The 72,089-nt window shown below is 38.8% G+C and overlaps 3 protein-coding genes across 3 annotated transcripts; all 3 read left to right on the forward strand.

Annotated features, from left to right (window-relative positions):
• Nucleotides 1–23,830: 23,830 nt before the first annotated feature.
• On the forward strand, nucleotides 23,831–24,304 carry LOC138899932 (uncharacterized). Its single transcript, XM_070186633.1, has one exon. It carries the CDS (start codon nucleotides 23,831–23,833, stop codon nucleotides 24,302–24,304), a length of 474 nt encoding a protein of 157 aa, XP_070042734.1.
• A 633-nt stretch (nucleotides 24,305–24,937) lies between these two features.
• Nucleotides 24,938–26,062, forward strand: LOC138899933 (uncharacterized). Its single transcript, XM_070186634.1, has 2 exons — nucleotides 24,938–25,091; nucleotides 25,218–26,062. The coding sequence occupies exons 1-2, from the start codon at nucleotides 24,938–24,940 to the stop codon at nucleotides 26,060–26,062; spliced, it is 999 nt and encodes a 332-aa protein (XP_070042735.1).
• Nucleotides 26,063–51,963: 25,901 nt separating this feature from the next.
• Nucleotides 51,964–53,643, forward strand: LOC138899934 (uncharacterized). The gene is made up of 3 exons (XM_070186635.1): nucleotides 51,964–52,815; nucleotides 53,047–53,151; nucleotides 53,353–53,643. The coding sequence occupies exons 1-3, from the start codon at nucleotides 51,964–51,966 to the stop codon at nucleotides 53,641–53,643; spliced, it is 1,248 nt and encodes a 415-aa protein (XP_070042736.1).
• Nucleotides 53,644–72,089: the final 18,446 nt, after the last annotated feature.

Consider the following 72,089-nt stretch of genomic DNA (forward strand, 5'->3'; position numbering starts at 1 on the left):
TATTTTGGGTTGTTACCACTTTTACCATTACGTGATTTCTTTGATTGTTGAGTTGATATTTCATGGGGATACTTTCACTATTGAGTTTATTATTAAACAATTAATTGAAATTGACGTTATCAAAAGGCATGTAATCTATTGTACTCGAAGTTGTGTTTAAAGGAGGTGTTGTTCCTTGCTAAGTTATCTTTCCGTTCATGTTGTTGCTATTGAGAATCTATACATGTTGTGTTGTGACGTAGGCTATATTTGTTGTGAAATTATTTATATCATGGAATCTTTGGAAAGGTTGTGCCCTACGGGCACTTGTGATACGAGTTGATTATGTTGTGTTGCTGTGCTGATAGTACATGTGAATCTTTGTGTGATTGGGTTGTTGTTATACGGAGTATAAGGGTGGCATTTCACTGTTGTCATCATACGGGGCATAAGGGTGGTATCTCACTTTTATTGAATGTACGAAGCGATACATGTTGCTATTGTGTTATTGTCCGAGCAGAGTGATAAGGGTGGTTATTACACTGAGTGATATGAGTGGCTATTATACGGAGTGATACAGGTGGCTATAGGAGAGATAAGGGTGGATAATGATATTGTCAAGGCAGAGTGATATGGGTGGCTATTATACGAAGTGATATGGGTGGCTATCGGAGAGATAAGGGTGGCAAATGTTAGGGATGATGTGTGATGGTTTGGAGACATTGTGTTGGTGAATTTCGTGTGATGGTGTGACTTTCATTGTGTTTGTTATACCCTTTGTGTGATTCGTCTTGTTGTTTCGATGAGCTACTCGATGTCCTTGTTATTACTTATTTATTGGGGCTGCAGCAATATACTTGCACAAGCATACACTGTAGCATACCACTTATACTAGCTCACGAGTACGAAACTTGACATTCATTGATCATGCCCATGTATTTTGATATTATCCGTTTTAATATTGCTATTGAACCTGCGATTATGCCGGGCAGATTTGTGGTAGCAAGAGTATGATTATACCGGGTAGATTGTGATTGTGAGCCTGTGATCGTGCCAGGCGGATTGTTATTTTGGCACGTGAGTGGCCCGTGCGGTTATAATTTTGAGATGTGGGCACGAGGTGCCATGAGTATATAATGGCGGGTTGAGACCCGAGACTTGTGACTATGAAATGAGGTATCACAGAGTGATTTCGTTGTGAAACTTGTGCTAGACAGCTTGATAAATTGTTTGTCCTTTGTTTTCCTTATTTGGTTTTAAATGATGTTTTCCCGGTAATCTTATTGCTTTACTACATTTATGCACATGTTGACTTTTTTGCCATTTACTGATTTCTGCTTTCCATTATTAGCTTTATACTGCTATATTGCACAGGTTATTTCGTCTAGTGAGTGTCTTGATTGTACCTCGTCACTACTCCATCGAGGTTAGTCTTGATACTTACTGGGTGCCGACCGTGGTCTACTCATAATAGACTTCTGCACATTTTTGTGTAGAGCCAGGTACTGGAGATATCGTACTTCAGCTGAGTTAGCTTGTTGATCACGAGGATTCAAGTTAGAGCATCTTGGTCGTCGCAATCCCTTAGAATCTATTCCTTACATTGTACTGTTAATTTGCCATTTGCACAGTATTGTATTTCGATCCTTGAGATCATTCCGTATATTTAACTAGAGTTCGTGACTTTGTATTACCAATCTTGGGAAGTTATTATGGTTATTGCCGCATAGGCTTATTCTGCTTTTGTCTCGGCACTTATATTAAACCATGTTTCAAATTATCATTATTTAAAAATTAGCTTAATTGTGTTAGAAATCGACTTACTTAGTCTTAGAGACTAGGTGCCATCACGACATTCTACGGAGGGAAATTGGGGTCGTGACAAACTTTTGCTGAATTGTGTAAAGATCACAGCTTTATTTATTGGAATTGATTTCTCTTGCATTAGTTGATGTTATTAAGTCGATTTAGGTTAGATTTGTGTCGAGTGAAGGTGAATTGTAAAGGAGAAGCTATTTTTGAGTATTGATTGAGGGCTTTTGAGGTGAGTACCTTGCCTAACGCTGTGTGAGGGAACTACCCGTAGGGATTGGTTGTTTGCACTATTGGAATTATGTGAAAGACGTGTTCACGAGGTAACAAGTGTGTACACGGCTTATTTGTGGAAATTTGACCGGTTTAGACTCTTAGGTTCTTATTGTAACGACCCAAAATCCACTAGTCATGATGGCACCTAACCCAACCCGCTAGGCAAGCTAACTAATAAATATCCAGTTTCAATAATACTTAATAGGACAATTAATCAAAAGAAATTATCTGAATCTTATACATTTTTCAAGGACTGGTAGAACAAATCACGAGCTTCTAAGAATAGAGTTTACAAAGCCGAAATGAACTAAATACATAGTCTGTTTGAAAAGTACATAAACAGAATTTTATAGATCTAAGGCTACCACGAACAAGAGGCAGCTACAACCAGGACGCAGGTACATATTCAATGTCGGCTCCCGTCGATCACAGCAACGTCAGCAGTCAATATCTGCACGCAAGGTGCAGAAGTGTAGTATGAGTACAACCGACTCCATGTACTCAATAAGTAACAAACCTAACCTTAGGTATAAAGTAGTGATGAGTTAACACAAAGGTCGGGTCCAACACCAATATTTCACAACAGTTCATAGCAGCATAGTACAAGTAACAAAAGAGGTATCTCAGAAATAAAATGCTCAGTTCGTTCACAGTTCCAGAAAAAATAGGCATTTCTTTTCATGTATCTCTGTGGAAACCCAAATCTTTTACCGAAAAAGCCAAAATACGAGTAAGTTTGAAAACTTTGATTTTTCCAATAAATCCTTTCAACATTAAATAAGATGTTCTATTTTCCTTTCATATAGCAAGTGTAAGACGCCTCTCTATGCCCATATGTAAAAATATATGAGAATTCATAAATGACGTGATACTATACAACATGAGGAAAAATGCATCGCTATGCATGTATGTCAAGTGTGCATGCCAAATGCTATGTAAATCTATGATAAAGATCATATGCATACTCTCAGAGTATCAATTCACTCCGTCCTCCCAGTCACTCAGCACTCGGCACTCGGCACTCGCACTCAATAGGTACCTGCGCTCACTAGGAGTGTGCAGACTCCGGAGGGGCTCCTACAGCCCAACCGCTATAATCCGCATGGACAACTCACGTGCTGCACGGAATACTCACGTGCCATAATATCAATATCTAGAATCACACGGACAACTCACGTGCTGCACGGATAACTCATGTGCTATAGTAAGCCAATCTGACCCGCTGCGGCGTACAACCCGATCCCATAATCATCCTCACAACCAGGCCCTCGGCCTCACTCAGTCATCAATCTCTCCAGTCTCTCGGGCTCACAATGTCATGATACTGGCCGAAAATAATGATATGATGCATCAATAAATAACAACAGAGACTAAGATATGATATACATGTGAATGCGTATGACTGAGTATGTAATGCAATGAAAGAAGATTACTCAACAACAGAAATGACCTCAGTGGGTCCCAACAGGATAAGCATGTAGCCTGGACATGGTTTCTAACATAATCACATCTCGATAACTCTAGTACATAGAGATTTCATGATTTTAGACAAGTTCAAGTAATTACACAGTGCTGCAGAAATAACGGAAATCACAGTTCACACGGTGCATGCCCACACGCCCGTCACCTAGCATGTGCGTCACCTCAAAATCAAACACATAACATGTATATTCGGGGTTCACATCCTCAGCTCCAAGATTAGAAGAGTTACTTACATCGAACAAGCCAATACCAATGCCGAGCAAGCCAAGCGATGCTCCAAAGATGCCATCCTGCCCGTTCCGACCTCCGAACGGCTCGAAACAAGCCAAAATCAACTCAAATACATCAAATAAGGCCCAAGGAAACAATTCCAAATGATAAAGATCGAATCCTTAATTCAAACCAAAAATTGGTCAAAAATGGGCACATGCCTCCAAACCCGACAAAACTCATAAAATCCGACAACCCATTCAATTACGAGTCCAACCATATTAGTTTCACTAAATTCTGACTCCGAGTCGATGTTCGAAACTCAAAAAATAACTATTATGAAACTTTAGACGAAAACCCCCAATTGCCTCTTTAAAATTCATCAACCAAACGTTAAAATCGAAGATTGATTCATGAAATATAACCAAAACCAAGTAGAGAACACTTACCCCAATTCATAAGGTTAAAATTGCTAGAAGAATCGCCTCAATCCGAGCTCCATAGCTCCCAAAAATAAAAAAAATGGTCGAAACCCTAGAAATAGAGTACTATATAATCACTGAGTGAATCAATGAAATAATACATTATACGGAGCTACTCTCGCCCTCAAAAAACCGAGCTAAGTGTAAATGCTCAAAACGGCTGGTCGGGTCTTTACATCCTCCCCCACTTAAACGTACGTTCGTCCTCGAACGTGCCAAGAGTTGTTCCAAAATCTATCAAATCGCCGTGTAACCTTACCATGCACATACCCGGGGGTCATTTCATGTCACCGTATCCCATATAGGCCCGACAACATAACATAACTATAGTTTTATAATTCAACCTAGCCCATAAACCTTAGAATCTAATTTCCAACATCCGAAAATTCCATAAGATCAGAATCTTGTATCTACACACTGTATAAGTCTAAACAAGCTGTATCAAGCCTTCACCATAACCCAAGGTGTAATCACATGATGTACCACATAACTCAAATACTCATAGTGATAATTTCAAATCACAGTAGCTGCTCAAAACAACCCAATACCGGTAAAAAACCTCATATCAAACAAAGCCTCGTTCTAAAACCTTCGTACACTGTCGATGATGAAAGAAACATGCAGAATTCATAACACTTCATCAGATCAACAGGTCATGGATCTCCCTCTCCTTCTACAAGAACTATAGCAAATTTCTAAGCCGACTTCCGATATTATCCTTCCAAATATACCACAATGAAATCCGATAGTATCCATTCTAGGTCCAATGACCTCATCTCATCCAACACGGCCACTCTATTGACATGACACATCAATACAATCTAAAGCCACAATCCGTGCACCAAATAGCAACATTCCAAATTTACTCAATCATGGAAAAATGACTCAACGAGAGAACCGTCCCATAAGCTCAACAAGTACCACCACCACGAAATGCTTAAAACCCATCACACACCATAGAACCATAACACACGAATCTAACACAATGGATCATATCTCCACATAACTCCGTTACAATGCGCGACCCTATCCAAATACTGGTCCATATGAAATACCTCAAGCCACCCTCCTAAAAATCAATAGCCATGCACAATTTGACATCAAGTACTCAAAGTGCATTACCATAACGACGGAGAAGCAAATGACACAATGCCACATAAAACCCGAAAGAACATAACCAATACGCCATCAACCAAGCAATACCCAATACTTTTCTCGCTCAAATTCCGCTATAAGTCCCCAATAGAACCGCACCATATATGCATATAACCAACAAATTACAACTCCTCGTAGCATACAAGAGTAAATCACAGATCATTTTAGAATACGAATGGCATATCCCTCAACAATAGCAGTATGGAGCCAACCAATCCGGCTTGGTGTAGAATACACATCCTAATTGGGCCTACCAATGGACTCCCAAATTTGCTCTAGTCACCCATAGATAGATAAATAACCTTTGAAAGTCCTAAATGACTGAATCATAACACATTCTATCATCTGGCTAGCTTCGGCCACAACTTCCCAGTCCACAACCATCAAACAATCTGCTCCTAAGAACTCCCAATCTCCAAATCCATAAGAAAAAATGAATCACCATATTTGATCCCAACTCCACCACCCAAATTTCTAACACATCCCCCATACACGATTATTCCACGAGGAATACTTCTATAATTCTTCTGTGCCACAAAGAAAAATTTGAATATCAGCAGTCGATCAACTAGGAGAGTGCCGCAAGCTATACCAAATAGTAATATCATTTACCTAGTCATCTGAAGCCGTCCATGTTGCCTAAGAATTTTATGACCTTCCCTTCAAAACTGACCTGTAACCTCGCTCATGCAAATCTCAATCCCATACAACACACTGCATATACCATGCCATCATATGAAAAATATGAGAACTTCATAATGCATTCCGAGTCACAAGAAACTACATACTCAATTAGCCAAGGACCTTCTATTTGATTCCATCCAGGAGAAAATCACTATGCACCACATGCTCCACACGCCGGTAGGAAATATACTCCTCGAACCGTGGTTGAAACCATTGAGAACTCTTCGAAGCCCATTTGCACATAACCAAGCTATCAGAACCAAATCTCCCTAACTCACCAAGCCACGCAGGTAGCCAAAACCAAAGAGCATTATCACGAAACACCTGTAGAGACTAGCCACATCATATGTACCCAAAGAACCGATTATACCCATTACTGTGCTGATCCAACCTACTACCAAGTTGTCCTAACTCTCCGAGTTCTTCCTGAATTGCCTTCAAATTGATACTTCTCCTTGCTAGAACACTACCATCCTTAACCAAAACTTTCCCCACGAACTCAAGCATAGGGCCACACTGCCCTAAGGCTCATAAGCCGCTGAATTCCCTCTTAAGCACCCCCAAAGCACCACAACTGTGACACCCACTCTAAAGAGACCTTATGTTAACCTAATATTGTTTCCTTCCCCTTCTTGATACTGAAATGCATAGTCCGTAATGATATAAAAATGCCACAAGTCTCGACACCATCCAATGTAAATCTCAGTTTCTATCTATATACACATCCTGAAGATTCCCAATGGCTACATACAGATCTTTAATCCATTAGAACCATTTTTGAGAGTCATCCACTCTGCTCAAATCTCAATTAAACTGATCAAATGGACCGAATGACTTGTGCCCCATTTGCACACCAACACCCTAATAAGTAATCCACACTTCTAAGAAACCGAGTGAATCCCCATTCTAGGCACACTACATCCTTTACGAATAACAACTCAATTATTCAATGTTTCCCATATTTTCATAAAGCATAATACAACCCGTATCAAGAAATTTCTTTACTCGAGTCATCCTCGATTTCAGCCTCTGTAAATCATAACTTATTCACAAATATACCTTAAACCGAAACTAATACAACACACAACCGTGCAATCAACTCATCAATAACAGACTCCCCCACTTAACTCAAAGTCAAGGAATAAAGCATCTAATAACTTACAATAGCCACCCCCATACTATCATAATACCGCAATAGGATTCAACTAAATCCTTCATAAGCTCATGGAACATAAACTATATAATACCTCAAATCGCACAAATATAACCCACTAGTAGAAAAGAAAGCCTTCACACAACATCATAAAATCACCCATCCGTAGATTACCTCGCAGGTTATAACCCACCTGCTTCGCCTCAAACTGACATCTCTCTATACCCTTCCACAGTAACAACTACTACGCAATCACTTAATCTTCCTGATTCTGAACTCATCAACAAGACATGAGAATGTAATTCGTTCCACAATTGAACAACATAAAAGATCTTCCAATACACTCATAAGTTGAGACTATGCATCCCATCAAGACAGAAATCAAGCACCCGATAGTCCTTTATACACCTCAAGCAAACCCTTCTCGTCGTATTCAAACCATATGAACACATCTCGCAGTCACATCATACTCATCACGTGCCATCCAGCCACAAATTCCACTAATAGGGAAACTACCGGATATATATATCCAAAAGCACGTGCTCACACAATAAACATCTCTGTGCTCAAGCCACACTCAAAACCCAACCTCAAGTCCTCCAGACTGGCCCGTCATCAGCATACTGAAATCACATCTCGCACCTCATCCATGGAATCACAAGCCGTCAATGCACAACTGATACCGAGCGCTCATGTGCGCATACAAAGATTTACTCTTCAAGCTGAATCAATGCCGCATGACAAGGAAAGATAGATGGGAAGTATATCCTAAATTCCTTGTAGCCTATCGAAGATAGGTATGGACTTCATCATACCGATCCACACGACTTTACTAGACACTTGCTCATGACTTGTAGAACCTATGAACCTAGAGCTCTGATACCAATATGTCACGACCCAAAATCCACTAGTCGTGATGGCACCTAACCCAACCCGCTAGGTAAGCCAACTAATAACTATCTAATCTCAATAATATTTAACAGGACAATTAATCAAAATAAATTATCTGAATCTTATACATTTCCCAAGGACTGGTAATATAAATCATGAGCTTCTAAGAATAGAGTTTATAAAGCCGAAATTAAATAAATACATAGTCTGTTTAAAAAGTACATAAATAGAGTTTTATAGATCTAAGGCTACCACGAACAAGAGGCAGCTAAAATCGGGACGCAGGTACATCTTCAATACCAGCTCTTGTCGATCACAGCAACGTCAACAGTTAGTATCTGCACGCAAGGTGCAGAAGTGTAGTATGAGTACAACCGACCCCATGTACTCAATATGTAACAACCCTAATCTTAGGTTGAAAGTAGTGACGAGCTAACACCAAGGTCGGGTCCAACATCAATATTCCACAACAGTTCATAGTAGCATAGTACAAGTAACAAAAAAGGTATCTCAGAAATAAAATGCTCAGTTCGTTCACAGTTCCAGAAAAAAATAGGCATTTCTTTTCAAGTATCCTAGTAGAAACCCAAATCTTTTACCGAAAAAGCCAAATTATGAGTAAGTTTGAAAACTGTGATTTTTTCCAAAAATCCTTTCAACAATAAATAAGATGTTCCATTTTCCTTTAGGATAGCAAGTGTAATATGCCTCTCTATGCCCATATGCAAAAAAATATGATAAGTCATAAATGACGTGATACTATACAGCATGAGGAAAAATGCATCTCTATGCCTGTATGTCAAGTGTGCATGCCAAATGCGATGTAAACAGTGATAAAGATTATATGCATACTCTCAAAGTATAAATTCACTCCGTCCTCCCAGTCACTCAGCACTCGGCACTAGGCACTCGGCACTCGCACTCAATAAGTACCTGCACTCACTAGGGGTGTGCAGACTCCGGAGGGGCTCCTACAGCCCAAGTGCAATAATCTGCACGGACAACTCACGTGCTGCACGGACAACTCACGTGCCATAATATCAATATCTGGAATCGAACGGACAACTCACGTGCTGTACGGATAACTAAAATGCTATAGTAAGTTAATCTGACCCGTTGCGTCGTGCTGCCCTATCCCATAATCATCCTCACAACCAGGCCCGCGGCCTTACTCAGTCATCAATCTCTCCAGTCTCTCGGGCTCACAATGTAATGATACTAGCCCGAAAGCAATGATATGATGCATCAATAAATAACAACAGAGATTGAGATATGATATAATGTAAATGTGTATGACTGAGTATGTAATGCAATGAAAGAAGATTACTCAACAACAGAAATGACCTCAGTGGGTCCCAACAGGATAAGCATGTAGCCTAGATATGATTTCTAACATAATCACAGCTCGATAATTGTAGTACGTAGAGATTTCATGATTTCAGGCAAGTTCAGGTAACTACATAGTACCACGAAAATAACGAAAATCACAGTTCACACAGTGCACGCCCGTCACCTAGCATGTGCGTCACCTCAAAATCAAACACATAACATGTATATTCAGGGTTCACACCCTCAGCACCAAGATTAGAAGAGTTACTTACCTCGAACAAGCCAATACCAATGCCGAGCAAGACAAGCGATGCTCCAAAGATGCCATCCCGCGCGTTCCGACCTCCGAACGGTTTGAAACAAGCCAAAATCAACTCAAATACATCAAATAAGGACCAAGGAAACAATTCCAAATGATAAAGATCTAATCCTTAATTCAAACCCAAAACCGGCCAAAAATCACACCCGGGCCCATACCTCGAAACCGACAAAACTCATATAATCTGACAACCCATTCAATTAAGTGTCCAACCATACTTGTTTCACTAAATTCTGACTCCGAGTCGATGTTCGAAACTCAAAAATTCTTATTATGAAACTTTAGACCAAAACCCCTAATTTCCTCTTTAAAATTCATCAAGCAAACGCTAAAATCGAAGATTGATTCATGAAATATAACCAAAATTGAGTAGAGAACACTTACCCCAATTCATAAGGTGAAAATTGCTACAAGAATCGCCTCAATCCGAGCTCCATAGCTCCCAAAAAGCAAAACTGGTCGAAACCCTCGAAATAGAGTACTTTATAATCACTGAGCGAATCTATGAATCGCAATCGCGGAAATATCCTCGCGATCGCGAAGAAGAAAATGCACTACCCCTGAAAATATACTACGCAATTGCGTAATGAGCTATGAGATCGCGAAGCACCAATTGCTTAGTCTCGAAAAGAACCTACGCGAATGCGGCCCCAGTCTTGCGAACGCGATGAAGAAGCCATGAAGACCTGCTTAGCTCAGCTTTACAATGCAAACGCGATGCTCGATCTGCAGTAACCTATGCGAACGCGGACCCATATTCGCGAACGCGGTGAAGAAACACTCAGCCTCAAATTTCCCCTTACATGATCACATCACTCAGTTCGCGATCGCGAAGAACACTGGGTGCACCAGACATCAGCAGAACCAACAGTGAAGAATAAAGGAAACAAAATAGCCTGAAACCCGTCTGAAACTCATCCGGGCCTCTCGGGACCACGTACAAACATACCAACAAGTCCCATAACATAACACGGGCCTACTCGAGGCCTCAAAAAACACATAACAACATCGGAACGACAAATTACACTCAACTTTGAATTTAGTGAAATTTAAAACTTTAAACTTCCATAACCGATGCCGAAACCTATCAAATCACGTCTGATAGACCTCAAATTTAGCACACAAGTAACATTTGACATTACGGATCTACTCCCACTTCCATAATCGAAATCCGACCCCGATATCAAAAAGTTCACTCCTGGTCAAACTTTCCAAAATTCCAACTTTCGCCATTTTAAGGCGAATTCTATTACAGACCTCCAAATCATAATTCAGACGCGCTCCAAAGTCCAAAATAACCCAACGGAGCTAACGGAACCATCAAAAATCTAATTCGAGGTCAAATACTAAAAAGTTAAACTTGGTCAACCCTTTCAAATTTTAAGCTTCTCGCTGAGAATCATTGTTCTAATCAATTCCAAATAACCTGAAAAAACAAAACTGATGATTCACATAAGTCATAATACATCATACAGAGCTACTCATGCCATCAAAAAATCGAGCTAAGTGTAAATGCTCAAAACGGCCGGTCGGGTCATTACACTTATGTACATTAAAATGAAGTTCTCTTATCATGTTATATCCTCCATTGATAAATTTACCCTTACATGTCTTATTTGAAGCTGATTGGTTCATGTTCTACCCTTTGTTTCCACATATACTCTTATAAGCCTTAATTTAAGTTGTTGCCTCTTTTATTGCCATGTTATCTCTTCCGTAGTAGATTATTATTGCGGCGAAACATACACGCAAGTATACGCGATCGTAAAGTAATTAAATAACTAAAAGTCGGATGTCGTACCCACGAGTACTTGTGATTAACTATTAACTAAATTAGACTATCCTAATTATATAAACAAGGATTAAAACCAAAAGTATTTGAATCTAAACTAATTAAAATAAAGAAAAACAAATAGTGAACTCTGAACAAAAGAAGTGTAGATTTTTGTGTTATCAATGCGATGAAAACAATCTAGGGTCATGAGATACCTAACAATCCTATTGTATTCTTTAATTGAATTAACTAATTAATTTATTTGGATTATTGGTTGACAAGGTTAATATTGCTCATAACAATCTATCGATCTCTTTGTAATGACCCGACTGGTCCTTTTGAGAGTTGTAGCCTCGTTCCCTCATTTACTGCTCATTTTGTGCTTTATAGCTGCTATGTGACTCGCCGGGGTAGTCGGTTCGGGTCCGGAGAGGTTTCAGAATGAGTTGAGACACTTAGTCTCAAGGTTGGAAGCTTAAGTTGAAAAGGTTGACCGGACGTTGACTTATGTGTAAACGACTCCATAATGGAATTTTGATGGTTCTGTTGGGTGATTTTGGACTTAGGAGTGTGTCTGGATTGTGATTTGGAGGTCCGTAGTTGAATTAGACTTGAAATGGCGAAAGTTAAAAATTTGGAAGATTGATTGAGAGTGGACTTTGTGGTTACCGGGCTCAGGATGGGGATCCGGGAGTATGCATAAGTCTGTGGTCACAGGTGCGAAGGGCAGGTTGCAGAAGCGGAGTCGCTCATGCAGAAAAACGATCGCAGAAGCGGAGAATGAGTGAGGCTGGAGGGGGTCAGATGTTCTCGCATAAGCGCTTCCACAGGTGCGGATTTTGGTGTGCATGTGTGGAGTCTGGGAGCTTAAGTGAGCTCCGCAGATGCGGAGGTTTCACCGCAGGTGCGGTCCCGCAAAAGTGGAATTTTGGCCCTAGGTGCGAAAGCACTAGGCAGTGTTTAAATCAGAAGGGTTTCGTGATTTCTCACATTTTGGTCTTTGTAAACTCGGTCTAAGGCGATGTTTGAGAGGATTTTCGAAGGATTTCTTGAGGTAAGTCACATATGGTTAAATTTATTCAATAATTATGTTTCCCCATTGATTTTCCCACCTAGATTACGTGGTTTTGAGGTGTAATTTTGGGAGTTGAGGCTAGGGACCTCATGAGTTTAAATTGGGAATTTGGGGGTAGATTTGGTGTTAGAGTTTGGTAAATTTTGTGTGGTTGGACTCGTGGTTGAATAGGCTTCCAGATTTTGTAACTTTTATCGGATTTCGAGACGTGAGCCCGGGGGCCGGATTTATAGTGACTTTTTTGACTTTTGATTAAGAACTTGGTATTTTCTTATGGAATTGATTCCTTTAGCTCGTGTTGATTGTATCGAATTGTTTATGGCTAGATTCGAGGCACTTAAAGGCCGATTCACGAGGCAAAGGCTTGCTAGCAGAGTGATTCGAGTTGCTTGAGGTAAGTATTGTATTTAAACTCGGTTGAGGCACCAGTTGCCTACATTGTTGTGATAGCCATGTGCTTTTGGGTGCGCACATGTGTGGGGATGATCCGATGTGCGGGCACCGGGGTTGTATATTCATGTTTGGGTTGTGCTCGGGCTCATATAAGCCTAAAACTGACAGTTAAGCTTCGAGCTTCGATATCTAACATGTGCTAATAGTTCATGTGATCTAATTGAGCCATGATGAGTCTACTTAGAGGTTTAATCCCTGAACGAACTTGATAAATTCTTTTCATTGATGAAATTTCCGGATTGAGCTACGATAGCACACTTTTCAAATGCCTACACTTTAGCATGTTATTACACCAGTCCAGGGATAGGAGAATCTTATTTCATTCATTATATACTTGTAAACTTGCTTTATTGCTTCTGTATGATATTTTAGACTGGGGCCTGCGGCTATGCCGGGCGGATTATGTTACTGGCACGTGAGTTGTTCGTGCAACACGTGGGTTGTTTGTGCGGATACATATATTGATATTATTGGCACGTGAGTTGTCTGTGCAGCACGTGAGTGTTGATACCCAATTTTGCCCTCACATTTTTCTAAATAGTATATATATCTTTTCAAAATGTCATTTCGCATCATTACTTAATTTACAAGATTTATACAAGCATTGTCCATAATTTTTTGTAATTTTCGGAGCTATTTCTTGCATTAAAATTACTTGAATATTTGCTAATTATTCCCTTAAATTATTTGCAATAACTCAATCATCTTAATTTATTATTTTACACCCACACACATGTTTTAAAATATATATATATTATATTGTTTCATATAATTATATCTATATTTTAGTTATTTATGTAATTTTTGCAATAATAGCCTATGTTCATACATAAATGCTCGTTTATTACATTATTTGTGTCAAAATAGCATATTATATTTTTATAATACTAAATTATTATTTTTAATCACTTTAGTGCATAAATAATATATTTATTTATTTATTAAGTATTTTTATAAATTATGTTTGGATAAATTTCGTGTATTTAAGTAGAAGCCAAATTTTAAGTCTAATTTTCGGACCTAAATTGGCCCAATAACCTCAGCAGCCCAACCAAATGACCCATTGCCTTCTGACCCACCAAGTTTCCTATTCAACCTCGGCCGTTGATATCAAATGATCAACGGCCCGTAATAAATCTCTACCTCCCCTTATATCCCCATAACCTCAAACCCTAGAGACAAATCCCCTACCCCACCGCCTCTATATTCTCTCATCTCTCCTTCTCCCTCTTTCAGAAACCCTAACCGCCTCCCCAATCTTCTCCAAATCCGAGCAAATCATGGATTCCTTCTCTGATTTATTTACCTTTTACGCGTTACCTCGTTGTTACTTGCAAGACTATGGTGTTACTTAGTACTTGCCTAAACATGGCCAGTACCATCTCTCAGATTCGGCCCCGTTCAACTTCAATCGCTAAGATCTGGACAATATCTCGTCCATATACATGGAAGAATAGTTGATTTTTCATACCAGTAGACAGATTTTCAAACATTGAACCCTAATTAGGGTTTGAATTTCGATTTCTTTCCTTTACTGCTTGCTTTATGATTGCATGTATATTTTTCCTTTCCTTCTTTATGTTTGATTGACTTCTTTTCTTATATAATCGTATGATTTAACTACTATATAAACCCCTCCCCTAAATCCCCTTAAAGGGACCGGAATCACTGTTATTCTCTCACTCCCACTCATTTCACTACTCTAAAATTTGAGACTTTGGCCGGCTAAAAGCCAAGGCCACCGGAATTCTATTATTCAACCTCTCTCAGTGTGAGCACTGCATGGGTTCATTTGAATCCCTTGGGAACTCTGACGCACTGAGAAATTTGGGGTTTTTGTTGTTCTCTCCGTGTTACTGATAAGCAAGTTGTTGGTTCGTAATCTCTGCCTTATTAGCTTGTTAATTCTACAAATTGGTGAGTAATAAGACTCTAGCAATTTATTCTCTTTTATTGGTGTTCATGATATTCTGATTTTTGTGAATCAATATGATATTGTTTGCCTCTGTTCATGTTCATGTTCGTATTTGATTTCATTAACCTTTCCCCTGTTTATCTGAACCTACTTAAATTCTTGGTTTTATGCTTGTTATATGTGCGCAATTGAATAGTTTATGATTATTTTCAGCTTGTTATGCTACTCTGATTACTAGCTTCTCTTCAAAAGCCTTTCCTCATGCCTTGCCTTAGGTTTCCGCCTTTCTTAAGGATGTTATCTCCCACCTAGAACTTGTTTGAGTGAATTTCTTTCCAATGAATCCCTCATGCATGTTCTACTGCTCTTCTGCTTACATGAACCTTATGTGTCTCAATGTTTTAGCCTAATATATTGTCTACCCCATGACCTTAAGATGCACATATCTTCCTACCATAATCCTTGGACTTAGAAACCTTTGTGATTAAGATTCTTATCGACTGTTATAAACATTGCCTACATCCTTGTTTACTTGCCATTCTCTGACTATAACTTTGTTAGACCTTCGTGCCTTAATCTCCTAGTTTTGAGTCTCTTTTAAGCCTATTTCTGCTTTGCTATAATCTTGTTGTTCTGAAAACTAAGCATGTATGCTTGCCATGTTAATCTAAGTGATACGCCTCCTCGATTCTACTAATGTTGCACATGCTGCTTTTTCACTTGTTTGAACTTATATTGCCATTCTTTATGCTAAAACTACTCTATTTAGACAGTGCTCTGTTGATCCTTCAACCTTTCATAATTAGATCCCCCGCTTGAAATTCTCTTAAGTTTTTTTTGACCACGTCTGTGTTTAAAACCTCTTTAGTAATAGTCTGTTATCAATCATGTCCAAAATGCAAACATGAATTTGTTTATGCGTGTCCTGCCAACATGCCACACAAATTTGCGTATGCTTTATATTCCCGGGAAATAAGTATGTGGACTTTCTACTCTGTTCAATTTGTTCAACACATAGTCTATTGCTTGTGTGGCCATGTCCTTCATTTGGGCCTAGTATTTGGTTCTATGTGATGCTGGGTTTGGCTGTTGGATCCAGACTTACTAGATTGATCTAATGAGTGGGAATTCAAGGCTACTGGAGCTGTCGAATGCCTGGAAAATACTGGGTTATCTGTACTCGCACAATTGGTAGAAAGCATGCATATAGGACTTATGTGCTCTATTTGTTATTTTGACTATTATGTGTTGCACACTAGTAGAGATCATGCCTATAGTAATCACACACTCACTCAACTTGTTTTCTATCAAAACATGAGCTTAAGTACTTTATTTGTTCCCCATATCTATTACTAATGCCTATAGGATCACTAATGCCTATCTAGAAAGCATGCCTATAGGATCACTAATGCCTATCTAGAAATCATGCTTATAGGACTTTAATTGACTAATTTGCTATTGTTATTGTTATCATATTGCTCGCCTAGAAAACATGCCTATAGGGGCTAAGTATTACAAAAAATCAGTTTCAATTATCAATCGTTAGAAATCTTGCCTATAGGGTATTTTCACTCGCTTAAAATAGTTTATGAGATCAACGTTGTTAATGTTGGACTCTCAAACACTGTTTCATTGCTTAACTATGCCACTATTAGAAATTATGCCTATATGACAATGTCACCTTCCTAAGACGCATATCTATAAAATCAGCGTTAATAGTTCTAAGCTTACAAATAGTTTACTGCCTCCTCGCCTAAACCATTAAGAGCAATAACGTTGCATGCTGGAATTCAGAATCATCTAGAAACCATGCCTATAGGACTTTAAGACTTAATTCTGAAGCTATGCATTTCCTAAATTGCCCGAGTGCATTTGTGGTTTATGTGTGGGGGCAAACTTGAGCCTTTATTTGTCTTTGCATGAAGTCCTACTTGTTTTGAATGTCGCTTAGTTTTATCATTTTAAGAAGCCTAAGTAAAGTCTAAAACCACCCAAATAGAGGTCCAATGCCTCCTGGACCATAGGCATGGGACGGATAGTGCACGCATAGGACGCGACCTGGAATTGAATTAGAACTCTCTAAGTAAACAACTTCAACATAATAATTGGGTAGCAGGAGATGATAGTTTGTGCCCGCTGAATAATATGAGCAACTCCTATCTAAAAGGAGTTGCGAAGTATTATTTATATTGCACGGGGTGATCCTTTAGGCTAAGAAACTTAGGACCCCCTTCCTCTTTATACACTTAGTCATCTAATATAGACCGTTATGGTTGTATCCATGTAGTCCTTAAGATTTGTACCAATTCTCATTGTGTGATAATGAAACTCTTTGACCTTTTATTCTCTTTGTTTATTTAATCATCTTGCTTAATTATAATCCACATAGTCTAAAGTTTGGCCGAGACCCACAGTTGTGGACCTCGACGAGTGCCTAACACCTTTTCTTTGAGGTAATTTGAGCCCTTACCCGATCTTTGGTGGCGCTGACTAGTCAAAATAGAGTCATTTGTAAATAGGTGCCCTAACGCACCTAAAAATCGTTAGGTGGCAACTCTTCTTCTTTTAACACTTACCTCCCACTCAAAAGAGTTGTCACAATGTCGAAGCCCGCTTTCGCGAGAAAAAAAGATGCGATAGCATGGCGACTCTGCTAGGGATACAATTAGGCTCTTACCGTAATGAACTTGTCTTATGTGGATTACTTTATTTTTTATATGCATATCCTTTCCCCTACTCACCTTTATTTGTTTAAATCCGCTACGACATGCACATCCATTCCCCTACTCACCTTTATTTGTTTAAATCTGATATGACAGGCACATCCCTTCCCCCTATTCGCCTTTACTTGCTATGACCGCTCTTTTATCTTGTCAAAATTGCTATATCTTGCCTACTTTCTTACCTGCTTTATTACATTCCCGCATATATTTTTATGAACTAAACTAACTCCTTCCTTTTGTATTTCTTCTATATTCTTTACATGTTTACCTTTGCTATATTATTTACTTCTTTTACATATCATGCAAATACTTGACAACGTGTTATTATTGCTGCATAAAGTATGCTCCACATCATACTCCACTCGTGCTAACTATCATTATAGAGGCACTTGATGAGTGTCCGCGCACTTCCGAAAATTACCCTTTTAAATCGAAAAGGCTTATTTGTGGTAGACTAGTCGATCAGCGATGCAATCGACGGTCTCGTGCCTTTCCCTCTCAAGTTGTCCACTTGGGAGTACCAGTATAGACCATTCTATAAACCCTACTCCAACTTCAAATGTACATGAATCATGCTTAATCTAGTACGGGTTGAAGCGTTATTGACGTAACAACCCGCTAAGATGAACCTCGTCCAAAGTCCGACGGGATTTCCACAGTCCCAATGGACGCTATCATACTATGTGCATTACTTGGAGAAAAATATGCCAACGTGTTATTGCGTAAACATTTTTTGGCATTAATGAAATAAAGCAAATATTGGCATCAGTTTTCTCCAAGTCTACGTGCCGCTTAGGCCTACCTCGGGCACAATGAGGTCCCCAAATTAGGACGCGAATTATTGCATGAATTTGTGAAACATGTTTTAATATTGCAAACACTCTTTTAATATTCCTTACTAACTTGGTTGCCTTTTGCTTTTTCTTTCTTTTGTTTATTCCCATTCCCAAAGGTTGGTTCGTGCATACTGGTATCGTCAGCATATCACACTAGATCCAGAGGTCCTCGACCTCCTCCTCTACCAAGTGATCCTAAAGGCAAAAGAAATGGGAAAGGTAAAATGGACGATTTGAGTGGTATCAGGAAGGGCAATGCTACTATAGCTGAGAACGTCGAAACTTCAGATGGTCGGAGCACCCCAGCATAGAATGAACTGGTCTTACGTCTGGAATAAAAGATTTTGGAGCTACAAGGAGAACTTGAGCAGGTCTGAAACTTGGTAAACCTCTCTCTCACTCTAAATGTCCCTGATATTGACCAACAAAATCCAAATACCCAGAACCAAGCACCACAAAACCTACAAAACCAAAACCTGCCACCAAATCCTCCTGCACCACACCAGTCCAATAACACTTACAGGAAACCAGGAGAAGTCAATGCATAGTAGTTTGTGTCTAATGGAAGTCACAGAAGCAATGGAGAAGACAGCAACATACAACACAAGGAATATGATGGAAACACTATGTCCTGTCTGTACAGATTTGGCAGGCATAGTTTTGGAAAGGAGGAAAATCAATTTTTTCACTAAGCTAGTGTTCTTTTTTGCAGGAAACGATACTGTTGTCATGCACTACCCTTTTCCTAACTCCCATTTGGTGGTATTAGTACTAAGTACTCATTACAATGGGAGGAAAGTTGGGGTAGGCTCAAGCATAACACTGATTTTTCACTGGATTGGGCAAGGTCTTTACAACTTTATGAAGGAATTTTGGCATGAGAATCTTGATGTTCAAGTTTCCATTATGTTAAGGAATGTAATCCACCAAACACGCAGATACAATATGCATGTATCAAAGGATGGCCACACTCACAGTTTGCACATATTGCCTAGTTTTTCGATGAGGCAGTGCTATTCAAATGGTTATATGGAAGAATTGCAATGCAAAGAATGGAGCAGCTCAGCATTTTCATCAAGGAATGATACTGTATCCATGTCCTACTATTTTCTACAACTTCAAAGGGTGGTATTAGCATTTGATGCTCAGTCCCTTGAAGGTGTACTAATAGTAGGCACAAGCATGGAAGCATGGAGACTTATGCCCAACATTTGCTGGGCTTTTGGGACACAAATATGGGAGCACTGGATGCATTTTGTAACAAAGCACCAGCACACCTTATTAGTACTACATCCCAAGAATGGTGCCAAACAATGGCTAACATAGAGGGATGCTGGAGATCACACGACCACATGCTCAAACAGGGCACACGCAAGCAAAATATGCCTAGTTTATTGGTCGACTTCCTGTTTGACAAGAACTTTTGGCACTCAAAAATGGGGGAAAAGGAATAAAAACCCAATGCATTTCATTAATTTGACATCCCAAGAATGGTGCCAACCACTTATAGCAACAGATGACATCTTCAAATCACACGATTTTCTCCACAAACAGTGGATGCTCACACATGAACGTAAGTGCTGGACTTTACTGTCATTGAGAGGTGAGTATAGCTATCCCATACTTCTGGAGAAAACAGGTACATTACTGGTTTCAAGACTTCACGAGGAAAAATATTTTCTTTGGGAATGGATTGATAGATGTAAATACACATGACGACATATCAATGGAAAATCAAGGCCACACCAAGGCACTAAGCTTTGCGATTGGAACTGCTTCTTATTATGTGGATAATCGTAGGAGCTACACGCCTAAAGAAAATGCAGATGCATACTTAAAAATCAGCTGGACAGGCACGCTACTGGATACTTTTTGCTCACTGTTGATACACCACTGGGAATATGGTCAAATGTGCAACAAGATAAGATTTCATCTGGGCTTCAATTGTGAAGACATTTCATGGCTAGTTTTTATAAATCAGTTCCTTTACCTTATTAGTTTGCATAATGTGATATCAATGTTGAGTTCATTACTAAATAATGATATTAGAAATTATGTACTCATCAAATTTTATTACTTTCATCGTGTAAGACCTCCTGACAAAAAAAAATACCCGCAGACTACCACTTATCATACTCCCCATAATATATCACAACGCACTCGTGACCTCCAAAACTCAACAAATGATCATCCTTATGCACAGATCCCCGGAGTCCACCAAAGCAACCCGATATATGTGGAGACCTTACCCCACACCCTGCAACAAACCCTATACATACCTGAATCAACCGAGAAAGACCTGCTCATTAAGAACATGACGGAATAACTTAAGAAGCTCACTGGCAGAGTTCAGAGTGTCGAAGGTGGTAAAGGCATTGAAGGTTTAAACTATGAGGACTTGTGCATTCAGCCAGATGTGGAACTGCCAGAGGGTTACAAACCTCCCGAGTTCGAAATGTTCGATGGAACTGGTGATCCAAAAATGCATCTGAGGACGTATTGTGACAAACTTGTAGGAGTGTGCAAAGATTAACGAATCTGTATGAAACTATTCATGCAAAGCCTCACCGGAGATGCGTTGTCTTGGTATATAATTCAGAACCAAAAGAAGTGGGTTAATTGGGTAAGCATGGCGTCAGATTTCATGGATAGATTCAGGTTCAACACAGAAAATGCACCAGACATTTTCTACATTCAAAACCTCAAGAAGAAACCAACAGAAACCTTTAGCGAATATGCTACTCGGTGGAGATCTGAAGCCGCGAAAGTAAGACCATCACTTGAAGAAGAACAAATGAATAAGTTCTTCATCAGATCTCAAGATCCGCAGCACCATGAAAGGCTTTTGGTTATTGAAAATCACAAATTCTCCAACATCATCAAGCTGGGAGAAAGAATAGAAAAAAGAATTAAGAGTGGGATGGTGACAAATTTCGAGGCACTGCAGGCCACGAATAAAGCATTACAATCGGGAGGTATTTCAAAGAAGAAAGAGGTGGGAGCCGTAATGGTTGCCCATGGTCTTAAGTCTCCTCTCACATACCAAACACCCCCACTTACATACCAAACACCTCCACCCATATGCCAGCCTTCACCTCCATCAACAACCTGCTACCACCTACCATGCCTATAACACTCAACCTGCATATTACCACTCACCACCACCCACCCGCCAAAACTACCAAAAAACACGACCAAACTTCGACCGCAGACCACCTAGACCATACATCCCAATTGCTGAGCCCAAAGACTAAGTATATGAGAGATTGGAGGCTGCTGGTTATGTCACTCCCATCCTTGCCATTGCCATGGAGAACTTCTCTGAGTGGATTAACCCAGACAAGATATGTGCCTATCATTCAGGCATGAAGGGTCATACAATTGATGAATGCCGCACACTGAAAGACAAGATTCAGACAATGATCGACAACAAGGTCATACAGGCAAAGGAAGCTGCACCAAATGTTCATAACAATTGTCTCCCATATCACAGAGGTGAGGGAGTGAACGTGATAGAGACTGACAAGGAATGGGATCCGGAAGGGTCAATTAGAATCATTTGAGAGAGAGATGATCCTAAAACATCTCCGGTCACACTCACACCCGGTGTGATACAAACCCAGGCACTGTTTGAAGTCGAGTTAACCACACCAGCACTGTTTGAAGTCGAGGTAACCACACCCTTCACTGTGATGGTAGCTCCCATGCCATCTTACAAGTCTGATGCTACCCATGAGATTATGTTGTGGAAGAAAGCAGGAAAGGAAAAACAAAAATGGAGGAAACAGGTGCGGCGCAAGGCATGACTAGAAATGGCAGAGTTTATACACCTGAGCACTTGGGAGGAACAAGCAAAGAAGCTGCATCTAAGTCGTCTGTTGTTGAGACTGGCCCTAATGACCTTTGGAGAAAATTACAAGTAAGGGAATACTCTGTCGTCGATCCTCTGAACAAAACTCCCGCTTAGATATCCATCTTGTCGCTGCTGCAAAACTCCGAGACACACAGGAATGTCTTGATAAAAGTGCTGAGTGAAGCTTATATACCCACCGACATCACTAGTGAGGAGATGGCCAACATGGTTGGGCAGGTATTGCAAAGCTACAAAATCACCTTTCACGAGGATGAATTACCACCAGAAGGACTAAGTAATAATAGGGCACTACACATCACAGTGCAATTTGAGGATAAGTTCAATGCCAGGGTCCTGATAGATGGGGGTTCAAGTCTCAATATATGCCCATTGACTACTATAAAGAGGTTGGGTAAAGGCCTGCACGAGATATAGATGGGAAGTATGAATGTAAAAGCGTTTGATGGATCCCAAAGAGCCACAATCGGAGAAATCAACCTCAACCTACAAATGGGCCCGACCTAGTTTGATGTTGAGTTCCAAGTGCTGGATATATCTACTACCTATAATCTGTTATTGGGAAGACCCTAGATATATGCTGCTGGGGCAGTGGCTTCTACTCTGCATCAGGCTGTGAAGTTTGAATGGAATCATCAAGAAGTGATTATCCATGGGGATGGAAGCAACCCCATCTACACCAATCAGACCGTTCTAGTCATCGAGAATAGGAAGAAGCTGGGTGGAGAAACATACCATCGCATTGAGCGAGTCAACGTAATTGAAAAGGATCAATGGTGGAGTAACAAGATAGAAAGAATATTAATATGGACAGGATATGAACCTGACACGGGTTTCGGCAAAAACCTCCAAGAGATCACCAAACCCGTACAACCGTAGCTTCATGGCACAACTTTTAGTCTCTGATATGAATATACTTGGCAAGAGTAGCAGGATTGGTCACCGTCATGGCATGGTCCTTATTATCCACTAGAACAACCAATACCACCTCTGCACCAGACATTTCATCAAACAGACCTGATGTGGGGTTCTGAGGAAGATGAAGTTTTAGCTGGCATGAGGAAGCTGTTTCTAGATGAAGAAGATATGGACTGCAGTGCAATAGTTGAGGAGGATGAGGAGGAAGACCTTACCATTTAGACCGTGGGGAAAGGAGTTGTTCTCAAAAACTGGACTGTTGCACCATCCCGGGCCCATCGAGTTCTTGGGTAGCTTGGTAGATTAGCATCAATTATTTTTAAGCATTTGAGACATTTTCAATATTTTACTTTGAAATAATTGCTCGAGTCATCGAGCTGCATTTGTTAACGTTTTAAAGATTTCAATTAATGCATTGCTACTTTTCGTTTTTACTATTATCCTCTACATTTTCTCTTTTTACAGCATTATTATTACCTATCCCGATGAACTTATGACTGTGATATGTAATGAGACAACGCAACATAAGGATAGTGATTCAGAAGACTTGGAAGAAAATGTGATACCTGAGGAAATCGTCAGAGAAGTGGAAAATTTTGAAAACAAGCCAAAGTCCAATTTGGATGAAACTGAAGCAGTTAACTTAGGGGATTCCGAACTGGTTAAGGAAACATGCATAAGCATTCATCTATCACCCTCAGAGAAAGAAGAGTACATCAGATTCCAAAAAGAATATGAAGATATCTTTGCATGGTCCTACGACGATATGATGGGTGTGAGCATATCCATAGTAGCTCACAAGTTACCCACTAATCCTACATGTCCACGGGTAAAGCAGAAGCTCAGAAAATTCAAGCCGGACATGAGTTTGAAGATAAAAGAGGAGGTCACCAAGCAGATCAAAGCCAAGGTTCTTAGAGTGGTTGAGTACCCGACTTGCTTGGCCAACATTGTGCCAGTTCCGTAGAAAGATGGGAAAGTCAAAATATGTGTTGACTACGGAGATCTAAATAGAGCAAGTCCCAAAGATGATTTTCCATTGCCTAATATACACATATTGATCGACAACTATGCCAAACATGAACTCCAATCCTTTGTGGATTGCTTTGCGGGGTACCATCAGATCTGGATGGATGAGAAGGATGCTGAAAAGACAGCCTTCATCACGCCATGGGGAATATACTGTTATAAAATGATGCCATTTGGTCTGAAGAACGCCGGAGCGACCTACATGAGAGGCATGACAACTATTTTCCACGACATGATACACAAAGATAATGAAATGTACGTGGATGACGTTATCGTCAAATCCAAAAGGAGTACGGATCACATAGCGGATCTGAGGAAATTTTTCAATCGGCTTCGAAGATATAATCTAAAACTGAATCCTGCAAAGTGTGCTTTTGGAGTCCCTACTGGAAAATTGTTAGGATTCATCATTAGTCGTAGAAGAATTGAGTTAGACCCATCAAAAGTCAAAGCAATCCAAGACTTGCCACCTCCAAAGAATAAGAAAGATGTGATGAACTTTTTAGGACGTCTTATTTACATCGATCGCTTCATAGCATAATCAACAGTGATATGTGAGCCGATCTTCAAAATGCTAAGGAAAGATGCTTCAACGAGTTTGACTGAAGAATGCCAGAAAGCCTTCGATAAAATCAAGGAGTATTTATCCAAACTGCCCGTTCTGGTTCCACCAGAGCCAGGAAGACCACTATTACTTTATTTGTCTGTACTGGATGAGGCTTTTGGTTGCATTTTTTGACAACATGATGAAATTGGAAGAAAAGAGCAAGCAATATACTATATGAGCAAGAAATTCACACCCTACGAAGTAGGGTACTCTTTGCTGGAACGCACCTATTGTTCTTTGACAGGGATAGCTCAGAAGTTGAGGCATTATTTCTGTGCATACACAACATATCTCATATCGAGGATGTATCCATTGAAATATATCTTTCAGAAGCCCATGCCTACGGGTAAATTAGCAAAGTGGAAAATATTGCCGAGCGAGTTTGACATCATTTATGTAACTCAGAAGGTGGTCAAAGGACAAACATTGGCAGATCATCTGGCAGAAAATCCTGTAGACGGAGAATACGAACCATTTAAAATGTATTTTCCCGACAAGGAAGTGTCGTTCGTGGGAGAAGATATCATGGAAGCATATGAAGGTTGGAGAATGTTCTTCGACGTAGCAGCAAACTTCAAAGGAGTAGGTATTAAGGTTATCTTGGTATCAGAGACTGGCCAACACTATCTGGTATCCGCAAAACTCAGATTTCCATGCACCAATAATATGGCGGAGTATGAGGCCTGCATCTTGGGACTAAGGTTGGCCATTGATATGAATGTTCAGGCACTGTTGGTAATTGGAGATTCCGATCTGTTGGTGCATCAGGTTTTAGGAGAATGGGCTATAAAGAACACCAAAATATTGCCATATTTGCACTGTGCACAAAAGCTGATCAAAAGGTTCACAAAGATAGAATTCAAACATGTTCCAAAAATTCAACATGAGTTCGCAGATGCATTGGCCATTCTATCTTCCATGATACAACACCCAGATAAGAACTTCATCGATCCTCTACTAATAGGAATTCATAAACAACTAGCTTATTGTGCTCACGTTGAAGAAGAGAGAGATGGAAATCCGTGGTTCCACGACATCAAGGAATATTATGCAAAAGGAGAATATCTGGAGCACTCTACCCATACTTAGAAGCGCATGCTTCGAAGATTAGCCAACCATTTCTTTCAAAGTACAGGAACTCTGTATAGAAGAACTTCTGACTTGGGGTTACTACAGTGCGTCGATGGGAAGGAAGCATCCAGATTGCTCGAGGAAATACATGCCGGAACTTGCAGACCGCACATGAATGGCTTCTTCTTAGCCAAGAAAATACTAAGAGCAGGGTATTTCTAGATGACTATGGAAACAGACTGCATCAAGTATGTTCAAAAATGTCACTAATGCCAGATACATGCTGATATGATACGAGTGCAACCCAATGAACTCAATGCAACAAGTACACCCTAGCCTTTCTCCGCTTGGGGCATGGATGCCATCGGTCCAATTGAACCCGCTGCTTCAAATGGGCATAGGTTCATTCTAGTGTCCATAGATTATTTCACAAAATGGGTCGAAGCCGAATCTTACAAAGCTGTAACTAAGAAGGTCGTCACAGATTTTGTTCGAGATTGCATTGTTTGTCGGTTCAGAATGCCAGAGTCAATCATCACCGACAATGCCGCCAATCTCAACAGTGACATAATGAAGGCCATATATGAAACGTTCAAGATCGAACAGAAGAATTCCACGACATACAGTCCGCAAATGAACGGAGCTGTAGAGGCCGCCAACAAAAACATCAAGAAGATACTAAGAAAAATGGTAAATAATTACACGCAATGGCACGAGAAGTTACCATTTTCTCTACTCGGGTATCGTACCATGGTTCGCACATCAACTGGGGCAACTCCTTACCTATTGGATTATGGCACTGAAGCAATTATTCCTGCCAATATAGAAATCCATTCTTTGAGAATTATACAAGAAGCCGAGCTCAGCGATGCAGAATGGATACAGAGCCGCTATGAACAACTGGCTCTCATTCATGGAAAGAGAATGAATGCAGTATGTCAGATTCAACTCTACCAGAACAGAATGACAAGAGCTTTCAACAAAAAGGTCAGACCAAGGCAAGTCACACCGGGGCAGTTGGTGCTAAAATGGATCTTCCCACATCAGGATGAAGCCAAGGGGAAGTTCTAACCCAACTGGCAAGGTCGCTACATGGTTCATCGAGTATTAACAGGAGGAGCACTCATACTTCTAGAAATGGACGGAGAGATTTGGCCAAAACCTATCAACTCAGACGCAGTCAAGAGGTTCTATGTTTAGGATTGTTTACATTTCTTCACTTGATGTAACTGAACTACGCTTGACCTGATTCCCGTTTAAGAGGGAATACATAGGCAGCCCTATGGGTTCGATCACATCTTAATAAAATCTTCATTTCCCCATGATCAGAAACTGGGGCAAGATCGCAAGTTCAGCAAACTTCGTCATATGTGGAACAACCAAAAAGCATTATTAGAAGGATGCATTTAAACTCGGGCATAATTTTGAGAAGGACCCTCGAAATTCTAAAAAACAAGGAGGTTGCAATGTCTCTAAATGTGTCACAATCACCAATTCATATAAATTATTTGATCTCACATACTGCAATATATTTCAAGCAACTATATTTTTGCAAATAATTTGTCAAATGCATACATATTTTTCGAAAACTTTATTTCTATGACTGCCGGATGCTACCCAGGGTAACTCAAATAGGACTGCAAGATAAGAGTGAAGGCAAAGCAAGGAGTCAAGAGCACGAACCAACCTTCCCCACGTAAAGCTCACGATTTTTCTTTGAATGCAGGCACGATAAAACAACAATATTCACAAATACATACGCAAATCAAATCACTACCTTCATGATGACAAACTACCTAACGTAAACACATCCAGCTAGGAGATACTTCACTCTCTCACTGTCACTCATCGCTTTTCTCGCATAAGGCTAAGCACTGCCTTTCCTTTGAATGCGACTAAGCATTGTCTCCCTTTCTTGCATAAGGCTAAGCATTGCCTCTGTAATTGCATAAGGAGGCATTGCCTTTCCCTGCATTAGACTAAGCATTGTCTCCCTTTCTTTCATGAGGCTAAGCATTGCCTTTGTAATTACATAAGGCTAAGCACTGCCTTTCCTATGCATGAGCCTAAGTCTTGTCTCCTTTCCTTTCCATGAGACTAAGCACTGTCTCCACTTCTTGCGTGAGGCTAAGCATTGCCTCCATAATTGCATAAGGCTAAGCATTGCCTTTCCTTGTATGAGACTAAGCATTGTCTCCATTCCCTGCATGAGGCTAAGCATTGCCTCCGTAATTAGACTAAGAATTGTCTCCTCTTCTTCCACGAGTCTAAGCATTGCCTCCATGATTGCATAAGGCTAAGCACTGCCTGCTTGAGACTAAGCATTGTCTCCTCTTCTCGCATGACTCTAAGCATTGCCTCCATAATTGCATAACGCTAAGCACTACCTGCATGAGACTAAGCATTGTATCCCTTTCTTCAATAAGGCTAAGCATTGCCTCTGTAATTGCATAAGGCTAATCATTGCCTTTCCCTGCATGAGGCTAAGCATTGTCTCCCTTTTTTGCATGAGTCTATGCATTTCCTCTATAATTGCATAAGGCTAAGCACTACCTTTCCTTTGCATGAGACTAAGCCTTGTCTCCCACATTTGCATGAGGCTACGCATTGCCTCCATAATTACATAAGGCTAAGCATTGCCTCCATAATTGCATAAGGCTAAGCATTGCCTTTTATTGCATAAGACTAAGCATTGTATCCATTCCCTGCATGAGGCTAAGCATTGCCTCTGTAATGAGACTAAGCATTGTCTCCTCTTCTTGCATGTGGCTAAGCATTGCCTCCATAATTGCATAAGGCTAAGCACTGCCTGCATGAGACTAAGCATTGTCTCCTCTTCTCGCATGAGGCTAAGCATTGCCTCCATAATTACATAAGGCTAAGCACTGCCTGCATGAGACTAAGCATTATCTCCTTTCCTTGCATGAGGCTAAGTATTGCCTCCAAAATTGCATAAGGCTAAGTGCTGTCTTTTTCGGCATGAGACTAAGCATTGTCTCCATCTCTGGCATGAGGCTAAGCATTGCCTCCATAATTGCATAAGGCTAAGCACTACCTTTTCTTTGCATAAGACTAAAATACTATCTCCACTACACTACTTGTCACGCCCTAACCTCGGGAAGTGCGACCGGCGCTCAACCGAGTGAACCCAGCCGAGCAAGCCTGTTAGATGTTTTCTACCTAACTCACCCATGATCCAGAAAAGACGTGATTTCATTAATTATACAGTATGAAGCTTATTCATGCAATACTAAATTGTTTCATTAGCTACTTCGCCTTTCAGTCTCAAAATACACATATTCTTATAGTCTGAGTGGAACAAGTGATCAAACACAACATAACTTGTTGAACATTCCCAACACCCATATACAACCCACACAGTGTCTACGGAGCCCCTAAAGATACAAAAGAGTGTAAAGAAGGTGCCGGCAACAAGGCCCCGGCTATACCTCAAAAAGTACAAAAATATACAAAAGATGTATTACATGACCCCGGAATGAAATGGGGATCATCGAGTCCGCTGAGATGAGGATGCAGCACCTATTTGTTATCAACATTGTCTACTATGTAACCACCTGCATCCATTTAAAGATGCAGCGCCTACGGCAAAAGGGATGTTAGTACTATCGAATAGTACTAGTATGTATAATTAAACACAATCGAAATAGAATGAACAATAATACAGGGGGAGACAGTCGAGAATGCAATATGAGCTTCAAATAACACTAAAACACCAAGTTAAAGATCACTTATATTTCCAAGTCGATTGCCACGTTATTTGGTTGGATGATTTTATTTTTATGCCAATATACCACAATCCACAATACCACTGTGTTCTTACACGGAGTCCGATCTCGGCCCGATCGGCTAAGCCATCTCATTAGAGACATCTACCATATTCACTATTTCATTCACAATACCACCGTGTTATTACCATCTCATTCGAGACATCAACTATTTCAATCGATCATCTTACTTCGTATTCCTTTCCCATCTTTTCAACACATTGGCACAAGTAGATTTAATTGTAAAGTCGTTCTTGGCACGTGGCCTTATTTCATAATTCAAGTTATTTTCCATAATCCAACATTATTAATATCATCAATAACAACAATTTTCATTCAAGACTCTTGAGTTCACATATGAGAATTTTAGATTTCAAGGCACATAGAGGCTTTTCACACAATTCAGCATAACAGTCTTTAATCGAATTTGACGTGAAGTCTAGGCATATTACACATATATTTGCAAAGCAAGCACATTTGGGATAGCAATTTCTAAGATATTCAATTTGGGACTTACGTCGATTGCATGAATACCGTGTGATTCAATTCTAAGAAGAGGGGGTTTAGCCAACATACCTCAATTGAGCTTCTTAAAACTCTAAGATGTTCCAGAATATTAGAAACTACAATCTATTTTAGCAATATAGTAAAATTGAACCCAAAATTAGGAAAACGATCATAATTCTAGCTCACTTAAGCATTCTATCAAACATCATGTGTGCATTAAGGTTCCATGGCCCTTTCATGAAAGACTTCACCAACCCACACCCCATTCTTTTCTATATTTAACTCACAACCTCCCCACATACCTTAGTAACACATGCATGCAAAGTAAGCACCCCCATCCCCATGAATTACCTTACTAATGGCCCATTCAAATTACATTTTGAAATTAAGAGTTTGGGTGATAGAATTTACCTATTAGGAAGAAGACCTATGTGCCTCTCTTGAAAATCTTCAAGGTTTTAAGTGAGAATTGAAGAGAAATTTGGTGAAGACCACTTTCGCCTTATAGGACCCTCTCTCTCACTCTAAAAATATAAGAAAATAAGCTCAAAATGGTCCATGGTGGATGAATTAACGGATTAGAATCGGGTTTAAAAATCCCAAAAATGAAGCTCCGGAACAGGTTCTGCGATCGCATATGCGACCGCATAATCGTTATGTGGTCCGCGAAATTGGGGTGCCAAAACTGGAGAGGAACTAGCCAAGTCTGCGGTCACTATGCGGCCCGCAGATGTGTTTTGCAGTTGCATAATGCACCATAGATCGGTTCCGCGGTCGCATAGTGCACCGCAGGACCTCCCTCCGAAAAGTCCCAATGCAGGATATGCGACAAGAGTGCGACCCGCGAAACGGTTTGGCGGTCGCATAATTGGCTGCGAAATTGACATAAAAAACGGTCCAGAAAACTGCCTCACTCTACGACCATTCTGCGGTAGCAGAACTGGCTGCAAAAATTCCTACTTCTACCCAACATTATTACCCTCTACGCCTACTTCAGCATCACGGAATCCGGGTTTTTAGAAAAAGTTTTAAGGGGCCTTACACTACCTAAGACCAAGCACTATCCCCTTTATTCATCAAGGTCTAAGCACTACCCTCATCTCATATAAGACTAAGCCTTGTCTTGTCTCGTCCTCGCATTTAACCAAGCAACACTTGTTTCTTTTATCAAACTATCGATACTGCCATATCCTTGCATTTTATTGGCTGAAATATTGCCATTTTGTACGAAGGCGTCATAGTTCGAAGGCATCATCCTCATAGCCGGGAGACACTATTCCATGGCCTGAGGATCTCTTAAGATTGCACATCATTATTCAAAGGCGTCATAGTCCAGAGACACCATCTTCATGGCCCGAGGATACCATTTCATGGCATGCAAATCCCTTGTAATACACTTCATGGCCCAGAACGTCATGGTCTAAGGACATCATCCTCCTCGTCAAAAGACAATCTTCATGGTCCAAAGGGAATTTGCATCATGTTTAAATTTTTGCAATAACCCATATATATTCCCATGCACCGTGTTTTAAGTTTTTTCAGGTAACTCGGGAGTAACTGTTCTTCAAACAGGAGCAATCTTCGCTCCGATTTCCGTTTTCAACGTTCACATCCTATGACTATTTCAAACGTAATCGATAATGCCTACCTCTCGCTCTATGACCGTTCAGACATCTGCCTCATGATACGCCCACAAACTTCATTTCACATACATGATTCCGCTCACGACAGTGTCCTACCCAATGAACCTTTTCGAAACATACAACCGTTCTCATAATAACTTCATCGGTTTCGCTCGTCGTTGGATCCAGAACTACACATGGCTTGATTCCTGTAATACCAGGGATATGTAGGCAACTCAGGAACTAGGTTTCGACCTAATTTATCAAATCACATCATTCCCCATTCAATTCGACCAAAATTGGTCATCATTTTCTTTACCCGACAACTCTTTCATCATTCCCGGGTAAAGAGGGGCAGCTATTGATACCCAATTTTGCCCTCACATTTTTTTAAATAGTATATATATCTTTTCAAAATGTCATTTTGCATCATTACTTAATTTACAAGATTTATACAAGCATTTCCATAATTTTCGGAGCTTTTTCTTGCGTTAAAATTACTTGAATATTTGCTAATTATTCCCTTAAATTATTTGCAATAACTAAATCATCTTAATTTATTATTTTACACCCACACACATGTTTTAAAATATATTTTTTATTTGTTTTTATTTTATATCGTTTCATATAATTATATCTATATTTTAGTTATTTATGTAATTTTTGCAATAATAGCATATGTTCATACATAAGTGCTCTATTATTACATTATTTGTGTCAAAATAGTATTTTATATTTTTATAATGCTAAATTATTATTTTTAATTATTTTAGTGCATAAATAATATCTTTAATTATTTATTAAGTATTTTTATAAATTAATTTTGGATAAATTTCGTGTATTTAAATAGAAGCCCAATTTTAAGTCCAATTTTCTGACATAAATTGGCCCAATAACCTCAGCAGCCCAACCAAACAACCCATTACCTTCTGACCCGCCAGTTTCTTATTCAACCTCGACTGTTGATCTCACATGATCAACGGTCCATAATAAAGCCCTACCTCCCGTTATATCCCCATAACCCCAAACCCTAGAGACAAATCCCCCACCCCGCCGCCTCTGTATTCTTTCATCTCTCCTTCTCTCACCTTTAGAAACCCTAACCGCCTCCCCAATCTTCTCCAAATCCGAGCAAATCATGGATTCCTTCTGTGATTTATTTACCTTTTTAGTGTTACCTCGTTGTTACTTGCAAGAATATGGTGTTACTTAGTACTTGCCTAAACTTGGCAAGTACCATCTCTTAGATTCTGGCCCGTTTAACTTCAATCGCTAATATCTAGACAATATCTCATCTATATAATAGTTGATTTTTTATACCAGTAGACGGATTTTCAAACATTGAACCCTATTTAGAGTTTGAATTTTGATTTCTTTCCTTTACTGGTTGCTTTATGATTGCATGTATATTTTTCCTTTCCTTGTTTATGTTTCATTGACTTCTTTTCTTATTTACTCGTCTAATTTAACTACTATATAAACCCCTACCCTAAATACCCTTAAAGGGACCGGAATCACTATTATTCTCTCTCTCCCACTCATTCCACTACTCTAAAATTTGAGACTTTGGCCGGCTGAAAGCAAAGGCCACCAGAATTCTATTATTCAACCTCTCTCAGTGTGAGCATTGCCCTGGGTTTATTTGAAGCCCTTGGGAACTCTGATGCACTGAGAAATTTGGGGTTTTTGCTGTTCTCTTCGTGTTACTGATAAGCAAGTTGTTGGTTCTTAATCTCTGCCTTATTAGCTTGTTAATTCTGCAAATTGGTGAGTAATAAGACTCTAGCAATTTATTCTCTTTTATTGGTGTTCATGACATTCTTATTTTTGTGAATCAATACGATATTGTTTGCCTCTGTTCATGTTCATTTTCGTATTTGATTTCATTATTCTTGCCCCTGTTTATCTGAACCTACTTGAATTCTGGGTTTCATGCCTGTTATATGTGCGTAATTGAATAGTTTATGATTATTTTCAGCTTGTTATGCTACTCTGATTACTAGCTGCTCTTCAAAAGCCTTTCCTCATGCCTTGCCTTAGGTTTCTGCATTTCTTAAGGATGTTATCACCCAGCCAGAACTTGTTTGAGTGAATTTCTTTCCAGTGAATCCCTCATGCATGTTCTACTACTCTTCTGCTTACATGAACCTTATGTGTCTCAATGTTTTAGTCAATCTTGTGTTTGGTATTTGGTCTATCTTGTGCTTTGGTATTTGGTCAATATTCCAATGAATCCCTCTTCTGCTTACATGACTAATACTTTGGTATTTGGTCAATCTTGTGTTCTTCAGTATTGCCAGGTTTCTAGTTAAACCCCAATACACTCGATTTTACCATTATGACTGGCTTAAGTTCTAAAGTTTGTCTACCCCGTGACCTTAAGATGGACATATCTTCCCACCATGATCCTTGGACTTAGAAACCTTTGTGATTAAGATTCTTATTGATTGTTATAAACCATGCCTACATGCTTGTTTACTTGCCATTCTCTGACTATTACTTTGTTAGAACTTCATGCCTTAATCTCCTAGTTTTGAGTCTCTTTTAGGCCTATTTGTGCTTTGCTATAATCCTGTTGTTCTGAAAACTAAGCATGTATGCTTGCCATGTTGATCTAAGTGATATGCATCCTCAATTCTACTGTTCTTTCACTTGTTTGAACTTATATTGTCATTCTTTAGGCTAAAACTACCCTATTAGGACCGTGCTCTGTTGATCCTTTAACTTTTCACAATTAGATCCCCTGCTTGCAATTGTCTTAAGTTGCTTTTGAACATGTCTGTGTTTAAAACCTATTTAGTGATAGTTTGTTGGCAATCATGTCCAAAATGCAAACATGAATTTGCTTATGTGTGTCCTGCCAACATGCCACGCGAATTTGCTTATGTTTTATAGTCCCGGGAAATAAGTATGTGGACTTTCTACTCTGTTCAATTTTTTCAACACATAGTCTATTGCTTATGTGGCCATGTCCTTCATTTGGGCCTGGTATTTGGTTCTATGTGATGCTGGGTTTGGCTGTTGGATGCAGACTTACTAGACTGATCTTATGAGTGGGAATTCGAGGCTATTGGAGCTATCGAAGGCCTGGAAAATACTGGGTTATCTGTACTGGGCCTGTCATTGGGCCTATAGTGGTCTACTTATGTAAATATTCATATTTAATTCTGGGTCTGTAACAATCTTGTAATTGAACAGACGGGGTGATTAATAAAAGGGGCATGATACTTTAATTGTCGCACAATGGGTAGAAGGCATGCCTATAGGACTTATGTGCTCTATTTGTTATTTTGACTCTTATGTGTTGCACACTAGTAGAGATCATGCCTATAGTAATCACACAATCACTCAACCTATTTGCTATCAAAATATGAGCTTAAGTACTTTATTTGTTACCCACATCTATTGTTGTGTGTTACTAGACTGCATGCCTATAGAATCACTAATGCCCATCTATAGGACTTCAATTGACTAATTTTCTATTGTTATTGTTATCATATTGCTCACCTAGAAAACATGCCTATAGGGGCTAAGTATTACAAAAAATAAGTTTCAATTGTCAATCGTTAGAAATCCTGCCTATAGGGTATTGTCACTCGCTTAAAATTGTTTATGAGATCAACGTTATTAATGCTGGACTCTCAAACACTGTTTCATTGCTTAACTATGCCACTATTAGAAATCGTGCCTATAGGATAATGTACCTTTCTAAGATGCATATATATAAAATCAGCGCTAATAGTTCTAAGCTTACAAATAATTTACTGCCTCCTTACCTAAGCCATTAAGAGAAATAATGTTGCATGCTGGAATTCAGAATCACCTAGAAACCATGCCTATAGGACTTTAAGTCTTAATTATGAAGCTATGCACTTCCTAAATTGCCCGCGTGCATTTGCTGTTTATGTGTGGGGGGCAAAATTAAGCCTTTATTTGTCTTTGCATGAAGTCCTACTTATTTTGAATGTCACATAGTTTTATCATTTTGAGCATCCTAAGTAAAGTCTAGAACTACCCAAATAGAGGTCCAACGCCTCCTGGACCATAGGCATGGGACGGGTAGTGCACGCATAGGACGCAACCTGGAATTGAATTAGAATGCTCTAAGTAAATAACTTCAACATAGTAATCGGGTAGCAGGAGATGATAGTCTGTGCCCACTGAATAATATGAGCAAATCCTATCTAAAAGAATTTGCAAAGTATTATTTATGTTGCACGCGGTGATCCTTTAGGCTAAAAAACTTATCCCCCCTTTCCTCTTTATACACTTAGTCATCAAATATAGACCGTTATGGTTGTATCCTTGTAGTCCTTAAGATTTGTACCAATTCTCATTGTGTGATAATGAAACTCTTTGACCTTTTATTCTCTTTGTTTATTTAATCATCTTGCCTAATTATAATCCTCATAATCTTAAGTTCGACCGGGACCCACCGTTGTGGACCTCAAAGAGTTCCTAACACCTTCTCTTTGCGGTAATTTGAGCCTTTTACCCGATCTTTGGTGGCGTTGACTAGTCAAAACTGAGTCATTTGCAAATAGGTGCCCTAACACACCTAAAACATTGTTAGGTGATGACTCTTCTTCTTTTAACACTTACCTCCCTCTCAAAAGAGTTGTCACAATGTCGAAGCCCGTTTTCGCAAGAAAAAGGGGTGCGACAGTGAGTTGTGTGTACGGATCCATATATTGATATTATTGACACATGAGTTGTCCGTGCAGATTCTATTGTTAGCACGTGAGTTGTTCGTGCAGTGTGTGAAACTTGTATTTTCTTGATCATTTATCTGGTTTACTTGGTTTCTTTCCCCTACATGCCATAATACTATTGAGCAGGGTATTTGAGAACCAGTGCACATGCACACAAGGATATTCGTATCATGAAGCCTTATGAGCTAGCTTTAAATCTTATATTATGTTAATCAAAAAGGATAGAATTGTATTGATTTAACTAGTTACCTCAACAAATTAATCTTCTCTTATATTGCATTGTTTATTTGTGATACTTATTGAGTTGGTTGTACTCATACTACACCCTACACCTCATGTGCAGATTCAAGCATTTTCGGGCACGGCGGTTGTTGATCGTGGAGTCTACCTGTTCGGAGATCATCGAGGTAGCTGCTTGTCGTCCGCAGACCTTGATCCTCCTTTCCCTATCTTTTAGTTTTATTTATTTAGTCTTTGTTTCTAGACAATGTACCATACTATGTTGCTATATATAGATGCTCATATACTCGGTGACACCTAGGTTTTGGGGATTTTCAGTATTTAGTTTTGATCTTATCCAGTTTATTAGAGCTTAAATTATTAAACCTATTTTAGCTCATCTTAAATTTAAAGTTGCTGGAAATAATTGAGTTGTCGGCCTGCCTAGTTCCATGTTAGGTGCCATCACGACAGGTTAGGTTTTGGGTAGTGAGACTCTTACTCGGGTATTCAAGCTAACCTAACACCTATATGTCTATAGAGTTAGAATCAACAAGAATGCATTCGTAATTCTAGTATAGTAACCAAGCAATGAAATTATCATATGTCTATCCTAATCGTGAATCCATTCCCCTATGCCCGGGTTCAAGAACTTGCTCTACTCGATCATATATGCAATCTAGAATTCCCACTTTCGAGTTCAACTCTAGATTTCATAGATAGTATTTAATTGGTGATCAAGCAATCAAATAATTAAGCGCATGATTAAATAAATAAACCAATATGATAAACCAAGAAATCAAAATCAATATTCAAATAATAATAGTCATAAAAGAACCACAACCCTAGAGGGTGAAGTTTAGCTCCACATAGACATGGTAGCCAAACAACAATTCATATAAAGAAACATAAAAATTACTAAGTCTGGTGGAAGAAAAGATGAAAACCGGTCTCCACGGTAGCTCTGTGCTCTCCCTTCGTCAAAATTTTACTCTAAAAAACGTCATCCCTCCTCCAAAATATGTTTAGGACCTATTTTATATAAGTTGGGACCGTGTAGGGCCGAAATAACCTTGTCCCACGCGAAATAGGAGACTTCTCGTCACCCAGCGCCCAGGGTAGCGTGGGGCGCTAGCCCTGGCACTGAATCCAGTAGCCTTTGACGTTGCTCTTCAATTTTTGTTTTGAATTATAACTCTTATCCCTTTTTGTCTTCCACTTGGGGGGACAAACACCAAAGGGTGTCCCCCCTTTGTCTATCCTTTTGTTTTTTTTTATTTCCTTTATTTTTCTTCTGCATTTTAGACAATTTTTCTCCACATCTCTTCATCTTCATATAGCTTTATTCCTACACAGTTAAAATATAATATTAAGTATAAATAATATAATTAATACTCAAAAGATGATTAAAAGTACTAGAATGCCATCTCTTTACTTATGCCATTCTTAAAATATATTCACAACAAAGACAACGTGCTCATAACAATCCTAGATTCAAAAACCGACTCAGTGTCATCATGCACTCATGGCTTGAACACCCAACTTCATAGAGAAATCTATTAACGTTAACTATCCCTCATGAAACAATGTGCCCTCACAATAAGAACAAGAGAATAAGTTGAAGCCACACATTCAAATCAAATGCTCAAATATATTTTAAGGACTCACATATGTCAAAGAAAATTGCTCACTCTTACAAAAGAAGTCACATGCATGCAATTGGTACCATAGGCTTGCCCTTAATGTAAATCTCTACTAATGTAGGCTCGCTCGATCTAAAATTATCACGACCTGGAATTCCCACTTTCGGGACCGTGATGGCACCTAACATTTCACTTGCTTGGCAAGCCAGTGTTAGAGGATTATTTTAACCAATTTTAGTCAATTACAATAACATAAGCAATCAAGGTAAATAGAAGCTAAAACTGAAATGTGGATTAACATAAAGCCCATAATATCTGATACAATTCGGATCTGGAGTCACAACTCACGAGCTTCTAAGATTTTATACAAACAGAGTCTAAAAGAAATACAACCATTCTGAATGAAAAGAAAGAGTAAAATAGGGGAGATAGAAAGGGACTCCAAGATCTGCGGATGCCAGCATATCTACCTTGAGTCTCCAATAAGCAAGTCCAAGCTGCTAAGCCTCATGAGCAGCTAGGACCGGTACCAAAATCTGCACAAGAAGTACAAAGTATAGTATGAGTACAACCGACCCCATGTACTGGTAAGTGTCGAGCCTAACCTCGAGGAAGTAGTGACGAGGCTATGGCAAGACACCCATATAATAGACATGTGCAGATAATAGTATGTGTACGAGAAAACAACAATAACAGCTAAACATGTACAATTGGGAGGGGACATCCTAAAAGGGGGAAACCGGATATAATAGATACAACGGAAATGATAACCAGAACAGTCAATATGCCTTTAACCAGTGAAAACTATTAAAACAATAAAGGAGATTGCATGGCATCACCCTTCGTGCTTTTACTCTCAACTTCACAATGAAACAAAGATATTGCATGGCATCACCCTTCGTGCTTTTACTCTCAACCTCACAATGTAAATCAATAGAGAAGGCGCGGCATCACCCTTTGTGCATTATCACTCACAATATGGCACGGCATCACCCTTCGTGCATTAACTCTCATAACATAGCACGACATCACCCTTCGTGCTAAACTCTCATAACATGGCACGACATCACCCGTCATGCATTAACACTCTCCCTTACCATATAACAATGAAAAAGTGAAAGCAGGGAGATACAATCGACAAGAACAAGCCTTACTTCAACAATGGTTCCACAATACCAATCTCATCTTTGGAATCAATCCTCAATTATCACAAAAGCTCGTAAACACGATAGGAATGATCAATTTAGTAAGTAACTAGTCTAAGCATGGATAACAAGATCAAGGTAAGCAATAAACTACAAGAAACAAGCCTCACCGGCATGCTTAAACCCGACAACAATGCATAAGTACTTATCACCTCACATATACGTTGTACCCAAGATCGAAACAAGTAGGAAATACACAAACAAGTCCTAATCCCTCAAGTCGAGGTTAACCATGACACTTACCTCACTTCAAAGGTCCACTCAAAGCTCAATCACAGCTTTTCCTTTCAAACAAGCCTCCGAACCAATGGAATCTAACAAATTACCAACCAAACGATTCAAATTAAGCCTTAGGAACTACTCACGATTGCAAAGGATTCAATTTAGGTCTGAAAAAGTGAACAAAAGTCAACCCCCGGGCCCGCTTGGTCCAATCCCGTAATTCAGATCAAAACTCGATTACCCATTCATCCCGAGCTCGGTTATGCAATTTGTTTTGGAATCCGACCTCAATTTGAGGTCAAAATCCCGATTTTACAAAAATCCCTAATTCTACCCAAACCCCCAATTTCCACCATGAAAACACAAGATTTTAGATTGAAATCTTAGGAAATGTAGTGAAAGATTGAAAGAAACAAGTTTAGAATCACTTACCTATGATTTGGGGAAGAAATGTTCTTTGAGAAATTGCCTCTAGGGTTTCTTGTTTTGAAAATTTAGAAGAATGAGCAAAAATCTCGTCTAAGACAAGTTTTACCCACCTGCGGATGTCGCAATTGCGATATAAGGTTCGCAATTGCGAACATCATAATTGCGAGAAAGAGGTTGCAATTGCGAACACCTTCAGAAATTCGAGTGACCGCAAATGCGATAAAACAGCCGCAAATGCGAACCCTGCAACCCTCGCAAATGCGGCCCTACCTTTGCAAATGCAAAGATTCTCAAACAGTGCTGAGTCGCATATGCGACTCTGCCTTCGCAAAAGCGGAATAGTCAAGTTCGCAAATGCAAAATTTAGCCTCGCAAATGTAAATCCATCAGAGGTCGCAAATGCGATGTCTGATCTCGCAAATGCGAGATCAGAGGCCTGCACTAGAACTAAAAACACCAGCAACATTTCTAAGGCCAATTTCACTCTGTAGCCTATCCGAAACTCACTCGAACCCTCGGGGCTCTAAATCAACTAAGCAGACAAGTCTAAAAACATCATACGAACTTGCTTACGCGATCAAATCGCCAAAATAACACCTTGAACTACGAATTGAACACCAAATCAAATGATATTTTCAAGAAAACTTTGAAACTTCTATTTTCACAACCGGACATCCGAATCATGTCAAACCAACTTCGTTTCTCACCAAATTTAATAGACAAGTCATAAATATAGTATTGGACCTATACCAGGTTCCGGAACCAAAAATACGGACCAATATCCAAAAAGTCAAACCTTGGTCAAACATTTCAAAATCATTAAGCCTTTAACTTTCAAATTTCTACAAAGTGCAATAACTCGGGCTAGGGGCTTTCGAATTCGATTCCGAGCATACGCCCAAGTCCCAAATCACGATACGGACCCAACGGGACTGTCAAAACATGAATTTGGGTCTGTGTGCTCAAAACGTTGACCGAAGTCAACTCAAATGGATTTTAAGGCAAAATTTTCATATTTTCTCAGTTTTTAACCTAAAAGCTTTTCAGAAAATGCCCGGACTGTGCATGCAAATTGAGAAAGGCTAAAATGAGGTATTTAAGGCTTCAAAGTGCAGAATTAGGTTCTAAAACATAAGATGACCTATCGGGTCATCAGATTCTCCACCTCTAAAATAATTGTTCGTCCTTGAACGGACATAAAAAAGTAACTGGGCTGGTGAAAATGTGGGGATATCTACTCCGCATGTCCGACTCGGACTCCCAAGTAGCTGCCTCAATGGGCTGACCTCTCCATTATACTCGGACTGAAGGATAACTCTTCGACCTCAACTGACGACCTCTCTCCCACCATGAATGCAACATCACGAACTCTACGGTCAGCATAACTCTTCTACCTGGACTGAGCTGTGCGAAGTTAATCCTAAATAATCTTGACCTTATCCAAGGCATCATGTACTAAATATGTACCCAACAACTGAGCCTCCCCCGGCTCGAACCATCCAACTGTAATGCCTCATAGGGAGCCATTTGAATGCTCGAGTGGTAGCTGTTGTTGTAGGCAAACTCCGAGAGCGAAAAGAACTGATCCCAAGAACCTCCAAATTCTATAACACAAGTGCAGAGCGTATCCTCCAATATCTGAATAGTGCGCTCGGACTGTCCGCCCGTCTGAGGATGAAATGTTGTGCTCAGCTCCACATGCGTGCCCAACTCACGTTGTACTGCCCTCCAAAAGTGCGAGGTGAACTACATACCTCGATCAGAAATGATAGACATGGGCACACTGTGAAGACGGACGATCTCGCAGATATAAATCTCTGCCAACCACTCTGAAGAATAGGTAACTGCCATAGGAATGAAATGCGCTGACTTGGTCAGTGTGTCCACAATGACCCAAACTACATCGAACTTCCTCTAAGTCCGTGGGAGTCCAACAACGAAACCCATAGTGATACGCTCCCACTTCCACTCAGGAATCTCTAACTTCTGAAGCAAACCATCCGGTCTCTGATGCTCATACTTTACCTACTAATAATTTAGACATCGAGCTACATATGCAACTATGTCTTTCTTCATTATCCTCCACCAATAATGCTGCCGCAAGTCCTAATACATCTTGGCGGCACCCGGATGAATAGAATACCGAGAACCGTGCCACACTGTGTCCCTAAGGACCGTCAAATGAGGGTCGTCATACTGCCGCTCCCTGATGCGCTCAAATAAGGAAGACCGAGTGACTGTACAAGCTAGAAAACGACTGGGATCAGAAACATCCAACCTTACGAACTGATTGCCTAAATCCTGAACATCTAATGCAAGCGGTCTCTTACTGACTGGAATGTACACAAGGCTGCCCATACTCGCTGCCTGTCTACTCAAGGCGTCAGCCACCACATTGGCCTTCCCGGGATGATACAAGATGGTGATATCATAGTCTTTTAATAGCTCCAACCACCTCTTCTGTCCCAAATTGAGATCCTTTTGCTTGAACAAATACTGTAGGCTCCGATGATCCGTGAAACCTCACACGACACACCGTAAAGATAGTGCCTCCAAATCATCAGCGCATGAATAATGGCTGCCAACTCTAAGTCATGGACATGGTAATTCTTCTCATGAACCTTCAACTGTTGTGATGCATATGTAATCACCCTGCCATTCTGCATCAATACTACACCAAGCCCAAAATGGGATGCATCACCATATACCGTATAAGATCCTGAACCCGTGGGCAACACCAACACCGGTGCTGTAATCAAAGCAGTCTTGACCTTCTAAAAGGTCATCTAACCATCTCAACGGGGCACCCTTCTGGGTCAACCTGGTCTACGAGGCTGCTATAGATGAAAAACCCTCCACAAACTGACGGTAATAACCTGCTAATCCCAATAAACTCCGGATCTCCATGGTTGAAGTGGGCCTAGGCCAGTTCTGAACTGCCTCAATATTCTTAGGATTTACTTGAATGCTCTCTACTGATACAACGTGCCCCAAGAAAGCGACCGAATCCAACCAAAACTCGCACTTTTAAAACTTAGCATATAAATGGCTGTCTCTTAGAGTCTGAAGTACAATCCGAAGATGCTGCTCGTGCTCCTCTCGAATGTGGGAGTAGATCAAAATATCATCAATAAACACAATCACAAAGGAGTCCAAATAAGGCTTGAACACTGGGTTCATCGGATCCATAAATGCTGCTGGGGCATTTGTCAACCCAAAGGACATCACTAGAAACTCACAATGCCCGTACCGAGTCCGAAAAGCTGTCTTAGGGACATCGGATGCCCTAATCCTCAACTGATGGTAGCCCAACCTCAAATCAATCTTCGAAAATGCCTTGGCACCCTGAAGCTGATCAAATATGTCATCAATCATCGACAATGGATATTTGTTCTTTATGGTGACTTTGTTCAACTGCTGATAATCTATGCACATCCTCATCGATCCATCCTTCTTCTTCACAAACAACTCATGCGCACGCCTAGGCGAGACACTAGGTCTAATGAAGCCCTTATCAAGCAAATCCTACAACTGCTCCTTCAATTCTCTCAACTCTGGCGGGGCCATACAGTATGGAGGAATAGAAATGGGCTGAGTGCCCGGAGCCAAATCAATACAAAAATCAATGTCCATGGAAGGAACCTCCGCAATAGAATCGCGGACATAAGCCAAATAAGCTAGACACCCCTTCTCGACCATACGCCGAGCCTTCATATAAGAGATAAACCTATTGGTAGAATGGCCAGGAATCTCTCTCCACTCTAATCAAGGCAACCCCGACAAGGCTAAGGTCACTATCTTAGCGTTACAATCCAATATAGCGTGATATGGTGACAGCCAATCCATACCCAAGATAACATCGAAATCTACCATATCGAGAAGTAGAAGATCTGCACTAGTCTCAAGATTCCCAATGGTGACCACACTCGAATGATAAACGCGGTCTACAATGATAGCATCTCCCAATGCTTGTGACTTGTGAGACCAAGACAACCTAGTGCTCTGATACCAACTTGTCATGACCCGGAATTCCCACCTTCAGGATCGTGATGGCGCCTAATATTTCACTTGCTAGGCAAGCCAGTGTTAGAGGATTCTTTAAGCCAATTTTAGTCAATTACATTAACAGAAACAATCAAGCTAAATAGAAGCTAAAACTGAAATGTGGAGTAACATAAAGCCCATAATATCTGATACAATTCGTATCAGGAGTCACAACTCACGAGCTTCTAAGATTTTCTACAAACAGAGTCTGAAAGAAATACAACTGTTCTAAAAGAACAGAAACAGTAAAATAGGGGAGATAGAAGAGGACACCAAGGTATGCGGACGCCAGCAGATCTACCTTGAGTCTCCAATAAGTAAGTCCAAGCCGCTAAGCCTCACGATCAGCTAGGACCGATACAAAAATCTGCACAAGAAGTGCAGATTATAGTATGAGTACAACCGACCCCATGTACTCGTAAGTGTCGAGCCTAACCTCGACGAAGTAGTGACGAGGCTATGACAAGACACCCACATAATAAACCTGTGCAGATAACAGTATATGTACAAGAAAACAACAATAATAGCTAAACATGTACTATTGGGAAGGGACATGCTAAAGGGGGGAAACAGGATATAAGAGATACAACGGAAATGATAACCAGAGCAATCAATATGCCTTTAACCAGTGAAAATAATTAACACAATAAAGGAGATTGCACGGCATAACCCTTCGTGCTTTTACTCTCAACCTCACAATGAAAGAAAAATATTGCACGGCATCACCCTTCGTGCTTTTACTCTCAACCTCACAATGTAAATCAATAGATAAGGCATGAAATCACCCTTCGTGCGTTAACTTTTATAACATGGCCAGCATCACCCTTCGTGCATTAACAATCACAATATGGCATGGCATCACCCTTCGTGCATTAAATCTCATAACATAGCACGGCATCACCCTTCGTGCATTAACTCTCATAACATGGCACGACATCACCCTTCGTGCATTAACACTCTCCCTCACCATATAACAATGAAAAAGTAAATGCAGGGAGATAGAATCGACAAGAACAAGTCTTACTTAAACAATGGTTCCACAATACCAATCTCAACTTTGGAATCAATACTCAATTATCACAAAAGCTCGTAAACACGATAAGAACGATCAATTTAGTAAGTAACTAATCTAAGCATGGATAACAAGATCAAGGTAAGCAATAAAGTATAAGAAACAAGCCCCACCCGCATGCTTAAACCCGACAAAAATGCATATGTACTCGTCACCTCACATATATGTTGTATCCAACATCTAAACATGTAGAAAATAGACAAACAAGTCATAATCCCTCAAGTCGAGGTTAACCACGATACTTATCTCGCTCCAAAGGTCCACTCAAAGCTCAATCACAACTTTTCCTTTCAAACAAGCCTCCGAACCAATGGAATCTAGCAAATTAGCAACCAAACAATTCAAATTTAGTCTTAGGAACAACCCACGATTGCAAAGGATTCAATTTAGGACATTATTGAAAAAGTCAACAAACGTCAACCCCCAGACCCGATTGGTCCAATCCTGAAATTCGGACCAAAACCCAATTACCCATTAACCCCCGAGCCCGGTTATGTAATTTGTTTTGGAATCCGACCTCAATTTGAGGTCAAAATCTTCATTTTATAAAAATCCCTAATTCTACCCAAACCCCCAATTTCTACCATGAAAACACAAGATTTTAGGTTGGAATCTTAGGAAATGTAGTGAAACATTGGAAGAATCATTGAAAGAAACTATTTCCACAACTGGACGTCCGAATCAGGACAAACCAACTCCGTTTGTCATCAGATTTGACAAACAAATCAAAAATATAGTATTGGACATATACTAGGTTCCAGAACAAAAATACGGACTCGATATCCAAAAATTCAAACCTTTGTCAAATATTTCAAAATCATTAAGCCTTTAACTTTCAAATTTCTACAAAGTGCAATAACTCGAACTAGGGACTTCCGAATTGATTTTGGGCATACACCCAAGTCCCAAATCACGATACGGACTCACCGGGACCATCAAAATACGAATTCGGATCCGTTTGCCTAAAATGTTGACCGAAGTCAGCTCAAATAGATTTTAATACTAGAAATTTCATATTTTCTCATTTTTAACATAAAAGCTTTTCGGGAAAACACCCGAACTGCGCATACAAATTGAGGAACACTAAAATGATGTATTTAAGGCTTGAAAGAATATAATTAGGTTCTAAAACATATGATGACCTATCGGGCCATCACAAAAATCAATTAGGACTTTTTCGTGGACGTAATGTGGGCTGAGGGACTGGTAGGATATATTTAGGAACAGTGGTTCACCCTCCTAAGAACTATAACACATCACATGATCAATTTTAAACACATATTTCCTCAATACAACTTAAACTTCACAAACAATATCACCCCCAAAAAATATTCCCTTTTTCTTTAAGCACTATATTTACACTCCATTAGCAAAAACAAGATATTTATTCATCTACATTTTTTTCTTTTTCTTTTTCGTTGCAATTTCCACTAGTGGCGTATTCTTTAATAAAGTAAGTGCACCTTTTTTCTTTCATTGGTTCCACTCAAAAGACACCCCACACTTAGTCCTTACTTCTTCTAGCGCTCATTTCACAATTAAAGTGCTTTCAGAGGTAACAAGATCAAAATAATGCCAATTAAGAGAAAAATGAATGTGGGCTTGTAATGTGAGTGCCAAATAAACGTCTATAGGCTCAAAAGGGTTTACTAGAGATCAATTTTATTTGTGATAAGCAATTAAGCTCAAAAAGATCAAAGAAAGCCTAAAATTATTTTTTCAACCGAGCATCAGCTAAAATTTCAATTCACTCACATATCGGGCAAGTTCTAGACTCAATCACAATAACATAGACTACACATAATCTTACTTCATACATGGTACATGACTGAGTAAGGACGGTTCCATTCCAACTCTAGTTTTCACGGAGCCACGAGATATTAAGCATTAAGCATAAAGTGAACATAAGTCAAGTAAATGAGACATAGGCTTCACAAGATATGCTATCCAATCTGTACAGGCATCATAGACAATTTTAACATATAGGGAAGAAACTACACATGCCGGAGCCTAAATATGCAACTATCAAGCAAGTCGAAGGAGCCTAGGAATTACATCATTCTTCCTCCTTTTATTACCTAATATTAATCTATTCTAAAAATAAAATAAAATACAACCCGTTTCGACCTGCATCCCATGAAATATAACCGAGGCACAAAAAAAAACCACGGGGGATTATCCCTCAAGAAAACTGTATAGGAGATCCATCGTCAGGAAAAGTCCAATGTTTTCTATTGTTTTTTTTTTAATTTTAAAATTTATCACCTAAAATACTACACTCCTATAAAAAAAACAAAAATACAAAACTGAAAAAAATAAGAAATTAATATACTAATATAATACTACTAATGATCTAAGGAAATTATCCCAGTCCACACTTAAAAGAGTACAGTGTCCCAATGCACAAATAAAGGAAAAAAAATAATGAGGGTGGACAAGAAACTCCCTGAAAGGCCAAAGGCCGAAGTACTAGCAGCTCACGGGGTACTTAGACTACTCCTTAGGATGGTCCTTTGTATGGGTACCTCATACTAGTTCCAACCATCCGGCTCACTTTTGCACACTTTTAGTGGCTTTTCTTTCTATGCTCATAATCCTACAAAATAAAATATCATTACAAAAATAATAGAAAAAAATTAAAATAAATAAATAAATAATAGAAAGCAGTAAAGCTGGGTTGCCTCCCATCAAGTGCCTAAGTGAACGTCGCGGCACGACGTGAATGATTTTTTGCCTCCACCTCAAACTTATGAATTGTACCCCTAACATGGCATCTAGTCTGCGACTATGCTCCTTTGACGGGGATAGAAAGATAACCAGGCCAAGTAATAAAATTTTCACTCTACACTTTTCGGCCTTTAGATGAGGAATATAATTCTGTCTTTCTTGCACAACAAATTCAAGAATATAGGCACTCTCATCCTCACTCTTTGACTCCTCATAGGCTCACATGGCTCGATTACTGTCTTACTATCTAAACACAATGTTGAAAAATAACTGTAATGAGGTCTAATGTGCCCTAACTCATGAATTATGCTGCTATTTACATCCCCATATATACACACACTCAAGTCTGCAAAAGTTATGTTATTTACTCTCTCACATGACTCTAGAGCAGTTTTCACAACATTATGATCATCAAGAAAAATATGGTCTAATGATTGGTATTATTGTTTTATCTCCTCAATTTAGTCTATAAGATATTTTTCAGTTCACACAACTCATCATTAAATTATTGGGCGTTACATGCTTCAACCTTTCTACTCAAATCTGCATCCAAGTTGTGCACAACCGATCAAAAATTATTTTATGTGCAAGCTCAACTCTATCCTTAGACCAATCATTCTTCAACGTTGTTAGAAGACAATGCCATTTCGCATATTCCCCTAACCGATAATATCCGTCCCAATGCCAAACCTTACTCCCATATTCAAATTCAGATCTCCAAGAGGTCAGTCCATGAAAACGCTAAAAATACGGCCCATATAAATCTTCCGTCAACCAAGTGTCTTCATCAATAACCTTTCCTCTGTGTATTTCATCCCAAGATGTCATGCTGAGAGTCTAGAAACACTCTAAAAAATCAAATAGTTATAAGAATAAATGTGCAAATATTAAAGGGGTTACTAGTTTGCCTGATAAGAGGAATAATGAGCAAGATTTACAAAAGACAAACTATTGCAGGCCAATAATGAATGTGCAAATATTAAAGGGGTTACTGGTTTGCCTGATAAGAGGGATAATGAGTAAGATTTACAAAAGATCAACAGTAATTGTGAAGTTATTGGAAAGGCGGTGGTCAAGAGAAAGGGGATAAAGTTTTGTTGGTCGTATCACCTAGCAAAAAGGCTGCTATAGATCAAACAAAATAAAAAGTTGCAGCATCAAATATCTGCTGTGCTAATTCTTTTGATGCTGGGAAGGAACTAGCTAATACTGGTTCGAATTTGGAGGACACTGTTGCACAACTGCCACTACTTTTCTAGCCGTACCTGGGAGTGTTAAAACTGCAGCTACAGATGATCTTGAAATAACATCAGCTTATGCAGTTTCTAATGTACAGAAGGAGGGACAAGAACTGGAAGGTGTTAGTGTATTGCAAAATAACACTACTAAAGGTTCTGAGAGACTATTTAAACACACTCAACACACTCCAAAAAAGGTTTCTGCTATGCAACAAACTGATTTGAAGCTAGGCGACTGGGAATTGCAATTTCATCCAGTTCTGGATGATGTTGGGAAAAAAGTGCAGCAGCTTCAACATAAGGCAGCCTCAAGAAACAGTACAATGCTGCAGTTTTCCAGCCCTCGTGTGGATAACATTATCAAAGACGCCCATCTGATGCCAAAAACTGAAAGTACTTTGACTGGAAAACTAAAGATCAAGCTTAATTTGGATGCTCCATATTTCATTCCTAGAAAGTCTCTTGGTGCTACATGTATTCACAATGCAGTAACCCCACCAAATGATGGGCGGGAACATATTGGAACAAGCAAAGCAGGTGCTATCTGGATGAAAAATGCAGCAACAAAAAGGACTGGGCAGCAGCAGATTTTTGCAAACACTCCAGCTGATACTCTTCTGTCTGGTCAATATGCAACAACACCAGCAGTTGTTGGACAGCATAAGCAAATTGCAAGCATGCCACAAGCAGTAATATCAATTCCAAATGCTGGGCAGCAGCAGCAGCATTTATAAGCATGTTTTGTAGTAACTACTACACAAGCTGGACAACAGCAATTGGTTACAACCACTCCAGCTATTTTTGTGAATGAGGAAGTAAATGTTAGATGACTCCCAATGAAAGTTTCCAAACAAAAACAGGCAGCCCCAACTACATCTACAAGGTCCAAACGTTCAATAAAAAAGTCATGAATTTTGAAGACATTCTGAAGAGGTTTGATGAAGATGATCAAGAACTACAAATTGAAGAAGTTACAAATTTGGGCAACAAGGGACAAGAATCAAATTCCTACTACATCTTATTTTACCATTTTATTAGTATAGTCATTTGTAATATCATCACGGAGTATGTTATAAACTATGTGATGATCATAGAATATTTAGTGCTCTCTAGCTCTTTCTTTTTACATGCTTGTTAGTAGGCGAGGATATTTATGCCTCACTAGGATTAGTAAGGTAAGGTTAGGCCCAATATGTGGTTGCTCATGTCCTGTGCCTTTGGAAAGACATCCAAATGGCTATGAGATTATATGTCCTTGTGAGACTTTGCCGGCAGATCCATGATCCTCTACATGAGACTGCCACCATAAGGCAATGTAATTCACAGGGGAGTGATTATATAGCCAAGGCATACAGGCAACACTACTAGTGCTATTGTCCCCTTTATTTGTACTTTTCCTATGTATTGCGCTTTTCTTTTCTATTATTAATAAAATAACTACCGGGCACGCTTAGTAGTATAATTTGCCAAAAAAAAAATACCATCACAGGAAACTGATTCTGAGGCACTAGTTGAACAGGAAATGTTGAAGCAAAAAATTAACTTTTCAGGTGGAAGGTTATGATGTGATCAGGCAGAGGAGGATTCATATGAAGGAGATTTATCTGAAGGATATGAGGAGGAAGATAGTGCTACATTGGAAACTGATGATGAGCCACAAGGTGAAAAAATCAGTGTGAATGGAAAGACTAACAAGGATGGTGTACATACAGATGAGAAGATTACAAAAATGAATGGTACTTCAGTTGAGGTGGAAGGTTCAAACTATTCTATGCATAAAATACCAATGAATGAATGAATTGATCCTGCAGATCCTGGTGGAGGTGAGAAGCAGCAAATTGCAAATAAGGAGAACAAAAATCCAACTCAGGAGCAGTTGGAACTGATAGGGCATAATGAAGTCATTACAAGTCCAAATGTTGCTGAACAATTGATCAAAGAAACTACAACCAGATCTGCAACAAAAACTCTGATTCCTAAGCCAAATAAGAATCAAATTGTGGTACTTGAAGAGCATAAAGAAATGGAGGATAATTCTGGAGTTAAGGGAAGAGATTTAGATGCAGAATTAATATATCAAAATTTCAAGAATATTGCTAGACAAAGGGATTTATCACCTAGACACATGGAAAAATGTATAGAAAAAGGAGGCAAATCAGCTGCTAGAGGCAAACAAAAAGCGGGTCAAGGAGGTTCCTAGTGTGCAACCACCTAGGATCCAAACAAGGAGAAATGTTTCCAAATTCATCAATTAGAGATGAATGCTCTTATATGGAATATTAGATCAGTTAATACTCAAGGAGCTTTTGAAAGGCTCATCACAATGCAAAAAAAATATCATTTTTATTTTATTGGGATCATGGAACCAATGCAACAATCAAGGAAATTAGAGAAGTACAAAAGGCAAATTGGATTTTCATAGGAAATTGTGAATACATCTAAAAAGATTTGGGCTTTTATTGATGAAAGGTTTGATGTAACAGTAGTGACTGATATGGTGCAACATTTAACTTTGAAGTTATATGATACTGAAGATCACAAAGAGTTCATTCTTACCCTTGTTTATGCTAAGTGTGATCACATTGAAAGAATTGAGCTTTGGGATTCTTTGTATTATTTGGCTCGAGATATGACTATACCATGGCTAGTGGAGGATGATTTCAATGTTATTTGGGATGAAGAAGAGAAATTTGGAGGGCTGCCAGTTTCGCTAAATGAAGTAGATGACTTCATGCACTGTATGGACACTTGTAATCTTACTGATATGGGCTTAAAAGAAAGTATATATAATTGGTGGAATGAGAGAGCGGAAGAAGATTGCATTTTCAAGAGATTAGATCGAGTGTTTGCAAACATGGAGCTACAACAGTTATGGCCAGGATTGGAGATCACTCGTTTGTCTAAGATTGGGTCATACCATTGTCCTTTGTTACTTACATATAATCCAGATTCAGTACCAATTAAGAAGAGCTTCAGATTTCTTAAGTTCTGGACAGAACATGAGTCATATAAGGCAGTGGTGAAGGAGAATTGGCAAGCAGATTTTCATGCAAATCCATTCATTCTTTTCAACCACAAGATTAAGAGATTGAAGAAGGCATTATCCACATGGAGTAGGGTAATATTTGGTGATATTTTTCAGAAGATAGATAGCCTGGAGGAAGTGGTTAGAGTGCATGAAGCACAGTTTGAATTAAATCCTATGCGGCAAAATAGGAAGAGGCTTCAAAAGGTCCAGGCAGAGTTGATCAAATATCTGACATTAGAGGAGAAGTTCTGGAAACAAAAATCTGGAATGACATGGTTCAATGATGGAGATAGAAATACCAATTTCATTCATGCACACGTAAATAGGAAGAGAAAGAGATTATAACTGAAAAGAATCTGAAATAGTGATGGTGACTGGATTGAAGATAAGGAAGCAGTGGCTGATGAGGTTGTGAAGTTTTTTCAAGCACAGTTTCATGAATATGTAGTTCCTTCAAAATTTGGAATCATTGATCATGTACCTCACATGGTGGATATGGAGCAAAATTAAGAACTATTGAGGTAACCTACTGGAGAAGAGGTGAAGCAGGCAGTGTATGGGCTAAATAGTGACAGTGCTGGAGGGCCAGATGGATTCAATGGTAGCTTCTTTCACTCTTGCTGGGACATTATTGGAGATGATGTGGTGGAGATGGTGAAGGAATTTTTTAATGGGCATGAACTACCTAGGTTTATCACTCATACAAACCTAGTTCTATTACCTAAGAAGAAGGAAGTGCACACCTTTTCTGATATGCAACCTATAAGTCTCAGTAACTTCATAAATAAAGTGTTCTCTAGAGTCATACGTGACATGTTAATTGGCGTTCTACCTAATCTAATCTCAGATGAATAGGCTGGATTTGTGAAGGTTAGAAGCATTGTGGAGAATGTTCTGTTGACTCAGGAAATTATCACTGATATCAGATTGAGAATTAAGGCAGGTCCTAATGTTGTAATCAAGCTTGATATGACTAAGGCATATGATAGACTTTTATGGATATTTCTAAACAAGATGTTGAGGAAGATGGGCTTTGTTGAGAGGTTCATTAGCTGGGTGTTTGGAATAATATCAAATAATTGGTACTCAGTGCTAATCAATGGGCAGCCACATGGATTTTTCAAGTCTACAAGAGGAGTTAAGTAGGGAGATCCTCTATCTACTGCACTTTTCATCTTAGCAGCTGAGGCAATGTCCAGAGGATTGAATGCTCTCCATTTGAATCTATACTTTTGTGGATTTGGTTTGCCAAAGTGGAGTCCTAAGATCAATCATTTGGCGTATGCAGATGACACTATAATATTCTCTTCTTCATGTGCAATTTCATTAAGATTGATCATGGAAGTTTTGACAAATTATAAAGCAGCATCAGGTCAGTTAATTAACAAAGCCAAATCTGTCATATATATGCATCATCTTACAAATGAAGAAGTAGTGAGGAAGGTGGAAAGGGTTACTGGGATTACTAGGTAGGATTTTCCATTCACTTACTTGGGATGTCCAATATTTTATGCTAGAAGAAAGATGGAATTTTATCAACGACTCATGAACAAGGTGTTGAATAAAATGCAGGCATGGAAGGGCAAGCTTTTATCTATAGGAGACAGGGCAGTATTGATATCACATGTGTTACAAAGTATGCCTATTCACCTGTTGCCAGCAGTCAATGCACTAGCATCTATGATCAACAAACTTCATAAACTCATGGCAAGATTTCTTTGGAGTAATTCGATTGTGTGTGGAAGCAGACACTGGGCTTATTGGGACACATTATATTTGCCACATGAAGAAGGGGGAATAGGATTTAGATCACTCCATGATGTGTCTAAAGTATTATTTTGCAAGCTATGGTGGAATTTTTGTACTAAACTATCCTTATGGAGCTCATTCATGAGCCAAAAATATTGCAAGAAGGTGAATTCTATTGTAGTTCCTTAAAGAAAAAATAGTTCTCATGTTTGGGTAAAAATGATAGAATGCAGGGATCATATTGAGCACCAAATAGCATGGCAACCAAAGATGGGATCCTCCTTGTTTTGGTTTGAGAATTGGACTGGATTGGGGTACCTCTATTTCATCACTCCACCAGATTTCTTCTACGATGAATCGATCCAGAATGTTTGGGAAGTAGTTTGAAGTGGAGCATGGGATGATCATAGGTTAAGGATATTGGTGCCTAAAGATTTGGCTAATCATATTATTCAGAACATCAAGCCTCCTGTTGATAATATGGTACTGGACAAGCCATATTGGATGTTCGAAACAAGGGGAGAGTTTAGTGTTAAATCTGCATGGAAATATGTCAGGAAGAGGAAGGAACCTTGAAATGCATATAAGATGATCTGGGTGAAAGAATTGCCTTTCAAAGTGTCATTATTTAAGTGGAAAGTGTGGAAGAATAAGCTGCCGTTAGATGATTTTTTCAAAAGGCTAGGATATTTAATGGCTTCTAAGTGTTGGTGATGTGTGCAACCTCAGGAGGAAACACTACCACACTTGTTTTTCAAGTTATATGCTGCCAGGAAAGTGTGGTACTATTATGTTGAAGGATGGACGTTGCACCAAACTGTGATGAAGTATTGGACAACACAAGTGATTCCAAGACTACAACCAATAATGCAGGCTCTATCATCGATCATTGTATGGAAATTATGAAAAAGGAGAAACTGCTATAAATATGGAGATGCAGTATCAGTGAATATGGCCATCTATCAGGTATCAACCACTCTTCAATATCTAGTAAAGGTCAGAAAGCCTAACCTTCAAAATGTCCCACATAAATGGCCAGATTTGATTCATATGATGGAGTAATATACTCCTAAACTGAAGTACACGAAGGTACTGTGGGAGCTTCCTGAGCATGGATGGATAAAAGTCAACACAGATGGAGCATCGAGAGGCAATCCAGGTAGGAGTTATTTTGGCTATGTGTTGAGGAATGAAGAAGGAAATGTTGTGTATGCATGTGGCAAGGAAATACCAGAAGTGACAAACACAGAAGCTGAGGTGTGAGCCATCTTAGAAGCATTGAAATACTGTGTGGAGCATGACTATATTCTTATTTATTTGCATATTGATTCAATGCTTGTTAAGAATATAATTCAGGGGAATGGATTACACCATGGTCTGTGGTTGTGTATGTTGAGGAGATAAGGGAGTTGATGGGGAGATGTCATTTGAAAATATCACATACATTCAGAGAAGGTAACCAGTTGGCAGATCACATGGCCGACTACGCTCTGGATAATGGACCTATGGAATGCAGCAGTTTTGGAGAGCTGGATGTCAAAGGGAGAACAATTGTCAATAGTGATAAGTTGCAATGCCCATATTTAGGAGTAAAGGTTGCAAGAAGTTAGGAGAAGAGGAGAAAAGGGTTAGCAGGAGAAGGGAGAAGTCTGGGAACATACTCGATCATCATGCTCAACTCCTTATGGAGGAGAGTATGGTGACAATAATTTTTTCTAACCTAGTTTTCTTTTTTGCAGGAAACACTGCTGTAACCATGCCATAACCCTTGAACAACTCTCATTTGGTGGTATTAGTACTATGTACTTATTCCAATGAGAGGGAAGCAAGGGTAGGCACAAGCATGGCATTGGTGATGCTTAGGAGACAGCTGAGTGATTACGATATTATGGGGGAACTTTGGTATTAGAATTTTCATGTCCACTGTTCTATTGTGTTAAATATAGTAATCAACTTAGCAATTGCTTACAAAATACAAGTTGACAAGGTTAGAATCAAACACAAGAAACAAACACTACCCAAAATTCCATGGATGGGGCGGTGTATTTCGAAGGACTTCATAGGGTACATAAGCTGGACAACATGTAGCTCCTCTACACCTACAACATTAGTGATATGCAAGGAAAAGTTTTCAGGAGGAGATTCACACATAGGTCCAGGAATCGTGCTGTAATTCTAGACACAAGAGGTCATGGTCACAACACTGCCCAATTTTATATGGGTGAGGCATTGCTTTTCAAAGGCGTATATGGGCTACAAGATATGGACAACATGGAGTTGCTTAGCATCAACAATACCTACAACACACAAGGAAGGTATTCCATGGGGAGCTTCACATTCAAAGGCATGGATCATGAACAAAATCTGGGCTCAGAATGGCATAGTCACCATGCACATTAAGTACTGGGCACTTGAAAAAAATGCAATATTTGGTTGCAGATCTGGGTATCGCAAATATGTGCAAGTATTCAACACATGAGAATGCACTCTTTCATGCAAAGGATATAATCACCACAAGGTGGAAATTCACTAACAAGCAGGGCCAATATGGCAAACCCACAAGAATTGTTGCTAATTGTGGCCATCTTTAGACACTTTTTAGTATATAATGTGATATCAATTTTGAGCACATCACTCAAGATTGATAAAAGGGAGTATGTAATTTCATTACATAGGCAGCTACACTACTTAGACTCATTGACATTATATTTTTTTTTATTCTTAGATATATATAAAAACCAGCCCTAGGCTCCTCGCCTAGTGAATTTATTTAAAAGAAAAAGTCTAATATAGAAAAATAGCCAATTCTAAGTCCCTGGCAACAGCGCCAAAAACTTGTTGCGGCCAAATACACATGCAAGTATACGCGATCGTCAAGTAATAAAGTGATTAAAATTCAGATGTCAAACCCACGGGGACTTGTGATTAACGATTAAATAAATTAGACTATCCAAATTATCTAAACAGGGATTAAACCCAAAAGTATTTGAATCTAATCTAATTAAAATAAAGAAAAACAAATAGTGAACTCTGAACAAAAGAATAGCAGATTTTTATGCTATCAATGCGAGGAAAAAGATCTAGGATCATGGCCTATCTAATAATCCTATTGTATTCTTCAATTGAATTACCTAATTAATTTATCTGGTTGTCACGACCAAAAAAATCTCACCACAAGCGTCGTGATGGCACCTAGTCTCTAAAACTAGGTAAGCCGATTTTTCATTACATTTCGAAGCCATTTTTTTTAAACGAAACCAACAACGGAAATAATTATAACAACCTCCCAAGATTGGTAGTACTGAGTCACGAACTCTAACATAATACATAAAATGATCTCAATGATCGAATACTCAATACTGTTTGATTAAAAATTAATAGTACAATGAAATGAACAAACTCCAAGGGACTGCGATGACCAAGCAGCTCTACCTTAAATATTTGTGATCACACTCTAACTCTGTCCAGGTCCGATACCTTCAATACCTGGCTCTGCACAAAACTGTGCCGAAGTGTAGTATGAGTACACCATGGTCGGTACTCAGTAAGTATCAAGACTAACCTCAGTTGAGTAGAGACGTGTTACAGTCAAGACACTCACTAGTCAAATAACCTGTACAATATAGCAGTATACAATAGTACTGGAAAACAACTAGAAATGATCACAACAAACTCAACCAGTGATATAACAACAAGGCAATAAGAACATCATAATTATTAATCAGACGAATAAGGAACACAATTACAATTAATAAGTCAAGTCCTTCAAATATAAATCTTTCACATATTATTCTTTAAGATAAATATCGTTCGAATATACTTCTTTTGAATAATTATCTTTCAAATATAATTCTTTCCAATAAATATATTTTCAAGTAAAAGTGACCATATCACACCTTATTTCACAATCATAAAAATTACGGGTCTCAGCCCACTTTCATATTTTTCACGGCACCTCGTGCCCATATTTCTATCACCATCACACCGACAACTCACGTGTCAATAATAAAATTATCATATTTTTTTCCTGGCACCTCATGCCCATATTATTTTTATAAGTGCACGGACAACTCACGTATCAAAATATCAGTGTATATAAGATCCGCATGATCAATTTATTTTCAATAAAGTAAGGTTAACAATCTTTAAATAAAGAAAGAAATCAACAAAAAGATAAGTTTATTTTTAGAAATCATTTGAGTGAGAAAAAAATGACATTTTCATTAAAATAAAGCATCACCTAAACTACTGAATTGGATATAGAATTTATTAAATTAAACATACTAGAAATTGTTCTTTTATTTAAAATAACTCAATCATCAAAAACAGGTACAACCCAAAAAATACAAATCCTCAAAGTCTCGTACGAAAAGTCAAGGTCAGCACAATACATCAAGAAATACAAAACACTTAATATTAAGTCAAATAATACATCACGAAAAATACAAGAATTTACACATTACAGTAAAACAAAATAACCAAACGCAAGTGCATCCATAGAAAAATATCAACAAAAGGGCACTCCTGAAGTACTGTCTCGTAGTCCCAAAAGTAAATATGCAAGACAGGGGGAATCTCCCGAGGTACTGCCTTGTAGTCCCAAAAGTAAATATGCAAGACAGGAGAAATCTCGTGAGGTACCGCCTCGTAGTCCCAAAAGTAAATATGCAAGACAGGGGGATCTCCCGGAATACCGTTCTGTAGTCCCAAAGTAAATATGTAGGGCAGGGGGATCTCTCAAAATACCGTTCCGTAGTCCCAAAGTAAATATGTAAGGAAGGGGGATCTCCCGGAATACCGTTCCGTAGTCCCAAAGTAAATATGACTTCAACAACTGCAATTCAAGTACTCACATATCACAAATGGCTCATCAAGTGCTCAAATATTACAACATATCACAAATTGCACATCGAGTGCTCAAATATTTTAACTTGCCACAGAAAATCAATAATACATTATTTTTCACAATTAGGAGCCCATGGCTCGACCATAATGTGCACAAATTCTTAACAAAGTATATTTCACATAAATTCAAGGTGGCAATCACACCAAATCATCATATAAAAATAATTTCAACAAACAAAGATCTAGGCATAACAAATAGAGGTTTTAATAAGCGCCAATAATTTCCAATTTAACACGTAAGGGCATCTATGGATTTTTTAATCAATGAACTTCGCACATATAAACCAAGTACGTACTCGTCACCTCGCGTACATGGTTTTCAATTACACAATTTGGACATAAGACTCAATGCCTAAGGGAAAATTCCCCCACTCGAGGTTAAGCAAGACACTTACCTTTTTGAAGTTATGCCGATATTCCAAAATCGTCTTCTTGCTTGAATTGAACTCCAGGCCGCTCAAATCTAACCAAATTAATTGTATATCTTCATTAAAATTCATCGAAAATAATTCCGGATAATAATATGTCGACTTAAAAATTTATTCTAAAAAGTCAACAAAAGTCAACGCGGGACCCGCTTCTCGGAACCCTACATAATTATTATGAAATCCAAACACCCATTCCGATACGAGTTCAACTATACCAATTTTATTGAATTCCAATAACAACTCGACTTCTAAATCTTAAATTTTTGTTTTTGGAAGATTTTACAAAAATCTTGATTTCCTCCATTTAAATCCGAACTAAACGATGAATATAATTATAGATTCATGAAATATAATCACTTTAGGATATAGAACACTTACCCCAACCCAGCTTGTGAAGAATCCTTCCAGAATCGCCCAAATCCGAGCTCCAAAAAGTCCAAAACGAAATGCCAAAAATGACCAAGTTCCATCCTTATGTTTCTTCCCAGTTTCGCACATGCAGACCTTTTAGTCGCACCTGCGAGCTCGGTTTTGCGAGTAAAACCTCGCTTATGCGGAAGTGCACTGCCCAATCGACCATTGCATTTGCGAAAGCTTTTCCGCTTCTGCGATCACGCAGGTGCGGGATATTTTTCGTGCCTGCGACCACTGCCTAGGCCTTTTCCTTTCTCTTCTGTGACTTAAATTTCGCATATGCGATTGCGCATCTGCGATCAATTTCATCGCAGAAGCGATGAAACAAGTGGCTAATTTCCAACAGTTCCTTCAAGTCAAATTTTGATCCGTTTAACCATCCGAAACTCACTCGAAGCCCCCGAGACCTCAGCCAATTATACCAACATGTTCCAACATGCAATACAAACTTAGTCGAGGCTTCAAACCACGTCAAACAACGCCGGAATTATGAATCGTGTATCGAATCGAATTCTAAGTTTTCAAATCTTTCAACTTCAATATTTTGCGCCGAAACATATCAAATCAATTTGGAATGACTTCAAATTTTGCACACAAGTCATAATTGACGTAAGGGAGCTATTCCCATTTCCGGAATCAAAATCCAACCTTGATATAAAAAATTCACCCTTCGGTCGGACATTTCAAAAATCTTATATTTTTCCAACTTTCGCCAAAATGTGTCGAATTGTCCTACGGACTTCCAAATCCAAATCCGAGCATACGCCTAAGTCCGAAATCATCATACGAAGCTATTTCCATCATCAAAATTCCATTCCGGGGTCGTTTGCTCAAAACTCAACTCTCTGGTCAACTCTTTCCATTTAAGCTTCTAAACAAGAATTGTTATTTTAATTAAATTCTGAAAATGAAACTCGACCACATCCACGGGTCATAATACATATTACGAAGCTTCTCGAGACCTTAAGCCACTGAATGGGGCATAAATTCTTAAAAAGGCAAGTCGGGTCGTTACATTCTCTACCTCTTAAACAAGCGTTCGTCCTCGAACGTTTTAAGAATTATTCTGAGGTTACCAAATTGATGATTTTACTTTTACACGTATACTCATGGTTGATTCCACGTTACCGTATTTGAGATAAGCCTGACAACATCATCTCATTTGAGATTATTTCTTTTATCCATATTTGTAAACTTTAAGATCAATTTCTTACACTCCAACATTTCAAAAGGTCTAATTTTTCACAACAACGCACGATATTAGTCTCAACTGGCTATAGCAACTCGTGCCTACGCACACATCAATTTTTCTTGATAGTGTTGAAGTACTTCAAAATTTTTCTAGGGTGTTACATTCTCCCTCGCTTAGGATAATTCGCCCTCAAACACATAACATAACTTATATCTTCCTTTGCAAATCTCAATCCTCCAAATTTTTACTAACTCCCAAATTTTTCAGAAATTTCGACAGAGTCTCCCCTGTAATTGGGCCTATCCACCTGCCAGAGTAACACCAAAACAACTCCTTACAACACATCCACAATCCAACACAATACCACAAGGTATATATCAATAACACCAATCTCAGCATTACAAGCACTGCAATATCATAATGATATCAGGACATGAAGCACATCATATGTATGCTCATCACCACATCTTTGGTCTTAAAAGCTGTTCATAATTAATTCCATCATCATCAATTAATCTCATATTAACTACCACCTCATTTCGAATTTTCACAACACTTACAACAGAATGTGAGGTATGAAGACCTCATGATTGCTTACTCTGATTAATGAGTTACATTTAACGCCACATGGGCACTCATCTCATAGGTTAAAACTCAATGTTTACAGCACCAAAATGGCTGAATATGCACAGAAAAATACACAAGAATTATCATATAAGCCTAACAGGCATGACTCCCTATTAATACTATTGTACAATTAAATTTCACATAGGAAAATTTTTTAAACTAATAAATATTTCACCACAAGGACCTCATCCTTACATAACTTCCATCACGGCTTGCAGCTCGGTTTAAATATTTCACATCATGTAAAAATGCGAGGATCTCGTCCTCAAGTCCGAATCACAAGTATGTTGCACATTGTGCCAACTGAAATTTTCAATTTCCTTTCTTTCTTCTTTTTAATATATTTCATAAATAATTTTCACAACATATAATAAACCCTCCTACTTGTAGGGCATATAATTCATAAAAATTGGAAATAATTATTCCGAAACACATTAAACTCACTGCAATAAATAATAAAATTTTACTTTTGGACTTATAGCCCTCAATGGTGTACAAAAATAAATGATAGACACGGCCTCACACCTTCAAATCTCCCAACAGGGATAATCATATAAGTGTGTCACAAATTTACGAAGCTCACCCATAAGTGGAGCATAATAGGAGGACTCACCTCAATATTCAGAACCAAATCAAATTAAGAAAAATATCCTTTTTATAATAAATCCGGATCATACCTGTAACGACACCATATGGTGTATCGGCCTCAACCAAATCATAGCATTTATAACAACGGGTCGGGCCTTCACCTCTTAGGCACCCACTACCCGTCTGTCCTCTACCTCTAACTGACTGTGCACATGAAGTATTAACTGGAATAAAGCTTGTAGTTGGAGTGTTATGATGAAATCCACCACTCCCAAGTCTGGGACAATTTCTCTTGATGTGTCTAGTATCACCACACTCATAACAACCCCTCTGCGGGTTTGGCTGCTCATACTGAGTCTGTGCCGGATAACTAGAATAACCATTATAGAAACCTCGTGCCGGTGGTGTATTAAAAGAACTTACTGGAATACCTCGAGTATTCTGGAATTGTTTTCATGACCCCATTGATACTGAAATGTAGAATTATTAACGACGCGGGAATACCGCAAGTCCTAGCATCATCCCATACAAATCTCAACTCTTAATCATATACAAGTTTCGGAGAACCTTTCAATACAACAAAAATACATCTCAGGCCAAAACTCATATAACATATGACCCCACAATCTGATCGTTGATAGTGGACTCCCTCACTTGGCGCGAAGCTATAGGACACATTCCGATGATCCATAATACTAACCTTCATCGCTCGTAGGACACCGGTCATAAGACACCTCAAGCCATTTATTTGGCGCATGTCATCCTCATGATAGTTAAACTCGCTTCCTCCAGTGCCTTTGTTGCGTATGTACCCTTAGCTAAATAGAAATCCTATACGAACTACATAGTCTCTAATACTACCAACTACTTCAGATCTACATCGACCCCGTGACCCTACCACAATTGTGATGTTTAGCTAATTAATTAAACCTTCTTAATATCATACTTATCAACCAGATGTCAGAACCTGCTGCACCTCAATATGAACAACTGAATGATCTCTTAATACTTCCGCATCCTCGATCTGGACAACACGTTGTAATAATGGTTGAGCAACCCTGGCCCCCTTATAACCCCTTTATAGTATCACGAACTGTTGGCAAATAGTTGACACCGAGTGCGCAATTTCATACACGAGTGGATGCAAAAGGACATAAGATATATGCTTCAAGCTGAATAAATGTCGCACGATAAAGAATGAAAGAAGTGAAAATTCCTAACAGTTCTGTAGCCTCTCGAAGATAAGTACAGATATCTCCGTACCGATCTGCAAGACTCTACTAGACATGTTTGTGACTCGTAGAACCTATGAACCTAGTGCTCTAATACAAACAGTCACGACCCGAAAATTCCACCACAAGCGTCGTGATGGCACCTAGTCTCTAAGACTAGGTAAGCCGATATTTCATTACATTTCTAAGCCATTTATTTTTAAATGAAAACAACAACGGAAATAATTATAACAACCTCCCAAGACTGGTAGTACTGAGTCACGAACTCTAACATAATACATGAAATGATCTCAATGATCGAATACCCAAAACTGTTTGATTAAAAATTAAAGTACAATGAAATGCACAAACTCCAAGGGACTGCGACGACCAAGCAGCTCTACCTTGAATCCTTACGATCACACTCTAACTCTGTCCAGGTCCGATACCTCCAATACCTGGCTCTACACAAAAATGTGCAGAAGTGTAGTATGAGTACACCATGGTCGGTAATCAGTAAATATCAAGACTAACCTCAGTGGAGTAGAGACGAGGTACAGTCAAGACACTCACTAGTCAAATAACCTATACAATATAGCAGTATACAATAGTACTTTTAAATAACTAGCAATGATAACAACAAACTCAACCAGTGATATAACAACAAGGCAATAAGAACATCATAATTATTACTCAGGCGAATAAGGAACACAAGTACAATCAAAGTCAAGTCCTTCAAATATAAATCCTTCACATATTATTCTTTAAGATAAATATCTTTCGAATATACTTATTTTGAATAATTATCTTTCAAATATAATTCTTTACAATAAATATATTTTCAAGTAAAAGTCACCATGTGACACCTCATTTCATAATCATAAAAATTACGGGTCTCAGCCTACGTTCATATTTTCCTCGGCACTTCGTGCCCATATTTCTATCACCATCACACCGACAACTCACGTGTCAATAATAAAAGCATCATATTTTTTCCCGGCACCTCATGCCCATATTATTTTCATAACTGCACGGACAACTCACGTACCAAAATATCAATGTATATAAGATCCACATGATCAATTTATTTTCAATAAAGTAAGGTTAAAATCTTTAAATCAAGAAAGAAATCAACAAAAAGATAAGTTTATTTTTAGAAATCGTTTGAGTGAGGAAAAATGACATTTCCATTAAAATAAAGCATCAGCTAAACTACTAAATTGGATATTGAATTTATTAAATTAAACATACTAGAAATTGTTCTTTTATTTAGAACAACTCAATCATCAAAAACAAGTACAACCCAAAAATACAAATCCTCAAAGTCTCGTATGAAAATTCAAGGTCAGCACAATACATCAAGAAATACAAAACACTTAATATTAAGTCAAATAATACATCACGGAAAACACAAGAATTTACAAATTATAGTAAAATAAAATAACCAAAGGCAAGTGCATCCGTAGAAAAATATCAACAAAAGGGCACTCCCGATGAACTGCCTCGTAGTCCCAAAAGTAAATATGTAAGACATGGGGAATCTCCCGAGGTACCGCCTCGTAGTCCCAAAAGTAAATATGCAAGACAGGAAAAATCTCCCGAGGTACCGCCTCGTAGTCCCAAAAGTAAATATACAAGACAGGGGGATCTCCCGGAATACTGTTCCGTAGTCCCAAAGTAAATATGTAGGGCAGGGGGATCTTCCGGAATACCGTTCCGTAGTCCCAAAGTAAATATGCAAGGCAGGGGGATCTCCCAGAATACCGTTCCGTAGTCCCAAAATAAATATGACTTCAACAACTGCAATTCAAGTACTCACATATCACAAATGGCTCATCAAGTGCTCAAATATTACAACATATCACAAATTGCACATCGAGTGCTCAAATATTTCAACTTGCCACAGAAATCAACAATACATCATTTTCCACAATAAGGAGCCCATGGCTCGACCATAATGTGCACAAAATCTTAACAAAGTATATTTCACATAAATTCAAGGTGGCAATCACACCAAATCATCATATAAAAATAATTTCAACAAACAAGGATCTAGGCATGACAAATAGAGGATTTAATAAGTGCCAATAATTTCCAATTTAATATATAAGGGCATCTAAGAATTTTTTAATCAATGAAATTCGCACATATAAACCAAGTACGTACTCGTCACTTCACGTACATGGTTTTTAATTACACAATTTGCACATAAGACTCAATGCCTAAGGGAAAATTCGCCCACTCGAGGTTAAGCAAGACACTTACCTTTTTGAAGTTATGCCGATATTTCAAAATCGTCTTGTTGCTTGAGTTGACCTCCGAGCCACTCAAATCTAACAAAAATAATTGTATAACTTCATTAAAATTCATCGGAAATAATTCCGGATAATAATATGTTGACTTAAAAATTTATTCCAAAAAGTCAACAAAAGTAAACGCGGGACCCGCCTCTTGGAACCCAACATAATTTTCATGAAATTAGACCACCCATTCCGATACGAGTTCAACCATACCAATTTTATTGAATTCCAATAACAACTCGACTTCCAAATCTTAAATTTTTGTTTTTGAAAGATTTTACAAAAATCTTGATTTTCTCCATTTAATTCTGAACTAAATGATGAATATAATCATAGATTCATGGAATATAATCACTTTAGGATATAGAGCACTTACCGCAACCCAGCTTGTGAAGAATCCATCCAGAATCGCCGAAATCCGAGCTCCAAAAATTCCAAAACGAAATGCCAAAAATGACTAAGTTCCACCCTTATGTTTCTCCCCAGTTTCGCACATGCGGACCTTTTAGTCGCACCTGCGAGCTCGCTTTTGCGAGTAAAAACACGCTTCTGTGGAAGTGCACTGCCCAGTCGACCATCGCATTTGTGAAAGCTTTTCCGCTTCTGCGGGAATCGCTTATGCGATGCTTCATGCGATGCCCCTCCACTTCTGCGCATTCTCTGCCCGCTTCAGCGATCACGCAGGTGCGGGATATGTTTTGTACCGGTGACCACTTCCTAGGCCTTTTCCTTTCGCTTCTACGACTTAAATTTTGCATATGCGATTGCGCATCTGCGATCAATATCATTGTAGATGCGATGACACCGGTAGCATATTTCCAACAGTTCCTTCAAGTCAAATTTTGATCTGTTTAACCATCCTAAACTCGTCCGAGGCTCCCGAGACCTCAGCCAATTATACCAACATGTACCAACATGCAATACGAACTTAGTCAAGGCTTCGAACTGAATTATAAGTTTTCAAATCTTTCAACTTCTATATTTTGTGCCGAAACATATCAAATCAATCCGGAATGACTTCAAATTTTGCACACAAGTCATAATTGACGTAAGGGAGCTATTCTGATTTCCTACATTGAAATCCGACCTTGATATAAAAAATGCACCCTTCGGTCGGACTTTTCCAAAATCTTATATTTTTTCGACTTTCGCCAAAATGTGTTGAATTGTCCTACGGAGTTCCAAATCCAAATTCGAACATACGCCTAAGCCCGAAATCATTATACGAAGCTATTTCCATCATTGAAATTCCATTGTGGGGTTGTTTGCTCAAAAGTCAACTCTCTGGTCAATTCTTTCCATTTAAGCTTCTAAAAAAGAATTGTTATTTTAATTAAATTTCAAAAATCAAACTCGACCACACCCATGGGTCATAATACAAATTACAAAGATTCTCGATACCTTAAGACACTAAACCGGGCCTAAATTCTTAAAATGACAAGTCGGGTCGTTACAGGTTTATTGGTTGAAAGGGTTAATATTGCTCATAAGAATCTATCGATCTCTTACTCGCCTATTCAAGCTAAGGTTCCATCATCACCTGATCCTACCTTGAGAGGTGGCCTATGATGGCTTTCTGTTGCTATCTTAGGATTCTTACTGTTTCCGCAATGTGTTCCTCTTCCGTGTCATTGAGCATTGGCTCCCCTACATGCCGGGAGTACTACCCTTCACGAACTGGGGTTACCTTGTCCCCTTCGTTAGGAGTGTCGCTGATTGAATCCTCACGTTGAGGAAGATTTTCGTGTCTGTCACGCCCCAAACTCGGGGAGCGCGACCGGTGCTCAACTTAGAGAACCCGGCCAAACAAGCATGTTAGATTTTCTTCTACCCAAACTCATCCATGAATAAATAGGATATGTACTCCATTAATCAAACACTGAAAAGATTTTATTAACAACTTCCATTTCATTCCCATTAGCAGTTTCATTCATAATTTCCAAAACATTATGAGGTTATAGAATTAATGAAAAATATGATTTCCAAATACCAATATTTATAGTTCGATTCCCAACATCAACCACAACCCACAATCTGTCTACGGAGCCTCTAAGTACAATAGAAGAGTAATATGAAAATGTTGGCAACAAGGCCCCGGCTATACTTCAAAACACAGTATATGAGAAACAAAAGAGACATGACCCCGAAATGAAGTGGGGCTCACCAAATCAGCTGAAAAGAGTGTACTGCTATCACTGATCAATGCTGCCTACTGTAGAACCACCTGCATCCATTAAAGATGCAGCGCCCCCGACAAAAGGGACGTTAGTACTATCGAATAGCACTAGTATGTATAGCTAAAAGTTATCTTTCAAAATAGAATGACCATATAAGAAAAGGCAACACATAGAAACAACAATCACAATCAACAATATCCAAATGTCCAATTAAAACATAATGATTTTAAAAATACAAACTTCATATACAATTTTTGATTGGGAGATCATTAGCACCGATATTCCACCGTCTTTGTTAGCATGGAGTTCGATCACGCCCGATCGGCTAGGTCATCTCCCCACGCACAATGTGGTTTGACAGGTTATGCAAAAAAACGTTGTTACCAAGAGTAGTACCACTATGTGCGCAATATGGCATCCGATCTCTACCCGATTCGCTAGGCCGTCTTCCCACATATGCCGTATGGGTTGGCTTTTCCAATCCACAATTGTTACCAGTTTCATCCCAATTAAGGGGAATAATATCACAATTTCTCCAATATTTCAATTTCATCCCAAATAAGGGGAATAATCACAATCCACCCCTACACCGGCACGTGTAGTTTCAGGTGTGGGCTTTATGACCCACCCTTCCTCGATTTTGCTAATGATGCTCCCAAAAATATTTTTGATTTGATTTGCACACAAAGGTAACATAAATACAATTGTACTCACCTCAACATTTTTCACATTGTATAAATTCTTATTAGTATTTCTAGACACTCACAATAACAATATTTCCTTAGCTCATTGGGCCATTCACAAGATTCTTTATTCCTGGCACGATGGCCGTATTTCATATTCCACATTTTCACATCTTTCAATTTCAAATATCACCATCAAATATCAACATATAGAATGTTTCAGCAATCATATAACTCAAATTTATTAGTAATGGGAACTTTAAACACAAAAGGTTTCTTCCCAAATAATGGGGGCATACCGACCAGCAATACAAGCACACATCAAAATCATAAGCAATCAATACACCATTTATTCTTGCAATACTCCTTCCTAGAAATGATAATATACAATTTCAACACCTGAGTATGTAAGAACTCGTATCACACTGGATATATTTGTAAAGCAAAGCATTAGTTAAAGCAGTCACTTATGGGCATGAATTGAGTACAAAAGCTTTTAGGCAATTCTATTTTCGAAATTATTTTTAAACAATTGAGTCTATGCTCATTTCATATTCTTTATTGCATCCTCTCAAATCATTTGCACTACTAGCCACAATCATAACTTAAATTCTTGGCACGTTGGCCACACGCTATACCCCAAATTTATTATTTCATTTCCAACCATCTTTATAGATTATCAACATTAAGATATTTCCAATCAAGACCTTAGATACATATATGAGCAATTAAGAGTCTTAAGAATGTTGAGATTTTCTCATACAATTTGGCATACTAGCTTTCATTTGAAATACGATTCAAAGCCATAATATTTTAATAAGCAACCCATACTTTGAAACACATGGGAACATTATGGAATTCGATTCTAAGAGAGAAAGTTTAGCCAACATACCTCAATTGAGCTTCCTTACACTCTAAAATATTTTGAAAATCTTAGCAACTTCAATCTATTTTGAAAATGTAACAAATTGAATCAAAATTAGGAGAATGATCATGGTTCTAGCTCATTTAAGCATTTTATCAAACACTATGTGTGTATTAAGGTTTCTTAAGGCCCTTTTGCAAAATATTCCATTATTCCCCAACCCATTCTCTACCATTTTTAGCTCACAACCTCCCCACATTCTTTGATAACACATGCATGCAAGATAACAACTCCCATACCCAAGAATTATCTCTCTAACTATCCCATTTTTGTAAATTTTTGAAATTGAGAGCTAGGACATAGATTCTTACTTTTAGGATGAAGACTTCCTTTGTTAATCCTCAATGATTGAGCAAGAATTGATGGATAATAGGTCGAAGGTTACTTCCCCACTCTAAGAACTCTCTCTCACTCTAAAGTATTAGGTTTTGCTAAAAAAAATGGCCCCTTACATCTATTTTAACGAAGTAGGGTCGGATTTTAAAAATTCAAAAATGAAGCTCCGGTGGATATTCTATGACACCCAGAACTATTAATATCACATTGAGAGACCAACACCCGTTGTAAGGAACACACTGTATGTCATTCGTTCAATTGTGTTTCCGATTAATTTTTTTTCTTTTTTAAAAACTTTTAAATCTCAAAGTGTAACTTTGTTATCATTTTTAATTTTTTTTACCACCATTTTGCTCTCACCATCTCTTCCAATCAAAGCCCACCACTAAAGCACCAACAAATTGATTTATGACATCCGAGACAGAGAAATTTATTGAGTTAAGTAAATTAAACAAAGAAAAAAAACAAATGCAAGCACTAGAAACACTTCCACAAATCCTTTTCCTTAAGAAAATATTCATACAATGCATACACGTAAGAAGCAATTATTCATAAAATGGGAAATCTTCTCCAATCCACTCTCTTGGAATCACAATTCTCACTTTTTGTCTGTCTCTATAGTATGTGTAAAAATTCAATGGGGGCACCATTACTAGTTGTGCCAACAATAGTTTCAGATAGGGCGGCATATCGACCATAGCTGCTAGTCACCGACATTATTAAAGACCTAAAAAAATTATCATATGAGGCATACAATTTGGGTTGTTATTGAACTTGGTGGTGCTATATGCATTTTTCAAAATTTCTATCATGATAAATGGTAATGTGTATAAATGAGAATCGATGAATAGAAAGATTTAAATTTTTGTTCTATTCAACATTAATAATGATTGTTTGCAAAAGGCAACTGTGGTGTGGGGATGGAAGATTGGTATTGAAGGATCTGTTGGGTTCTATTCACTGAATGGTGTTCTCTATGGTGCAGGAGAATTTCCTGATGATAGAAAAAAGAGTACCTAAGGAGAGGCGGTTCATGTGGAAGTCATTAAAGGAGTTCTTTGTGTGTAGGAGGAATCTGTGCGTGAATTTATTCTGTGGATGAAATAACTTGATGTCATGACCCAAATTCCTAATCAAGGGATCGTGATGCCGCCTAATACTACTTGCTAGGTAAACCAACAAATAACATAAATAAAGAGCAATACTAAGCATAAAACAACTTGATATCATAAATAAAGGATAAAACTCAATAAAGTATAACAAACCAAATCCAATAACCATCTAACAACCCCAGAACTGGAATTACGGAGTACATGAGCACCTACAAAATTGCTATACACAACACCTAAAATAAATAGTACACAGTCTGAAGCAAATAAACAGGAGCAGAACCATAAGAAATTTACTTCAAGGCGTGCGAACGAGAGTGCAGCACTACCTCGAGTCTCCTCAATCAAGTAAGCTAATCCATCCTTTGGGTACTGATGACGTCCACAACACACCTCGATAAGAGATATGATACGGTCGTATGCAATATAAATTACCCAACTATGAGTCGAGGTCGAATCCACAGAGAGTTATGAGGGGTGTTAGGAGTATATATTTGAAGCAAGCAAATGGACTACCTGAAATTACACTTCCACAATAGAGTTTTGATTTCTACTTCTACTATCACTCTAATGATTGCAAGCTAAGGAAAATAGATTAGAAATGAATATTTTTGGTGTTTTTCATAATAGTTTAAAAGCCTAGGGATGTGACCATGACCTAGGTGTTTGCCTAATGGGTTCAATACGTTAACACTTGTTTTGTTGATTGGGGTGTATTATAGCTCTCAACTCTACGTTACCCACTCAATACTTCTCGGTCAGAGAGTGATTTTGCCCAATTTGGCTTTCTCAAGTCCAAATGGGTATCAAACAAAATAGTTGATATGAGATCAAGTCGGGTTCTTACTATATCTAGTTTAAACCCTTTAATTAGGCTAATCAATCTCTCAATTAACCCAGTGCCTTGTTAGCCAAGTTAACCTAGACTAGGTCCCTCTTACTCAAGTA

This window comes from Nicotiana tomentosiformis, chromosome 10 (genome assembly GCF_000390325.3).
Source record: "Nicotiana tomentosiformis chromosome 10, ASM39032v3, whole genome shotgun sequence".
Classification (NCBI taxonomy): Eukaryota; Viridiplantae; Streptophyta; class Magnoliopsida; order Solanales; family Solanaceae; genus Nicotiana; species Nicotiana tomentosiformis.

Excerpts from the sequence above, each read along its gene's own strand:
- LOC138899932 (XM_070186633.1), top strand. The coding sequence starts at position 23,831 with ATGACTGTGATATGTAATGAGACAACGCAACATAAGGATAGTGATTCA.
- LOC138899933 (XM_070186634.1), top strand. The coding sequence starts at position 24,938 with ATGCTAAGGAAAGATGCTTCAACGAGTTTGACTGAAGAATGCCAGAAA. Across the intron at positions 25,092-25,217 it reads TGTACTGGATGAGGCTTTTG|GGATAGCTCAGAAGTTGAGG; the intron begins GTTGCATTTTTT and ends GTTCTTTGACAG.
- LOC138899934 (XM_070186635.1), top strand. The coding sequence starts at position 51,964 with ATGGTGCAACATTTAACTTTGAAGTTATATGATACTGAAGATCACAAA. Across the intron at positions 52,816-53,046 it reads CCAATTTCATTCATGCACAC|GCAGTGTATGGGCTAAATAG; the intron begins GTAAATAGGAAG and ends GAGGTGAAGCAG. Across the intron at positions 53,152-53,352 it reads GAGATGATGTGGTGGAGATG|GCTGGATTTGTGAAGGTTAG; the intron begins GTGAAGGAATTT and ends TCAGATGAATAG.